This window comes from Lolium rigidum, chromosome 5 (genome assembly GCF_022539505.1).
Source record: "Lolium rigidum isolate FL_2022 chromosome 5, APGP_CSIRO_Lrig_0.1, whole genome shotgun sequence".
Lineage (NCBI taxonomy): Eukaryota > Viridiplantae > Streptophyta > Magnoliopsida > Poales > Poaceae > Lolium > Lolium rigidum.
The window spans coordinates 236,107,338-236,173,115 of NC_061512.1; the positions used below are offsets into that span (position 1 = coordinate 236,107,338).

The 65,778-nt window shown below is 44.2% G+C and overlaps 4 protein-coding genes and 1 pseudogene across 4 annotated transcripts; 2 read left to right on the top strand and 3 right to left on the bottom strand.

Annotated features, from left to right (window-relative positions):
* Window positions 1-23,074: 23,074 nt before the first annotated feature.
* LOC124657273 (protein STRICTOSIDINE SYNTHASE-LIKE 10-like) lies at window positions 23,075-24,139 on the top strand. The gene has a single exon (XM_047195850.1). The coding sequence runs from the start codon at window positions 23,075-23,077 to the stop codon at window positions 24,137-24,139; it is 1,065 nt and encodes a 354-aa protein (XP_047051806.1).
* A 3,272-nt stretch (window positions 24,140-27,411) lies between these two features.
* LOC124653195 (probable auxin efflux carrier component 5b) lies at window positions 27,412-30,550 on the bottom strand. The gene is made up of 4 exons (XM_047192264.1): window positions 29,838-30,550; window positions 27,830-27,915; window positions 27,578-27,735; window positions 27,412-27,492 (listed from the first exon to the last, which is right to left on the bottom strand). Exons 1-4 carry the CDS (start codon window positions 30,548-30,550, stop codon window positions 27,412-27,414), a joined length of 1,038 nt encoding a protein of 345 aa, XP_047048220.1.
* Window positions 30,551-34,851: 4,301 nt separating this feature from the next.
* On the bottom strand, window positions 34,852-47,404 carry LOC124657274 (annotated as a pseudogene).
* Window positions 47,405-53,253: 5,849 nt separating this feature from the next.
* On the top strand, window positions 53,254-54,318 carry LOC124657275 (protein STRICTOSIDINE SYNTHASE-LIKE 10-like). Its single transcript, XM_047195851.1, has one exon. The coding sequence runs from the start codon at window positions 53,254-53,256 to the stop codon at window positions 54,316-54,318; it is 1,065 nt and encodes a 354-aa protein (XP_047051807.1).
* A 1,622-nt stretch (window positions 54,319-55,940) lies between these two features.
* LOC124653196 (probable auxin efflux carrier component 5b) lies at window positions 55,941-59,021 on the bottom strand. The gene is made up of 5 exons (XM_047192265.1): window positions 58,290-59,021; window positions 56,951-57,036; window positions 56,703-56,860; window positions 56,541-56,617; window positions 55,941-56,442 (listed from the first exon to the last, which is right to left on the bottom strand). The coding sequence occupies exons 1-5, from the start codon at window positions 59,015-59,017 to the stop codon at window positions 56,370-56,372; spliced, it is 1,122 nt and encodes a 373-aa protein (XP_047048221.1). The 5' UTR covers window positions 59,018-59,021; the 3' UTR covers window positions 55,941-56,369.
* Window positions 59,022-65,778: the final 6,757 nt, after the last annotated feature.

Genomic DNA, 65,778 nt, shown 5'->3' on the forward strand with positions numbered 1-65,778 from the left:
TCTTCTGGAGTTTATTTGCAGTTTTACCTCATTGTAAAGTAGGAGGCTGTGATGATCTTTTGTAAAGAGTCTGTGTTGTAAATCTATAGACCTGCCTTGGACCCGCATATGTTTCTGTTGTACCACTCTGAGCGATATAGTACTAGTGAAACGGTGTTTCATTGGTGTTATATCAGACTTGCATACTACACCATGCAGTGGTATGCCGGGTCACCACAGCTTGGTATCGTAGCAAATGCTTTGACCTTAGGATTAAAACCCTTTAAAGGAGACCTATAGGATTGGTAGTGTCTATAGGAAGTTGTCCTAGGTAAACCAAATAATTCTTATGACTTGAGATGGATATTCACTTGAGAATAATCCTGACACACTTGAGTCAACATTTCTTACCTAACTTACCAAGATAAATTAAAGTTAGCTAGTTAATCCCAAACATATAGTACACAATTAAGTCCTTAGAACAACAGATGAGTAGATCACAGTTGGTATACAATACATGGTAGTCCAAAGAGAGGATACAACCATAAGGAAGATATCCTATTGGAAGGTGTGTACCAACACATGTTATAGTTAAATAAGAATTACTCAGACCTGTACTAGAAGTAATATCAAGTGATGAAGATAATTAAGATATCCTAATAGAAAATGTAGACCCAGGTAAGTAATGAGTAAGTAAAATTTTCTAGACGTGTGAAACAATTGATAGTAAGTAATAACTCTGAGTTATATGAGGTACTATAGACCATGACGAGTCAATCATGGGAAATAAGGAAGAGTGATAGGAATACTATATGTCTAGTTATATGGTAAAGTCACTAATCATATATGATTCACCTGAGAATCGTTATGTGATGGACTAGAACATCATAAATACTTAGGAGGAGTACAATAATAAGCTAGATGTTAAACAATAGTGTAAGAATTATGTTCCAAAACCATGGGAAGTGTGCCAAGCACATCAGGACCGTAGTCTTAGGATAAAAACACTAGGAAGTATAGGAACTATGCTCTAATAGTTAGGAGTTTAGAGTAGCTATATCAGAATCTAGTGATAGCATGTGAAGTAGTCCTCAACAAAATAGAAGCTAAGTTAGAAGTTCCAAAGGAAATTAGGTTAACCTTAACTATCCTAGACCACTTTGTTTCAAGTTTATCTCATTGCAAATGTGCAATTAAGGTAAAGGTTGAGACAAATAGTAGAATTCCCTATATTCGTGCTAAGTATCACGAAATAAACCTATATTATGTGGTGTTATATACTACACATCGCAGCCTGATGTTTAGAGATGTCTTACTCAACAATCACATTCAGGCTTGTGATGATGTGTATTATAAGCACAAAGCTGAATCTTCTTGGATTTTATTGGATTTTCATTGATTGACTAGATCCATACATGAAGTTCGACTTTGATATGCAAATGCATGTTGCAATATCAAGTTCTGACTTGATGCTATAGATCTAGAGGGTAATAGTATTCGTGTGAGGAAGCGACGAATTCTGGAAGATTCCGAAGACAAGATGAAGGTTCATCGGAGAAATGAAGTAAAGTTGTGGGAAGTAACCACAATACTCTGAAAGAAGTACAATCAGAACTCATGCTTACCTCAACAGAGGAGTACTTTAGTGCAGAAGAAGCATGAAGGTGAGAAATATGATGATTATGGTGAAGCTCAAGCAGATCCATAGTCAACATAGAAGAGAGAATGCATGGGAAATCACTTAGGATACTATATTCATAGTGTCAACTAGTGGTTTTCTTGCAAAATAAACCCTGAAGGAAGGAAGATAACCTATCAAAACATAGCAGATATAAGAAGACCATAGTTGATATCAAAAGACCACAATTGGTATAGTATCAATACTACGAGATAAAGTAGAAGATGTCTCGTCCAGTTGATCAGAACCTATAATAGAATCCAATTTTAGATATCAAATAGCCACAATTGGTCAAAAGTGTCGCAGTGATTCTTGTGCCGTAATACCCGTGTTAACCATAAGATCCGGAGTGGGACGGAGTAGTCAAAAGTGTTTCCACCTCTCGTTCATCAACGGATGCGCTTTACCGTACACACTTGTATCTGTCAGGGCAAGCGGTTGGCTCGGGAAGCCTTAAGTCCCCACGGCATAGTCCGTAGACACTTGTCGCTCGAAGTGCAAGCGGTTGGCTGGGGAAGCCTTAAGTCCCCACGGTATTGCGGTCTATGATGGGTTGCAGCTACCGGCGAAGGAGTTTGGTTAACGAGTCCCAAGCCGTTGTCGTGGTCGGGGTCCACCCGTGAGTGGGAATAATGGGACCGGCGAGGACCCGTGGTCGGGGTATGCAACAAAGGGTGGGTGTTCGAGGTAGCGGAGGAACATGATTGGCTAGACCTTATACCGGGCCTCACACCATAGGAAGTGTGGACGGGTCATTCCCGGTTGGCACCAAGGTTAAGATCTCTTATGGGTAAAGCAACACACCTCTGCAGAGTGTAAAGAACCGTGACTCGTCACTCCCTGTTCCGGATATGGAACTGCGAACGCTGCCGGAAAGGAGCTCCATGAAGTTCTAGTAAACCGGTGAAGGCTAACGGACATAGTTCTTCCGAATAAAAGCAACCTCTTGAAGAAATGATTATGAAAACCTGCATTGGTATTAGACTTTCCGGTCTAATGCCGTAGCTAGTGCATTAAACACCTCTTTCCTATAATGAACTTGTTGAGTACGCTCGTACTCATCCCACTCTTAAATCCCCGGCTTAGATATGGAGGCATCGAAGGAGGACCTACAGTGCAACTCGAAGGTCGAGGAGTCAACAACTACTTCAAGAGACAAGACCCTGTCAGAGGAGTCAGATACCAAATACATCAAGGAGAAAACCTAGTTTAGCCATAGAAGGGAACTAGTTTCCTAAACCTAGCTCCTACTTAGATAGAATCTATTCATAGCCTCTATAGCTAGTTAAATACTCTACAAATAGAGTTCGTGATAGGATTAGACCACGAGTCGTTCTTCTGGAGTTTATTTGCAGTTTTACCTCATTGTAAAGTAGGAGGTCGTGATGATCTTTTGTAAAGAGTCCGTGTTGTAAATCTATAGACCTGCCTTGGACCCGCATATGTTTCTGTTGTACCACTCTGAGCGATATAGTACTAGTGAAACGGTGTTTCATTGGTGTTATATCAGACTTGCATACTACACCATGCAGTGGTATGCCGGGTCACCACAAGTCCCTTTTATAGCCAAACAAAATATGACCGTTTGGGGCAGATCTGGGAGTTTTTCATGCAGCCTGGTCAACCGGGCCGAAACCGGGCCAGGGACCAGGCCGCCTGGCGGGAGAGCCGGTCAGACCGGGCCAGGGACCGGGCGGCCCTGAGAGCCCCCTGGAAACCGTCCGGTTGGCACCGGTGTGGGAGCCGGTCTGTGCCGGACAAGCCGGTGAGACAGCCGGCGCCACCGGGCCAAACATGAAAACATGTTTTACAAAAACCATGATAACCTTTGCGTCCGGACTCCGATTTCGATGATCTTGGGCTTGTTTGAATCAGAACAACAAGCCCTACAACTTTACGCATAGAAACATCATTGTCCACCCACGGAGTAAAAACCACAAGATGAATGTTTTGACCTATCTATAAAAGAGACACCGGTAAAACCTCCAAGCTCGAAAACGCGATAGAAGATGCATACGAATTCCGTTTTCGATGAACTTGGGCTTGTTGTAAAGCTAGCAACAAGCTTAAGAACCTCGCACAGAGAAACACCAAGAAGCAACAAGATTTATGGAATGCAAAGCATGCAAAGGGTTGAGCTCCCTAAGACGATGTGATCAAGTTACCCAACCGAAAGCCCCTCTTGATAGTGCGGCTATGTATCCTATAACCCGGTCTCCCAACAACCACCTTGAGACTGGTAAAAGGGAAACCTAGCAAGGACATACCTTTGCCTTGCACATACCTCTTGATATTGATGATAACTTGTTCAAGCTCCACTCAAGCCAGAATGCCTCACTTGATCATTGTTGCTTCGTGAAGACTCACAAATGCTCCCCCATACACCATGATGGGAAAGCTCCATTGATGCACATCTTCACATGTACATTATCACCAAATGGACGACAAGTTTCAAGCATATGATACTCTTGAGATGCTCAACTTGAACTTGCCCAACTCAACCTTGATGACGATCACCACTTGACGTCATCCTCTCATGGGCTATATGAGATCTCATTTTTGATGCATGCCCATGAAAAGATACCTAACCCACATAGACAACACAAGGGAACATATATGATGGGTTAGTTCATAAAGCATAATTGGCACGGTGATACGCGTATAACACGCGTCCGTTGGGAACCCCAAGAGGAAGGTGTGATGCGTACAGCGGCAAGTTTTCCCTCAGTAAGAAACCAAGGTTTATCGAACCAGTAGGAGCCAAGAAGCACGTCGAAGGTTGATGGCGGCGAGATGTAGTGCGGCGCAACACCAGGGATTCCGGCGCCAACGTGGAACTCGCACAACACAACCAAAGTACTTTGCCCCAACGAAACAAGTGAGGTTGTCAATCTCACCGGCTTGCTTGTAACAAAGGATTAGATGTATAGTGTGGATGATGATTGTTTGCGTGAAAACAATAAAACAAGTATTGCAAGTAGATTGTATTCAATGTAAAAGAATGGACCGGGGTCCACAGTTCACTAGAGGTGTCTCTCCCATAAGATAAATAGCATGTTGGGTGAACAAATTACAGTCGGGCAATTGACAAATAGAGAGGGTATGACCATGCACATACATGATATGATGAGTATTGTGAGATTTAATTGGGCATTACGACAAAGTACATAGACCGCTATCCAGCATGCATCTATGCCTAAAAAGTCCACCTTCAGGTTATCATCTGAACCCCTTCCAGTATTAAGTTGCAAACAACAGACAATTGCATTAAGTATATGGTGCGTAATGTAATCAATAACTACATTCTCGGACATAGCATCAATGTTTTATCCCTAGTGGCAACAACACATCTACAACCTTAGAACTTTCTGTCACTGTCCCAGATTTAATGGAGGCATGAACCCACTATCGAGCATAAATACTCCCTCTTGGAGTTAAGAGCAAAAACTTGGCCAGAGCCTCTACTAATAACGGAGAGCATGCAAGATCATAAACAACACATAGGTAATAGATTGATAATCAACATAACATAGTATTCTCTATCCATCGGATCCCGACAAACACAACATATAGAATTACGAGATAGATGATCTTGATCATGTTAGGCAGCTCACAAGATCCGACAATGAAGCACATGAGGAGAAGACGACCATCTAGCTACTGCTATGGACCTATAGTCCAGGGGTGAACTACTCACTCATCACTCCGGAGGCGACCATGGCAATGAAGAGTCCTCCGGGAGATGATTCCCCTCTCCGGCAGGGTGCCGGAGGCGATCTCCAGAATCCCCCGAGATGGGATTGGCGGCGGCGGCGTCTCGCAAGGTTTTCCGTATCGTGGCTCTCGGCATCGGGGGTTTCGCGACGAAGGCTTTAAGTAGGCGGAAGGGTAACGCGGGGGCCACACGAGGGCCCCACACACCAGGGCCGCGCGTCCAAGACCCGGGCCGCGCCGCCCGTGGTGGCGGCGCCTCGTGGCCCCACTTCCTTTCCCCTCGGTCTTCCGGAAGCTTCGTGCAAAAATAGGACCCCGGGCGTTGATTTCGTCCAATTCCGAGAATATTTCCTTACTAGGATTTCTGAAACCAAAAACAGCAGAAAACAACAACTGGCTCTTCGGCATCTCGTTAATAGGTTAGTGCCGGAAAATGCATAAATACGACATATAATGTGTATAAAACATGTAGATATCATCAATAATGTGGCATGGAACATAAGAAATTATCGATACGTCGGAGACGTATCGCATCCCCAAGCTTAGTTCCTGCTCGTCCCGAGCAGTAAACGATAACAAAGATAATTTCGGAGTGACATGCCATCATAACCTTGATCATACTATTGTAAGCATATGTAATGAATGCAGCGATCAAAACAATGGTAATGACATGAGTAAACAACTGAATCATAAAGCAAAGACTTTTCATGAATAGTACTTCAAGACAAGCATCAATAAGTCGTGCATAAGAGTTAACTCATAAAGCAATAAATCAAAGTAAAGGTATTGAAGCAATACAAAGGAAGATTAAGTTTCAGCGGTTGCTTTCAACTTGTAACATGTATATCTCATAGATATTGTCAATGTAGAGTAATATAACAAGTGCAATATGCAAGTATGTAGGAATCAATGCACAGTTCACACAAGTGTTTGCTTCTTGAGGTGGAGAGAGATAGGTGAACTGACTCAACATAAAAGTAAAAGAAAGGCCCTTCCCAGAGGGAAGCATTGATTGCTATATTTGTGCTAGAGCTTTGGTTTTAAAAATAAGAAACAATTTTGTCAACGGTAGTAATAAAGCATATGTATCATGTAAATTATATCTTACAAGTTGCAAGCCTCATGCATAGTATACTAATAGTGCCCGCACCTTGTCCTAATTAGCTCGGATTACCGGGATTATCGCAATACACATGTTTTAACCAAGTGTCACAAAGGGGTACCTCCATGCCGCCTCGTACAAAGGTCTAAGGAGAAAGCTCGCATTTGGATTTCTCGCTTTTGATTATTCTCAACTTAGACATCCATACCGGGACAACATAGACAACAGATAATGGACTCCTCTTTAATGCATAAGCATGTAGCAACAATTAATGTTCTCATATGAGATTGAGGATATATGTCCAAAACTGAAACTTCCACCATGATTCATGGCTTTAGTTAGCGGCCCAATGTTCTTCTCTAACAATATGCATGCTCTAACCATTAAATGAGTGGTAAATCTCCCTTACTTCAGACAAGACGGACATGCATAGCAACTCACATGATATTCAACAAAGAGTAGTTGATGGCGTCCCCAGGAACATGGTTATCGCACAACAAGCAACTTAATAAGAGATAAAGTGCATAAGTACATATTCAATACCACAATAGTTTTTAGGCTATTTGTCCCATGAGCTATATATTGCAAAGGTAAAGAATGGAAATTTTAAAGGTAGCACTCAAGCAATTTACTTTGGAATGGCGGAGAAATACCATGTAGTAGGTAGGTATGGTGGACACAAATGGCATAGTGGTTGGCTCAAGGATTTTGGATGCGGGAGAAGTATTCCCTCTCGATACAAGGTTTAGGCTAGCAAGGTTATTTGAAACAAACACAAGGATGAACCGGTGCAGCAAAACTCACATGAAAGACATATTGTAAACATTATAAGACTCTACACCGTCTTCCTTGTTGTTCAAACTCAATACTAGAAATTATCTAGACTTTAGAGAGACCAAATATGCAAACCAAATTTAGCAAGCTCTAGGTGTTTCTTCATTAATAGGTGCAAAGTATATGATGCAAGAGCTTAAACATGAGCACAAAAATTGCCAAGTATCAAATTATTCAAGACATTTTAGAATTACTACATGTAGCATTTCCCAATTCCAACCATATAACAATTTAACAAAAAAGATTCAACCTTCGCCATGAATACTATGAGTAAAGCCTAAGGACATATTTGTCCATATGCAACAGCGAGGAGCGTGTCTCTCTCCCACACAATGAATGCTAGGATCCATTTTATTCAAACAAAAACAAAAACAAACCGACGCTCCAAGCAAAGCACATAAGATGTGATGGAATAAAAATATAGTTTCAGGGAGGAACCTGATAATGTTGTCGATGAAGAAGGGGATGCCTTGGGCATCCCCAAGCTTAGACGCTTGAGTCTTCTTAGAATATGCGGGGGTGAACCACTGGGCATCCCCAAGCATAGAGCTTTCACTCTCCTTGATCATATTGTATCATTCTCCTCTCTTGATCCTTGAAAACTTCCTCCACACCAAACTCGAAACAACTCATTAGAGGGTTAGTGCACAATAAAAATTCACATGTTCAGAGGTGACACAATCATTCTTAACACTTCGGACATTGCACAAAGCTACTGGACATTAATGGAACAAAGAAATTCATCCATCATAGCAAAAGAGGCAATGCGAAATAAAAGGCATAATCTGTCAAAACAGAACAAGTCCGTAAAGATGGATTTTATTGAGGCACCAGACTTGCTCAAATGAAAATTCCCAAATTGAATGAAAGTTGCGTACATATCCGAGGATCACGCATGTAAATTGGCATATTTTTATGAGCTACCTACAGAGAGGCAGGTCGAAATTCGTGACGAGCAAAGAAATCGTTTCACGCGCAGTAATCCAAATCTAGTATGAACCTTACTATCAACGACTTTACTTGGCACAATAATGCACAAAACTAAGATAAGGAGAGGTTGCTACAGTAGTAAACAACTTCCAAGACTCAAAATATAAAATAAAATACTGTAGTAAAAACATGGGTTGTCTCCCATAAGCGCTTTTCTTTAACGCCTTTCAGCTAGGCGCAGAAAGTGTATATCAAGTATTATCAAGAGACGGATTATTGACATCATTACCGGGGGTGTTGGGAGTTTTCTCAACCATGCATAGTATGCTGGATACATAAGTTTCAGCGGCTCCCTTTTCATTAGTCTTGGGCTTGCTACTCTCATCAAACAAATTTTCAGGAACAAGCCAAGCATAATTATCATCTAGAGCTTCGTGCATCGCTAGGAGCTTACATGGTATTGGTGATTTAATCTCCCCACCATCATTAATATTATTAGTGTACCTTATTCTATCCATGTCCATCTTTTCAAGTGTTCTTTTAAAATCTGGGAATGAACCAAGTTTCTTGTGCTTAATAAAAACTTTTCTAGCTTCTTTAGCTATATCTGCAAATTCTCGCACTAAGACTTTTAGAACAAAATCTCTCTTCTCTCCCCGCTCCATATCAGAAAATGTAAGAAACATGTGCTGTATCATGGGGTTGAGACTAATAAATCTAGCTTCCATCATGCGTACCAAACAAACAGAGGCATCTTCATAAGTAGGAACAGCTTTTGCAAGGGGTATATCTTTAAGATCTTCATGCATACTAACATGGGTGAATTTTTTTTCTATATTATCTCTTCCAATTATAGACCCTTGTCCCACAGGTATATCTTTTACAGTAAAATTAAAATGAAACATGTTGAAATAAGTAAAGAAAATGCAAGTAACTAATTTTTTTGTGTTTTTCGATATAGAGAGCAAGACAGTAAATAAAGTAAAGCTAGCAACTAATTTTTGTGTGTTTTGATATAATGCAGCAAACAAAGTAGTAAATAAAATAAAGCAAGACAAAAACAAAGTAAAGAAATTGGATTGTGGAGACTCCCCTTGCAGCGTGTCTTGATCTCCCCGGCAACGGCGCCAGAAAAAGAGCTTGATACGCGTACAACACGCGTCCGTTGGGAACCCCAAGAGGAAGGTGTGATGCGTACGAGCGGCAAGTTTTCCTCGTAAGAAACCAAGGTTTATCGAACCAGTAGGAGCCAAGAAGCACGTCGAAGGTTGATGGCGGCGAGATGTAGTGCGGCGCAACACCGGGGATTCCGGCGCCAACGTGGAACCTGCACAACACAACCAAAGTACTTTGCCCCAACGAAACAGTGAGGTTGTCAATCTCACCGGCTTGTTGTAACAAAGGATTAGATGTATAGTGTGGATGATGATTGTTTGCAGAAAATAGTAAAACAAGTATTGCAGTAGATTGTATTCAATGTAAAAGAATGGACCAGGGTCCACAGTTCACTAGAGGTGTCTCTCCCATAAGATAAATAACATGTTGGGTGAACAAATTATAGTCGGGCAATTGACAAATAGAGAGGGCATGACCATGCACATACATGATATGATGAGTATTGTGAGATTTAATTGGGTATTACGACAAAGTACATAGACCGCTATCCAGACATGCATCTATGCCTAAAAAGTCCACCTTCGGAGTTATCATCCGAACCCCTTCCAGTATTAAGTTGCAAACAACACACAATTGCATTAAGTATGGTGCGTAATGTAATCAATAACTACATCCTCTGGACATAGCATCAATGTTTTATCCCTAGTGGCAACAAGCACATTCACAACCTTAGAACTTTTCGTCACTCGTCCTGCATTTAATGGAGGCATGAACCCACTATCGAGCATAAATACTCCCTCTTGGAGTTAAGAGCGAAAACTTGGCCGAGCCTCTACTAATAACGGAGAGCATGCAAGATCATAAACAACACATAAGTAATAGATTGATAATCAACATAACATAGTATTCTCTATCCATCGGATCCCGACAAACACAACATATAGAATTACGGATAGATGATCTTGATCATGTTAGGCAGCTCACAAGATCCGACAATGAAGCACATGAGGAGAAGACGACCATCTAGCTACTCGCTATGGACCCATAGTCCAGGGGTGAACTACTCACTCATCACTCCGGAGGCGACCATGGCGGTGAAGAGTCCTCCGGGAGATGATTCCCCTCTCCGGCGAGGTGCCGGAGGCGATCTCCGAATCCCCCGAGATGGGATTGGCGGCGGCGGCGTCTCAGTAAGGTTTTCCGTATCGTGGCTCTCGGTACTGGGGGTTTCGCGACGAAGGCTTTAAGTAGGCGGAAGGGCAACGCGGGGGGCCACACGAGGGCCCCACACACTAGGGCCGCGCGGCCAAGACCCAGGCCGCGCCGCCCTGTGGTGGCGGCGCCTCGTGGCCCCACTTCCTTCCCCCCTCGGTCTGCTGGAAGCTTCGTGCAAAAATAGGACCCTGGGCGTTGATTTCGTCCAATTCCGATAATATTTCCTTACTAGGATTTCTGAAACCAAAAACAGCAGAAAACAACAAATGGCTCTTCGGCATCTCGTTAATAGGTTAGTGCCGGAAAATGCATAAATACGACATATAATGTGTATAAAACATGTAGATATCATCAATAATGTGGCATGGAACATAAGAAATTATCGATACGTCGGAGACGTATCACACGGCTTACCATACCACATGACTTCTTGTGGCACATTCATCATGCTTCATGTGTTGACCAATCTTGAATCTATTCTTCACTCTTTGTATTGGTCAACCTTGTATATTCTCATGCTCTACCATACTATCTTGAGGTGTATAAATAATTCTCCATTTTTTTGCATGCTCTAAATCTTAGTCAATCCATAGCTCAACTCATGAGACTATCATGACACCGACTTAGAGCCATAACTTGAATTCTTCACTTGGAATCAAGCACTCAAGATCTTGATCATTCATTGCTTATCACATAATTAAGCTAGAGCATGGCAAATATTGAGCTCCACATAAGAACTCCTTCTTTATTTTTTATTCTTGATCATATCACATATATGTCTTCAAATCGATGATCTTGATGCCAATACTCAAGGTATATATTTTATCTTCATGGCATCCATACTTGAATCCAACACATGGAATACAGGTAGTACATATGGAATATTACTTCATATAAACTCAATGAAAACATTAGTCCATAGGGGTTGTCATTAATTACCAAAACCACACATAGGGGCAATATACCCTTACAATCTCCCCCATTTTGGTAATTGATGACAACCACAATAAGAGGGTTTATATAATGAATATTAGAAACAAGTATGCAACTTATCCGAGAATAAGTTGTATACAAGAGGTTGTATTTGATATGGTCAAGTAACACGAAGCTACTAGTCCATATCAAAACCAGCTCTACTCATACAACTACAACTAATGCAAGGGATGTGAGTAGATCCAACATATATAGAACAAGCTCCCCCACAATGTATGCACGTGTGGTGAACATGAATTCATTGCATACATTGTCAAGATCACACATTGTCAAGATTAACCTTCGGGATAGTTTCCACTATATATATAAAACCATGCAAGACATATAAATATGGAATGCATGAGAGGCAACACTTAAGCACAAACCAAACTTAAGTATAAAACCATTCCCTGAAACCCTCTAAACTTCTCCCCCATTGGCATCAAGTGCCAAAATGGGTGAAAAATTTAGAAAGCCAATATAATGTGAGTTCCTCCCCAAGGTGTGCATTTCTCATAATTTGAGTGGAATAATATGCACATATCCAATGACGAATACTTGAAGGAAGTCAAACTATATTGAGGATCAAAGATTGCACAAGGATAACATGGTGAAGAAAGCTTTAAAAAATAAAGCAAGCAATCAAAGATCAAATCGGACAAACAAAGATGTCATGATAAGAGAGATATAGTGCTCTAAGTGAAATAAGGAAGCTCCCCAAGGTTCGTGCATAATTTAGAATGTTTGCATTTGAATACAATATGCACAAACATGGAATCCTCACTCCCTCTATATCATTTAGAACATACACAAGATAATGAGAGTATGCTTATCAAGAACAACTTGAGTCCAACAATACGAGATATGAGTGCACGAAGATAAAGATAAACCAAGCACTCATAAATCTTCTTTATCAACACCACTAAGATCAAAAGAATAAGAAGATGGTCGGAAAAGAACAAGGATATCAAGATGATGGATTAACGCTCTCATGTATATAAGTTTCAAAAATGGACAAGATGATCCATAAATAAACATGCATACACAAGAGGTTAATAAAATAAAAAGACATGATATCCAAAATGAAGTCATAAAGTATACCAAAAGATGTTTGCTTAAAAGCATATATATAAAGCCTATGGCTCCAAATTTTCACTTATGGTATATGTATGAACTTCAGCCAAGAAAATCTCAATAAAATCGCAACTAACAACTAGGGAAGTAAAGCTAGTTGGAATGCTTTGAGAAAGGCAAAAAGTATCACAACTAGGGATTTATTTCGCAATTTCATCAATATTGCACATAAGAGCTCTTCGAGGAATTGATATGCAATAAATTGCTAGAAGGCATTTTTGGGATAGGTGAATCATAAACATGATATATATATATATTCCCATAGTATGCATCTTCTCAAATTACTCAAATGTACAATAAGAAGTTTTTCTTTAAAAAAAGATTTTTCAAGAGCCGCAATATTTTCGAAATAAAGAATTTCATGCCAATATGCAACCTACGAGAGGTTGGATGCTATATGAGTATGCATGAATGAGATACTTGTTATTACCGAGATAGCAATGACATGATGTAGTAGATAAGAGTTCATCGATCATCCTAGTTTGACTCCGATTCTCATATGGTGACAACACCTTCCTTATAGATGAGACAAGCCTCCATTGCATCTCCAATGTACCTAAAATAACATTCAAGTACATCTTGGTCCCCGAATTTATTGGGTCCAAAGTGGTTAGACTAACCACAATACATAGGATACACTCCATATCAATATGTGCATATTTATAGATGAAATTGTAATTTCATGCACATCTTAGCCATTTAGGATTTGATGGAGTATACTCTATATAATGGATCAAAGAAAGCAAGCATGCTATAAATATAAACAAATTACATATAAGCATGCACAAAGACTTCAAAGATCCAAGAAAGATACACTTTGGACAAAACACCAAATGAATTCAAGAAGGCATAAAGGTGTGACCAAACAAATTTGTTGTCCAAACTATATAAAGAACGCAAATCACAAAAGATTTGTTCAACAAAGTTCAACAAATGAACTAAGTAGAAATCATTGAGCATAAAATATGAATAAAGCCACACATGATCAAAGATTTATCTCATTCAACCAAGTAACACATAGAAGACGGAATGAGATAGCAAACTCCCAAAAGAGCAAGGTTCGAAAAAAATAAACCAAACCCTCTACACTTTTCACAATGGCACAATGTACCGTAAAGAAAAGGTTTGTCTTCCAAAACAAACACTTGATATGAATCAAAAGAATTTATCAGAAGATTTTTCAAAGGGACAAGGAAGACACATGGGAGCAAAAAAGATTTCTTGGAAATGAAATAAGGCAATAAGAAGCATTCCAAGGTGAAGATGATCCATAAATTTAACCACATACAAGGTTATCAATTGTCAAAGATAATGAGAGTATTGGAATTAACTTCCGGTGGTATATTTCGAGGATAGTAAGGATCAACTCCACAAATAAAAGGCATATGATAAATATATATAGGATTAAGCACTATGCACAGGTGAAGATTCTTGATAGCTTCAACTAGTCAAACAATCACGCACAGAAATTATTAGAATAACTTGAAGCAAACGGTGTCCCAATAAGATATAGAGATATGTATTTGAGAAAAACCGCACCAAGAATTTCTTACTCAAACAAGAAACCATAAGATGAGAAATAAAAGCATTTTAATACAAGTGGAGCTTGTTTGAGCAAACATGCCACCTAGGAACAAGATAATTAAGAGTATCAACACTAAGTGGCATAACCTCATATTTTCTCATTTTCTAGGCTTGTGATATGTACAAAACATATTAGTCCCCCATAATGTGATAAAACATTTCTTCTAATCAAGAGGTAATTATAATTTGACTAGAGATGATTAATGTACATTTAGAATTTGAATTTCTCATGAGTATGACACACCACATAATGACTAGATAATCTTGCAATATCAATACTAAGTGGTGGTACCCATGTACACACATTTTTAAAGAAAGGGAGATGCACAAGGCATATCACTCCCCCAAAATGGGATGTTCCATTAATCACTCAAAGAGAGCCAAATAAGATGTCATCAAGATGTATTAGGCTCAAAACAATACACAAGTATATGATGAGTCAAACAAACATACTTGAATACACAAGATAGGCAAGTAAGACACAACACATACAAACACATATTTGGTACAAAACCAAACATGCAAAGGGGCAAATAACTTATAATAAATATGAGGAGTTGAAGTATAAGTTTCCGCAAAGAGGAACAGTGGATATAAGATATAGATGATAATCCTTATGACTTGGCTTGATAAAAATAATATATGAAGATCCCTTAATTCTTCATGAAGTGGCCAAGTCTCCAATGCCCTCCACATACACCTATTGATCAAGTTCGAGCTTGTTGGTCCCCAACCAAGTTGGGTCCTAAGAGGTTAGTCACAATAGGCTTGGAAACCCAAATGGTTCTTTTCTTGAAACCACTTTGAGTTCCAAAAAACTTGGCAAACACATTGCCATTCTTATCCTTCCCAAGAGACTAATCATCATTAATAATGATAGGGTTAGATAAGGTACCGTTTAAGCATGAAGAGGCAAAGTGCCCCTTCTCACGACATAAGTAGCAAGTGTTCCCCTTTCTCTTCTTTATTGATTTATTTTCTTGGGGAACTTTATCTTGATTCTTCTTGGGAAGTGGCCTATCTTCAACTTGAGGTCGAGCTTTAGATTGAGCTTGACCTTGTGGCCGTTTTCCTTGTTGCTTCTCGCTCAAGTGCTTTTTCTTCTTCAATGGGCATGATCTAACATGATGCCCTTCAACCTTGCACTTGAAGCAAACAAACTTGGCCAGATCCTTGACTTGTCTTGGCCCTTCTTCTTGTTGCTCTTGCTCTTGGACGGGTTCTTGTTATTGGAGTTGAATCCAAGTCCACTCTTGTCATTGGGGGATTGTTGCACACTAAACATCTTGTCAAGTGCGGATTTCCCTTCATGACGCTTTTCCAAGTCTTTCTTCAAAGAAAGGACTTGGGCCTTGAGCTCTTTGATTTATGGTTAGTAGAAATGAAAGTAATAGAGGAAGTAGAAGCTTCATTGTTAAAGCAACAAGGCAAGGTAAGTAATTCAACACAAGGTGTATCAATACTTTGACTAGATGGTTTACTAGGACTAGCACAAGGAAATATAGCATTTGGAGTAGAGGTTGTGCTAATTTCCACATGAGGCTCACACGATGTTACCTTAGTAATATTAGCCTCATGGGCTACCTTTAGCCCATCACAGGAGGTTAGGAGATCCTCATGAGAGCCCGAGAGGTTTTTATGGTTTTCTTCCAATTCCCTATAATTGCTAGTTAGCAAATCTAGTTGAGCCCTTAGCTCAACATTCTCCTTTAAGATAGATTCTTCACAAGAAGTAGAGTTAGTAGCACAAGCATCATCAATAGATTTTTCTTTTTCAGGCACATAAGATTCCATTTCTTGCTTAAGACCATGAGTTATGCACCTTTTATTTTTCAGCTCTTGTCTAAGGAGATTGAATCTCCACTGCTCATTTTCAATATGAGATTCCAACTCCTCAATGGACTCATCCCTTTCATTGAGGGAGTCCATCAAGAAATCGAATTTAACAAGGGCATCAGCAAGAAGGGTGCATCTAACATTGTAAAGGTCTTTGAATATAGCATCTTCATATTGTTCATCATCATCACTCTCATCATTAGAAAATGTGTTGGGATTTAAGGTAGAAGTTACCTTTGGTCCCTTTGCCATAAGGCGCATGTGCATGCCAGAGGATGAAGATGAAGATGTTTTGGAATCTCCATTCGTGAGAGTCTCATGCCTCATAGATTGTTCCATTTCCTTTACATTGTTAGACAACAAACAACTAGAGGAAATAGAAGCATTTTGTTTATGGCAAGAATACAAACAAGCATATCATCATGGGATTTATGTAAGGAGTGTATACATGATATGCAAGGACTATAAACACAAGCATGTAGATTATTTTCAGTGTTAGATGTGTTTAAGTCCAAGAGAAAACATTGCGATGGGATAGATATGAAGAGTCATCACTATTGAGCACAATATCAACATTGCAATTTCCCTCACCACTCACCATATCATTACCTTGTGTCTTGCAACACGTTGGTGAAGTGGAAGAAGATGATAACTCATCACGGCCGGAGGTGGAAGCAACTTGGAGCTCTTCATGATGTGAAGGGGAAGAGAGCTCCTCGGAGACACCACCAACCAAATGAGAAATGGATCCACCAAACATTTCTTTAAGCTTGATCCACATCTCATGAGACGACTTTCGCTTTATAAATATCAAGAACCTACGAAAATCTTGTCTCAAGGAGAATAAAAGCTCGATACTTGAGCTTCAATATGTAAGTTTTTCTCATCCTCTAAAGATAGATTTTGAGGATCCATCGGAGGAGAAAAACCTACATCTAGAAATCGCTCTATATTTGGACACAAGGTCCAAAGATTACAAAGCAATCGATTTCTCCACAAAACATAATTTGTATCATCAAGGATAATTGTGTCATTGTGCACTACATTACTAGCCGACATCTTTACTCTCAAGGTGGTGAAACCTTAAACAAGGAGAGAACTTGCTCTGATACCAATTGAAAGGACGAGATGTCGCCTAGAGGGGGGGGTGAATAGGCGTTTTAAAAACTCTTACGGATTTGGCTTGTAAGAATGCATAATTAAACTAAAGTTTATTTTACAAGCACAAATCCTAAATATGCTAGGATCACCTAAGTGCAAAAACAACAACTAGAGGTAAGCAAGAGAGGCACAAGATATATGTAGCACAAGTGATAGGAAGATATATGTACTTCAAGCACGATGGCTATCACAAGGAAAGTAAGCTCGGGTATAGAAATAACCGAGGCACGCGGAGACTAAGATGTATTCCCGTGTTCCCTTCCTTTGCAAGAAGGTACGTCACGTTTGGAGGGGTGGAGGTCCCACGAAGGATTCCCCAACGTCATGAAGGCTCACCCTATTCTTCGAGCCTATCCCACGAAGGAATAGCCCTTTCCTTATGAATAGCTTTTCCTCCACTCCGGAGATGGCAAGCTCCACAACCACTTCACAAGCTCCACAAAGGAGAAGCCTGTGGGCCCCTTCACAATCTTACACGAAGAGGTCACCAGGACACCAACCAAGCCAACTAGGAGGTCAACCTCCAAGAGTAGCAAGCTTACGGTCTCTCACTCGAACTAATCGTGGTGGAGAGTTCAATACTATACAATGATGCAAAGCAAGAACACTAGAGGTGTTCAAATCCTTCACATTCAAATCCCACCAAAGCAACAAATGCTAGGATGAGATTAGATAGGAATAACAATGAAGGAAATCAGCAAATGACTCCAAAATCTAGATCCCAAGAGTTCCCCTCACTTAGAGGAGGAATGGCTTGGTGGAGGTTGTAGATCTAGATCTCCTCTTTCAGATCCCACAAGAATATGCAAGAATCATAGGAGGGAAGGGAGAGGAAGCAAGCTCAAGAGGTTCAAAAATGGTGGTCAAAAACATGCTCAAGAACCCTTGAAACTGTTGGGGAAGAAGCCCCTTTTATAGCCAAACGAAATATGACCGTTTGGGGCAGATCTGGGAGTTTTTTCGTGCAGCCTGGTCAACCGGGCCGAAACCGGGCCATGGACCGGGCCGCCTGGCGGGAGAGCCGGTCAGACCGGGCCAGGGACCGGGCGGCCCTGAGAGCCCCCTGGAAACCATCTGGTTGGCACCGGTGTGGGATCCGGTCTGTGCTGGACAAGCCGGTGAGACAGCCGGCGCCACCGGGCCAAACATGAAAACATGTTTTACAAAAACCATGATAACTTTTGCATCCGGACTCCGATTTCGATGATCTTGGGCTTGTTGGAATCAGAACAACAAGCCCTAAAATTTTATGCATAGAAGCATCATTATCCACCCACAGAGAAAAAACCACAAGATGAATGTTTTGACCTATCTATAAAAGAGACAACGGTAAAACCTCCAAGCTCGAAAACGCAATAGAAGATGCATACGAATTCCGTTTTCTATGAACTTGGGCTTGTTGTAAAGCTAGCAACAAGCTCAAGAACCTCAAATAGAGAAACACCAAGAAGCAACAAGATTTATGGAATGCAAAGCATGCAAAGGGTTGATCTCCCTAAAACGATGTGATCAAGTTACCCAACCGAAAGCCCTCTTGATAATGCGGCTATGTATCCTATCACCCGGTCTCCCAACAACCACCTTGAGATCGGTAAAAGGGAAACCTAGCAAAGGACATACCTTTGCCTTGCGCATCCCTCTTGATCTTGATGATAACTTGTTCAAGCTCCACTCAAGCCGGAATGCCTCACTTGATCATTGTTGCTTCGTGAAGACTCACAAATGCTCCCCCATACACCATGATGGGAAAGCTCCATTGATGCACATATTCACATGTACATTATCACCAAATGGACGGCAAGCTTCAAGCATATGATCCTCTTGAGATGTTCAAATTGAACTTGCCCAACTCAATCTTGATGACGATCACCACTTGACGTCATCCTCTCATGGGCTATATGAGATCTCACTTTTGATGCATGCCCATGAAAAGATACCTAACCCACATATACAACACAAGGGAACATATATGATGGGTTAGTTCATAAAGCATAATTGACACGGCTTACCATACCACATGACTTCTCGTGGCACATTCTTCATGCTTCATGTGTTGACCAATCTTGAATCTATTCTTCACTCTTTGTATTGGTCAACTTTGTATATTCTCATGCTTTACCGTACTATCTTGAGGTGTATAAATAATTCTTCATTTTTTTGCATGCTCTAAATCTTAGTCAATCCATAGCTCAACTCATGAGACTATCATGACACCGACTTAGAGCCATAACCTGAATTCTTCACTTGGAATCAAGCACTTAAGATCTTGATCATTCATTGCATATCACATAAGCTAGAGCATGGAAAATATTGAGCTCCACATAAGAACTCCTTCTTTATTTCTTCTTCTTGATCATATCACTTAAGGTATATCTTTTATCTTCATGGCATCCATACTTGAATGCAACACATGGAATACTGGAATATTCCTTCATATAAACTCAATGAAAACATTAGTCCATAGGGGTTATCATTAATTACCAAACCACACATAGGGGCAATATACCCTTACAGAAATGTTAAGACCGCTCCTGCAAAATGGGACCCATATACAATCCTCTATGTACAATATATGTTTTCTTTCTTGGATTATTTTTGGCCCCTTGATTTCTAGCAAATTGATTTTTTTTCTTCTTTGGATTCCCTGCCGCCTTGTTAAGCTTGAGGCATCCGCAGGCTCATGGGACCCATATGTTAGCCTTTATGTGCAATAAATCTTTCATTTTTTTTGGATTTTTTGGCTCCTTGATTTTTGGCTACATGGTCATTTCTTTCGATCTCCTGCCGCCTTGTTAACGTTGAGGATGCTCCTGCGAATGGGTCTCATATGTCTGCCTCTCTGAACTATAAATGTTTTCTTTCTAGGATTTATTTTTCACCCCTAATTTCGGGCTACTTGCTTTTTTTCTTTAGATCTCCTTCCGCTTTTGAAATATTGAGGACACTGCTGGCTCATGAGTCCCACATGTCCTCCTCTCTGAACATAAACCTTACCTTTCTTGGATTTTTTTCACCCGCGATTTATGTCTACTTGGTGGTCCCACATGTTATCCTCTCTAAACGATAAATGTTTTATTTCTTTGATTTTTTTCCGCTCGTGATTTCTAGCAAATTAACATTTTTCTTTGGATCCCCTGCCGCCTTGTTAACATTGAGCCGGCTAGCTCATGGGACCCATATGTCAGCCTCTATGTCTAATAAATCTTTTTTCGTGGATATTTTTGACCCCTGATTTCTAGATAGTTGGATTTTTATTTCAATCTCCTACTGCCTTGTTAACGCTGAGGACGCTCTGCTGAAAATGGGTCTCATATGTCAGTCTCGCTGAACGATAAATGTTGAGGCCGCTGATGCAAGATGGGTCCCATATGTCAGCCTCTCTATTCAATAAATGTTTCCTTTCTCGGATTTATTTCTAACCCCTAATTTCTGGCTACTTTATTTTTTTATTTCGATCCCCTGTCGCCTTGTTGGCATTGAGGATGCTGCTGCTAAGCATGCTGCTGGCAGATGGGTCCCACATGTCAGCGTCTACGTACAATAATTGTTTCCTTTCTTGGATTATTTTTGGTCCCTTATTTCTAGCTAAGTTTTTTCTTTCGATCCCCTACCGCCTTCGAAATATGGGCCCCATATGTCAGCCTCTATGTACAAATACCGTGAGGGCCAAGCTTTGATCTTATGGGTTCGAAAATTAAATTCGGAAGATTTCGGCTAGCCTCAAATACGATGGGCCAAGATAGCCGCCACAGGTCTATTTTTAATGGGCTCATTAAAACAATTCACTTTGTTGGAGGGTGTGTTCAGCCCACCTGATTTGGGTGTGTTCCCCTTAACAACAACAAAAACTGATCTGGGTGTAGCTCCTCCGGAATCGAAACAAAAGACCTAAGGGAGGAACTAAAAAAGACAGGGTATGCTCCGCAAAAATAAGATGGAGAAAAATTGCATAAATTCCAGTGAAAAGTTGACCATGTCTCCTTCGTCGCCGTTCTTCTCTAGATGCACTGGTGTTCAACTAGGTCGCGCAATCAATTTAAATCACTATGGTTTCAAAAAGAATTGCAGAAATATTTTATGGAAGAAAAGTATTAACTAATGATTGGCATTTGTTTTTTCTTATTCAATTTAATGATCGATGGAACCTATTTTTCTTATTCAATTATCGATGGCCAGGGTGCGGCAGTAGGTGCTCTCAGCGTCTAGGGCATGCATGACCAGATCTAGGCCCATTTGGGCCTGATCTGGGTAGGGCTAGCCTTGGCTGGAGCCCACGTTTGCCGTTGACGGACAACTGTTAGCACCGCCGGGCATCTACGGCGACATAATGGAGCGCTCGGAGATCTCGACTGGGTGTCACGGGTGGTCGCGAGGGTGGCGCCCCCAACATGATCTTTAGGTGGTGTGGCTTGGGACGACCCATGTGCGCATGGACGGTGGTTGGCGGAGCTGGTCATGTGAAGGTTCCAGGGGTCCTAACACGCCTGGGAGCCCATCCCCCGGCCATGGTGTGGCTTGGGTGCTAGATCCGGGCCAGGGGCCTAGATCTGGTGTCTGCCTAGCAGTCCCTTTATAGGTTCTGCGGTTTTGATAGGCGGACGTCATCTACCCGTTAAGCCTCCGCTGTCTGAGCGTTGGTTGGCTAGCTCGGACACTCCTTGTCTGATCTGGTGGATTTGTCGTAGTGGAATCCACCACTTCACGGATAGGAGATCTTGGATGCCGAGGCGGCGACCTCAGAAGGTGGAGTGCACGTGCGAATCTACGGCGAGCGACATTGCTGTGGTGGTGGCTCTTCTCCTTGATCGTATGGATGACGAGGAATGAGCGGCGGGGCATCCTGGTGTTGACGACGCTTTGGCAATGGCGATTGCTATATCGCGTTCAAGAGACCTGGCTCAGGGACATCGAGCGGTCTAAAATATCGAGTGTGCGTGAAGGTTTTTTCGAGCGAAAGCTTAGTGTTTTGACTCCAACGACGGTGATGCCTGCGGGTGTCATAACCTTCTTGGAGGAGTCGTTGTGGCTACGTTCGCCATGTAGGTATCCGGGTGTAAACCCTTGACCATCTCGGTCTTGACGCCGGCAACGCACTCATTGTCACCCTCTTGAGGGTGTGGTCGTCCCACTCCGGTTTCCCTCAATCTTGTTTTGGTGTCTTTCGGTGGCAAGTTTGGTTGTTCTTGTATTTTTTGTCTATCCTTGATCTGCCTTGTAAGGAGTTTTCTCGTCACTTTGTATCGGTTTGGTCGTTGTGTCTTTATTTATAAAAGGGACGAAAGCCTGTTTCGAGCAGATACGAAAATTGTTCACGTAAAATAAGTTACTCTTGCATGTTACAAACATGTTTGACCGTGTAAAAAATTCTGCAAAAATGCTTTAGTAGATTATTAGTTTAATAATGATGGCACCTCCGTCCCTGCAGATTTTCATACTGCAGGGAGTAGCACTGACTACTTGCTCCTATGCACCAGAGCGCTGTTGCCAATGGATGAACTGGAAATTAAGAAACAACTTCTCCGTCCAGCACAAAGAGACATACTACTATGACTAGAAAGAGTCGGAATTATTCATAGACAGGAGTACGGACCCAAACTCTCATCAGTTTTCTACACCGACTCGAAGAGGACGGCCGAGTCATGCCAGAAATCGGGAACCTCCGGTGCTACATAAGCAGAGGCACCCGCCCTCTACTCTCCACCAAACGAACCAAGCAAATCGATCAAGCCAGCACCACAAAGCACGTACGATCATCGAAAACCAGTTCTCCAGCAAGCGAAACACGAAACGTCGAGCAGTAGCTACCGACGGGAGTCAACATGGTGATCCGCACGAGGCGTCTCGCCGCCGCCGCGAGGCTCTCGGTCGCCCTGCTGCTCCTGCTCATCTTGCCTATCACCGCCGCGGCGACCGCCGTTCCAAGCATCGACGCCACGAGGACGCGCCGCCTGCCGCTGCCACGAGGACTCCTGCGTGGCCCGGAGAGCGTTGCCTTCGACGCCAAAGGCCAAGGCCCATACAGCGGCGTCTCCGACGGCCGCATACTCAAGTGGAACGGGGACGCGGTCGGATGGACGACCTACTCCTATGGCCCCGGCTACAGCAGCCAAGCGTGCACGGCGTCCGTCCTTCGCCCAGAGACTGCCACCGAGAGCCAGTGCGGCCGCCCGCTCGGTCTGCGCTTCCACCTCAAGTCCGGGTACCTGTATGTGGCCGACGCCTATAAGGGTCTCATGCGGGTCGCGCCGGGTGGTGGCGAGGCGACGGTGTTGGTTACCGAGGTTGATGGCGCACCTCTCCGATTCACCAACGGGGTGGACATCGACCAAGTGACCGGTGAGGTTTATTTCACGGACAGCTCTATGACCTACCAAAGGTCTCAACATGAGATGGTCACGCGAACCGGTGACTCGACTGGACGGCTATTGAGGTATGACCCGCGGACAGGTAAGGTTGTCGTGCTCCAGTCCGACATCACTTACCCCAATGGCCTTGCCATAAGCACCGATAGGACACATCTCATCATCTCATCGACTGGACCATGCAAGCTACTAAGGTACTGGATCAAGGGGCACAAGACGGGCACAATGGAGGTATTTGCCAATCTTCCGGGCTATCCCGACAACGTGAGATCCGACAAGAGAGGAGGATACTGGGTGGCACTACACCGTGAGAAGAACGAACTTCCCTTTGGGGTTAATAGCCACCTGCTAGCTTTGAGGATAAGTGGTGACGGAAAAATTATTGAGGAGATGCGAGGACCCAAGAGCGTAAGGCCGACCGAGATAATGGAGAGGAAAGGTGGAAGACTATTCATGGGATCCGTCGAGCTCCCTTACGTATCCGTTGTCACACGTAAATCAACGCAAATAGAGATAGATTAGGGATGTCTAGTACAAGATATTTTGTAGGATTTAATCTTTCCTAGTGTTAAGTTATGGTTTTATTTTCTCTTTGGTATATTTTATTATTACTAGCATATTTTGTTAGTTGAGTTTTCTGTTGGACGACCATCTTGTATTTCATCAGTACTCCGCGTAATATATCTTCCTTTACACTATACCTATCTTCTATGGAAACACTATACAATAAATGACACTTCCGTTGCTGTGAACACCGAGAACTGTTACAAGTCATGAGAACAGAAAAATCTAATCTGCTTGGTGAAAGAAAAACTATACACGTATACAATTCAATAGAAGCCAGACCACGACTCAAACTACAAATCCTGACAACGTCACCGTTGAACAAGGAGATGATTTTGGAGTATTAGCAACCCCACAAACTTAACATATTTGTTCGTGCATTTGATCCAGAAAAGAACAACCGTTCACGGACAAACACATGGAACTCACCCGCAAAAAAACACAGGGGAACTATGTTGCACAAAAACAGCACATATCTTCCCTTTACACTACAAAGAATTGTCACATTATTTGTTCATCGCACCAACTGGTATGTTAATATTTCTCAAATTAAGCAAGTCAGACTTAACTCATAAAAGTTTGACTCGTGACAAGTATATTCAAAAAAGAAGGAGCACCATATATTCCATGGTATGTCTCAGTGAACTGAAATATTTTTAAGTCTCAGTGGATTAAGAATCTACATTAACAAAACCGGCATTTCTATTTTCAACGGTTATTCCCCTGTGGAAATTTAATCATTTAAAATTTCTCTGAATTTAGACGGGGCTCAAAGTTTGCGAGCTGCAATTTGGAGTGTGGATGACACCTCCCGTCCTATGAACTTGTAGATCGATAGGAGTAATTCTTTTAGATGAGATCGATAGTACTCAAGTTGATTAGCTGTTCCCAGACTTCTGGGAGTTCTTTTCAGACAAATTCTTCAGTGGGCTAGACCGATGCAGTCCTGGATGATATAAGCATATGCTCAATATCGGGAAAAGAATAATAAGCATATGATTCACCGTACTACGGACGGACGGTGCCGCCCATCCACCTGTCCTCCTTGAGCGAGACGTGTTTCTACAAAAAATGATGATGGCCAGCCCCCCCATGTCGTAAACCCCATTGCTCGCATCGCATGGAACAGCTGCATTTAGTTCAGTCACGATAGGTACAGCTGCAACTACTACCAAATTTCGTGTGGCACTTCATCAAAACTGTACTGCTGATCATTTGAGTGCAGACTTCATTGGATTAATTGGTGCGGTGCGGGTGCGAGCACGGCATGGCGTCAACACGATCGATCGACTCGGTGTGGTAGAGACGAAAACTACCGCGTTCCCCAAAGCGTTCCCCAAAGGGATTTGGGGCGCGTCGGACAAAAAATGCGTTCCAGCCGCGTCCCCCAAAGTCCATTTTTGTCTGGCGCGCCCCGGTACGGTGTCCGGCGCCCCGAGCCCGTCCCCGTCCCACAGGGGACGCACCGGGGACGCCGGACACACCGAAAGCGAGGCGGGGAGTGGCGGGGCCGACCCGTCGGCGGCACAATTAATTTTAACCTAACCGTCGCCTACCTCGCGACGGAAGTTATTGGCGCGCAGCGACGGTGCAGTTCCCGCGAGAGGGCGCAGCGGCGCGTCCCGTCGCGCCTAGCTCTGCGTGCCGGCGTTAATGAGCGCCACCGCTCATCCGCCTCCCTCCGGCCTATAAAAAGGGGCGCCTCTCATCGTCCCTCTCACACACAAACCCTAGCGCCTCTCTCCCAAACCCTAGCCGCCACCATCTCTCAACAAGACTCGACGCTATGTCTGGTAGAGGCGGAGGCCGACCTCGCGGCCGCGGCCGTGGTCGTGGTCGTGGTCGTGGCCGCGACATAGCTGAACGCTCGCCGTCGCCTCCCACGCCGTTGTCTTCATCGTCGGAGATGGACGTGGAGCCGGACGTGATGTTCGAGTTCGTCCTCGTCCTCAAGGGCGACCCGCGCGGCATCCGAAGGCTGCCGGACTCCTTCGCCGAGTACGTCGGCGGCGTACACCAGCGCAAGATGCATCTGCGGGAGGCTTCATGCGGCTACTACCGGTGGATCGTCGACACGATCTACGACGCGCGCGGCAAGATGTACCTCAACATCGGCTGGGAGAAGTTCGCGCGCCACCACAGCCTCGAAGCCGGCTTCATCCTCCTGTTTTCCTACTTCGGCAACATGGACATGAGCGTCAAGGTCTTCGACGAGAGGCGCTACCGCCGGAACTACCACGGCGACAGGGACTCCCACGGCGACAACACCGACGAGGAGGACGACTGAGTGTTGTTTCTTCGCAGCGAATACGTGCACGGAGGTTTCTGCCTGTTCGCCTCATCGGTAGAACCAACAAAGGCACCATCCTCCCGCTGGATTTTCCGGCTTAGGTGATCAGGTGTGCCCTCGAGTGTTCTTTCTTAGCAGCGAACACAGGAAACCTCCGATGCACGGCCTAGTTAGGTTTAGTTTATTTGCAATATTTTATATTTGTGTCCACCATGCTTCCAACTATGTATTAGTTTGTGGAAACCACGTTCCCAATTATGTATTAGTTTGTGGAAATTGAAATAAAAATACCAAAAAAAGTATATTAAATGTTTGGGGAAGGCCTTTGGGGGACGCGGCTTGGAAGCGACGTCCTCCAAAGACGGCACGAACAAAACACGTCCCTCAAACGCTCAATCCGGCGCGGTTTGGGGGACGCGGCTGGAGATGCTCTTAGCTAGCCTAGGCACACACAGGCGTTACACACGTCATCGACTCATCGTGTTTGGACGCACCTGGACTGAACATGTGATCCATGACGTGTGTTGAGTCAGATGGCATCCACCGATCGTCACTTCGTCACTGGAGTGATGAACATTTTGCAGTGCTGATCGATCCGTAGTTTCGACCATTTGCTCTGAATCCGATGGTACGATATTGTAAATCCACAATTGATGGAACTTTTTGCGATGTTGGCCGTGCTCTGCATCGATCATTATTTGCTGAAGAGCAAGTTACAGTTGCAGCCTACATTACTTAGTTAGTCCCCAGGAAGATGGGACTTGATACTTGATTTATCCAACGAAGCCTAGGACAATGTAATACACTATCAGCACGGGCAACGACGCCAATGTCCCGAATATAACCCTGCAAGATTCAGCAAAACATACAGTCTCAGTCAGTGAAGCAAAACAAATTCAGCAACCGAACGTACCCAAGGAGACGCAACTAGTTAAGCCACTTACGCGGTGCTGAGCACATCAGCGTGCAGGCCATACTCCTTGGCGAACACGAACGTGGTGATGGATTGAGGAAGCGCGGCCTGCGGACGATACATTGATCACCGGGTGAAGCAAGAACACAGTAAACAGCCTGACATTCAGAAAATGACACCTGCTGATCGTGACCTGTATGATGGCAAGACGCAGGACGTCTCCGCGGAGCCCCAGGGCGACGGCTCCAGCCGCGGTAGCCGCCGGGCCGGCAACGAACCGTAGTGCCATGCCCAGCGCGGTCAGGCCGGCCCCGCAGACGATGATCTTCTCCTGTAGCGCCATGAACAGTCCTGCACATGGGACCAACCAACCAATTTATTTATAAATAGATACATGCCTCTCGTCAATTTCTTGAGATTTTTCTGTATAAATCTAAGCCTGTACCCATGCTGAACATGGCGAGTCCAACTCCAGTCCGAGACATGATCAGCACGGAGCCCTGGATGATGCTTGGCGTCTGGATGTGCCACCTATAATATGCATGGAATTCAGGAACAGCTATTCAGAAATTCAGAAGAACCTGAAGTGATAGCGTGAGCAGTAAACCAGTAACAAACCGCACCCATATACATATATATTCTCCCAAATTGAATCTATGCCGATCTGCCAAAGTTGCTCTGTATTTATTCCCAACTGGACTACTTTGCCTCAAAGTTGATTAAATTATTTGTTCGGATGTTCCACTAACATCAAGGATCTGTTCTACTTCAATTATCTTCAGTTCCCATCGTTCTGCTTAATAACACTTATAGAGTGAACATATTCCCTGAATCGATGCTTGCTTGGAATAGCTTAAGAGCTTCAATAGATTATTAATGGTAGTTATTAAATTTCTGTTCTGAATACATATCTTCACGGCTGAATAAATCTTCAGGGTCAAATGGTAGGTCTAGAACTTTTTTAGATATATGCAGCTCTTGCTAGGAAAACTTAAAATGGAGACCAGGCTACGTAGCCTTTTATTTGAAAACACTCAAAATTTGCATTTTAAAGATTCAAAAAATTCGACATAAAATTCCAGAGATAGCCAATAGTGTATGCTACAATGGTGTAAATTTTCAATACAAACTACTTCATACTCTAGGCTACACAAAAATAACAAATTCTAACGAATTTTATAGTGAATAGTACACATTTGAAGATCATAGAATTTGTAAGATTTTGTCAATTTCGTGTAGCTTAGAATACAAATTTGTTTGCATTGACATTTTGCACCATTGTAGCATACATCATTGCCAACCACTAGATATTTTTGGATATTTTTAAAACTTTGAAATATGAATTTTAAGTATTTGAAAATAAAGATCAACATGTAGCTCGCCCTCCAAAATGGCACACTTGCTCTTGCTACGACATTTAAGCTGTGTCTTCCGACAAATTAGACAATGTATTAAAAACGGAATATCACATGCTATGAATTCCCCATAGTTCCAAAGAATGATGTCGAATGGCTCAACCAATGAACACACCAAAAATTCAAAAAGAAAATGATATTTTCAAAGGAATAAATGAAAATTTGGACCTCCGCTCTTTATTGATTTGATTTTGGCACCCAAAACTCCAATAACAACAGATTTTTTTTTGAAAGGAATACGATAGGGAAAGCCCCTACAGTGATTTGTTTTTAAATAATAAGAACCCAAATTCGCGTCCCTGAGGACTTGAACCTGGATGGCTGGGTTGTACATCCACTTCCTAACCAAGTGACCTAGGTTCACTTCTTAACAGAAAATATTTTCCCTCCATTGTCGGAATGTGTTTGGCCTCTAGAAAATCTGACAGCCTTATCAGCAGAAAAGAGAGGAAATTACAGGAAATGAAACTAACAAGAAAAAGTGCACTATAAATTTGTAACAAAAATTTTGCACCGATGCTAAAATTTTCGACGCGGCCGTAGTGATGGGGCAATCTTTGCACCGATGCTAAAGTTTGCCTCTCTATGTTTCATCAAACACAAAAAAGGAAAATATACGGCTTACTCCCTCCCTCGGTTTTTATTTATTTCACGTTCTGGTTTAGTGAAAGTTAAACTTTGTGAAGTTTGACCAAGAATGTTACAAAAAAATATCAACAACAATAATACCCAAGACTTATAATATGAAAATATCGTTTATGACGATTTTACATTGTAGAGTTTGATATTTTTCCCAAAATGTTCAGTCAAATTTATAAAGGAGGGATTATATCTTGAAACAGAGAAAGTATAGGGAGCCTATGCATCCGGGAGCCGAATTGATTATCCCGAAAGTACATTGTAAATTTGGAACAAAAGATACATTGCCATCCTAATTGCATTTTTTCCATCATGGCCATCTCAAGTTTTGACTATGCTGCCAGGATGCATGTTTACAGTTTAGTAGTTTAGCAGAAGAAGATTGAGCTATAGTAGTACCTGTTTGTGACGCAAGACCACGTCACCCCTAGGACGCCCGCGTAGACGTTGGGATTCCGCGCCACCTTGAGCCAGACCGCTCTCACCAACGGCCACACCGGCTCGCGTTGCCTCGCACGCTGGACGTCGCCGCCCTCCACATCGTCGTCGCTCACCGGCGGCGCAGCCGTGTCTGGCTTCGTCGCGACACCACCACCGCAGGCCCGCCTCACCTCGAACGCCAATAGCAGCAACGGGAAGTAGACGATGATCTGCACCACCGATATCTGCACGACGAGGTCGCGCGCCCACCCGCCGTACATGGCGTCCAGCAGCGGTACGCCCACAACCAGCGTGTTGTTCAGCGTCGCCAGCGAGAACCCGGTGATGCACCACGAGGAGGCCAGATCACCGCCGCCCTTGCCGCCGTCGCCGCGGCGGGTGCAGCAGCGCGTGGACACGGCGGCCCAGGCGGCGAGAGCCAGCACCACGGCGAGCTTGGACAGGGCGTCGGCGGCCAGGACGCGGTAGTTCAGCGCGTAGGGATCCATGCGCGCCGCGAAGTCGAAGGCGAAGAAGGGGACGGCGAAGTAGGCCACCAGGCGGTTCACGGCGTCGCACTGGTCCGGCGTGAAGAGCTTCCACCATCGCACGGAGCCGTAGCCGAGGCCCAGGGCGAAGTAGAGCGGCGCCATGGCGGCCACCACCTTGTACACGTCGCCCCATCCTATCATCTCCTCTGCTACGTAACGTACCGTGCGTGCTACACACTCTCTTCGTGTGGCAAGTGTACGTCTTATATGGAGGGTGGCTCGATCCTTGCATGTATCGCTGAGCACGCACTATAAAACTGTGGCTTGCGAAATTTGGCATCCAAAATAAAGTGAGTAGTAGCAACAAAATCATTCACTTTCAGCATAAGTATCACTTCACTAGGGATAGCCCTAGTGCCGTAGCGTGCGCACGAATCATTATGTATGTTCTCTTTTGCGCCTACCTATGGCTGGCACCCCTATGACATGGATACAGTTGCAGCCATCTTGCGTCTGTGCAATACAACAAACATGGCTAGTTTCATCAGTAATAAAACATAGTTATATCTTCAAGCTGCTCAAAACAAATCAAAAGAGGTGTATTGACCTAAATAGAAGAACTTTTTGTTAGCAAAACAGACTTAGCTAGCTATATACTTTCTTTATTCCAAAATGTAAGATGTTTTGATAGGTTTTTAAAGATTTTTTGATAGGCTTAAATACATAAGATATTCTGATGGGTTTTGATATACTAAAATGGCCTATCTAAACGTCTTAAAAAATCTATCAAAAACGTCTAATATTTTATGACGGAGGTAGTATATATAACACGGTGCAAAAGCAATCTGCACGACGGGCGGCGGCCGCACTCCACAGACACTCTCAACCGTTGCAGGTGTGCCATCAACTTTCTCCGCATGCACTGAATTACAAAATAGTGTCACGGCTTTAATCGTAGTACACTCAACTTAAAAAACTCTACAGAAAGTAAGAAACACAAAGCATATGTGCTTTTGTTGAGATGAAAGCATATGTGCTTACTAAGTCGTCACCGTACTCGTATTAGGAGCGTCAACTGAGAATCTAGAATATGCCCGATCCTCCTATCATGTCCGCCACTCGCAGGGTGCCTGCTGAGAAACGGATGCAGCTTCCGACACCAAAAGCAGTGAACCGTTGAGCTTCCTGTAATATAGTCACAGTTGTTCGAATGCATCAACAGTTAAGAGCTAGACAAGATTATGTCCATCCATCACGGGGTATTATTCCAGTAGGCAGCAGAGAATCGTACCCATTTTTTGTATTTCTGAAGCATTACGTCTCTTGTTAGAGTACTTGTTAGAGAATCTCACCACATCTTCATCGCGGATCCTACTAAATGGGGTGGCCGGCCGACCTATTCGACATGGGCGGGGGTTGCGCCAAGGGGACCCCCTTTCGCCTCTCTTGTTCGTCATCGCCATTGACCCCCTTGCCCAGATTTTGGAGAAGGCCACTAGCCTCGGGCTCCTACATAAAATCCGCGGGCGTCATGCTAAGATTAGAACCTCGCTCTATACGGATGACGCGGCGGTCTTCTTGGCGCCCATCAAGGAAGACATTCAAAACCTTGCCTCCATCCTCCTTGATTTCGGGGAGGTTACCGGGCTTTGCACCAACTTCCAAAAGAGCTCCGTCACGCCTATCCGCTGCGGGGGGATTGACCTTGAGACCATCCTTGAGGGAATGCCGGCTTCCCTCTCTCCTTTCCCGGTGCGGTACCTTGGTCTACCTCTTACGGTGACATGTTTGAGAAGGGCAGATTTGCAACAACTTGAGGACAAGTGTGCCGGGAAGCTCCCAACTTGGAGCGGCAATCTCATCACCGCGGCTGGGAGGTCCGCTTTGGTAAAATCGGTCATCACCTCTCAAGCGATTTTTCACCTTACCCCTCTTGCCATGCCGCCGGCAACCTTGGCATCCATAAACAAGCTCGAAAGGGCCTTCCTTTGGTCCGCCAAGGATGTTACCACCGGGGCCAAGTGCAAGGTAAATTGGGAGGTTGTGTGTGTCCTAAGAAGCTTGGGGGATTGGGGATCCTACACTTGGGTAAGTTTGCCACGGCTCTCAAGCTACGGTGGCCTTGGCTCGAATGGAAGGACCCCAACTCCATACCATGTACTTGTGGCCAGATCTATGCTTATGTGGTAGAAGTTACTTGGTTAGACCATATGTTTGAAGTTGTTTATGTTGTATACAAGTTACTTATGTGGTAGAAGTTGATCCATGATTTCTTCTTGATAATTGACAATATTATTTTTTAGACTTCTGCTTTCGTAGACCCACAAATCTTAAAACAGTGTAAACCCCCGAAGAATTATCTTCCTAAGTGAAACACAAGAACGGCTAAGATTAAACTATACCATGATACTTCTTCGGGGATTTACACTATTTTGAGATTCATGGACCTATGGAAGCATAAGCCTTTTTTATAATATAGGAAATTATGTTGGTGGCACTGCATAAGATAGTCTGGTCGGCGATCTTTTGTTATGTCACCAGCTTCTCCTAATAATATATAGATAAAGACGTAACCAAGAGTGAAGGACTTTGAGGCTTTCTTCTCCATTTATTCCAAATTACTTGTCGAGGATTCAATGTGAAAGATTGATGCACTAGCCAACTGAACCAAAAGTTTGAACTGAGAGAGAGGATCGGTCATTACATTCTAACACTCCCCCTCACGTCTATGCTCCTTTTTTTGGAGTCTTGACGTGCGCAACAGGAACGAGGGTAGGCTGTAATGTTTTTTATTGCTTTTGTTGGGTATTAAAGCCTTAACCTCTGGTTTCAAGTTGTATCTACCTTACGAATTCACCCATTAGTCCGAACTCAGAGAGATGACCGGTCATTGCATGCACTCTAACACTACCCCTCATGTCTATGCTCCTTTATTTCTGGAGTCTTGACGTGCGCAGTGGGCAAGCCACAATATTTTTTTATTGCTTTTGTTGGGTATTAAACCCTCAACCTCTGGTTTCAAGTTGTATGTACCTTACCAATTCACCCATTTGTTTGAACTGAGAGAGAGGGCCGGTCATTACACTCTAACACCCCCTCCCTCACATCTATGCTCCTTTTTTTGAGTCTTGATGTGCGCAGCGGGAATGGGGCATGCCGCAATATTTTTTTATTGCTTTTGTTGGGTATTGAATCCTCAACCTCTGATTTCAAGTTGTATGTACCTAACCAATTCACCCATCAGTCCGAACTGATGGAAAGAGAGTAGGCAGTGTATTTATATTCAACACTCTCCCTCACGTCTAGGCTATTTTAGTCCTTAGCGTGAGTTTGGTGCATGTCGCAGAATCTATTTTATTTGTATTTTTAATACTACGCTAGCAGGGTTTTGAACTTGAGACCTCTTGGATATGATACCATGAAAGATTGATGCACTACCCAACTAAACCAAAAGTCCGAACTGAGAGAGAGAGAGAGAGAGAGTCCGCCATTACACTCTAACACAATGAACCTAGAGTTTAGACAATATTTTGTCTAAACCTGTGACAAATAATTTGAATCAAAGAGAGTATAACTCATCTTGCTTGTCTGCTTCCCGGTGTAGCTAGCTGACGATCTCAGCTTTTTGCAGATGCATTTCTGGGTAAGTCCACTAATCATTTCACTTGCATTACTTTGTTTCTAGCTTTATTGTGTTTATATATTTTTACATTAGTGATATTTATGTGGAATTATTTTGATGGTCAGGACCTGCACTTCTCTTGAGGAAGTCCTCAGTTACATCTCATGTATAATGAAGGTGATGACTATGACTCAAGGAGACAAACACGTAACTAAGAAGACTATGAATTATCTACTAGGTATATCTGTTGCAATCTTGCAATGATTTCATGTCCAAATACATGCATATGTGGTGGAGGAACTATGCAATTAAATATAATTGATACCATACTATAATGTTTTGCAGGAACGGTGCATATGGGCACAAATATGCTTGTATCTGCTTGTATCATGATTTTGCAGGTAAAAATGTATGCTATGTAAGCAATCAACATACTGCGAGTTTAAACAAACAATGTGTGCGAAAATAATAGAACACATATGACAAAACAATACACATCGTTTGCGATCAGCAAAAACGCAAACATTTGGCTATGAAATAACGTTTTTGGTGAGTATTACATCGCAAATGATTTGTTGAAACAAAACCTGTCCGACCAGTGACCCTGGCGCAGTTGATGTATAAAACAGTATTCCATCATTAAGTAAACCTACATTCTATCCCGTTATAACCATGTGTACTTTAGAGGAGCATAGTCTACCTTTGCATAGTGATGGTAAGGTTTTCATATGTGACGGACCATTTCAGCCGTACGTGAAGAATTGTTTTGTACTAGTGTGGAATTTGGTCTTAGTTGACAAAATAAGGGCATGGAATTTAGTTTTACTTAACAAAGGAATACTATTTTATACATCAACTGCGTTTGAGGAGATTTACACAATTACACATGACCGTAGGAGTGATCAGTGTCTATCTATAGAAGATCAGAGTTACACCTTAGGTTTCAGACAAACTGGACACTGAGTATATGCAATTTACTCATCTCCCAATTCGAAGGAAGGTGGTGATTCTTGGCATGCTTTATCAAACGAAGCCCAGAGCAATATTATATAGAATTAACACGGGCAGCGACACCAATGTCCCAAATATTACCCTGGAAGATTCAACAAAAAGATACACATTCAGTTACCGAAACAAGCGGATTTACTTATACTATTAAGCTAATTCACCCAACACATAACAACTTACCCGGTGCTAAGTACATCAGCGTGCAGGCCATACACCCTCGCGTACCCAAACGCAGTGATGGATTGAGGAAGGGTGGCCTGTGGACAATAATCACCATAAGTGGCAAGAACATTCAGTGATCATTCAGGTTTATGCAATCGCGCCGTAGTTTGATGCAGGTGGTAGCACGCAGGACGTCTCCGCGGAGCCCCAGAGCAGCCGCTGCCGCGGCGGTGGCAGCCGGGCCGACGATGAATCGCAGCACCATGCCCAGCGCGGTCAGGCTAGTCCCGCAGGCGATGATCCTCTCCTGCAGCGCCATGAACTGGCCTACAGTTCACCTAGTTAATGCAAAATATATATTCTACTCATCTTTTCTTGTGATTGTTCTGCCCTACTTATCTACTGCTTCTAGCATACCGATGCTGAACATGCGGAGTCCAAGCCCCGTCCTTGATATGATCAACACCGAGCCCTCGATGATGCTTGGAGTCTCGATGTGCCACCTATATGTGCACAAAATTAAGTAATGAATAATGAAAAGTTCAGACAAATGCTAAGTGGTATCAAAGAAATTTCTGAAGTGATGCGGGGTTCAAAGAAACGGACAATATTTTAGGAAATGAATAAATATTGTGAAATATCATGGTACAAATGAAAATCAAACGGAATAGTCCTTTTTTGAAAACAGGCAAAATCTTTTCCTTTTCATTAATAAGAACAAGGTGGCCTGTGACAAAAATAGAATAAAATTATATTACATGCATTCTAATCCCTCGAAATAGCATTTTTGTCCTGTTTTTTTTATAAATAAAGGCTGAATCAATACAAGGTAGTGAGGAACCCTCTTACAAAAATAGGGTAACATCGTGTTGCGCCGCTGATGTCGAGTCCGAAAAACGGACCAGGGTTTTCATCCGGAACCCAGCCACATGGAGGATACCAACAACAACTCCCACAAGGAGGGATACGATACCGATAGGTGTCACCACCGCCGGTGCTGTAGCCAGAGATTTCGCTTAGGACCACGTCAATCGTGCCACCCAAAGGAGGGACGGTGCCACCAACTTGAGTTCTCCAAGTCTAGCCAGGGTACCACCACCACGACGACAACAACACCAGGAGTACCCGTCGCCCTCCCAACACTGCCCAAGTAGCCAAGGGGATGTGCCACCACCGCCGCAGTGTTGCTCGCCGCCGCTGGGCTAGACATGCAGCCTCTCCATCCAGAGTCGCTGCCCCTGCCGTCCATGCCCCTGCGCATCGGCAACGGTATGGAGAGCACTAGCCACATACCGTGGGGATGCGCTAGACCCAAGACCGCCTGACCAGATCTGACCTGGACACGCATGCCCGAGAGAGTAGTGTGCCCAACAACATCTCCAACCGCTCGAGGGGCAGCCACCTCGACATCAACCGTTCCAAGCCGCCACAGACCTACCTGGTCCCTCGCCCAATGCGGAGGCTATGAGTACGTAAGTGCAAGAAGTGCATAGGTTCAAAGTGATGACCGGTTTTATTTTAGCCCTTAAGCTTTGATCATACAAGGGAAAGTTAGTTCTGTCTTCATCTCCGTTCAAACTGTATGATCAATAACATTGTAATGTTTTCTAATACATGTTATTTTTGTCCACACATATCAATGCAAAAGAGGACATTTAAAATAAAATAGCTGAAAATTTTCGGTAGATATGTATGCCATTATCTGAAGAACCAAGAGATTGCAAATAGAAGATATTCAAAAGGAGTAATTAGAATAGATGGTAGATGTCAGTAGTAGGTAAACCCCTATAGGAGACAAATCATTAGTGGCGCATTACGATGGGAAGACCACAGGTATTTTCTCAAAATATCAGTGGCGTGTTTAGGTGCATGGTGCCACCTAGTTACTTACTGGTGGTGTGTCTGCCAAAGAAAACAGCATTGGTAAGTGGGACCAACAGTCCTATAGGGAAAAAATAGTAGTGGTGTTTAGGTGCACAATGCTACCTAGTTACTTACGGGTGGCGTGCCTGCCAAAGAAAACACCGTGGTCACATCGCTAGCATTTCCTTACTAGTGACATGGTCACCGCCCTGCCCAGCATAGCTAGGCTACGTGCGACCACACCACACCATACCCATGGCTGGCCTCCCATACTCACTATCTAGCCGCTCTCCTCATCCTCATCCCCAAACCCTAGCACCCACTGACGCCACCAGATGCTCCTCTCTCACGTCGCTGCCTCCACAACCGGATGCTACTCTCTTGCGCCCCCACATCTCCCGCGATCTTCCAGCCTCTCCTTGCCACACCCGCTTCCTCGCCACGTTGTCGCCGCACCTGCGTCCTCATCACCAAATCAGCACACCAGCATCCTTGCCGGTTTCCTACATCCCAGTCGAGGTGAGCCTCCCCTCCTCTATTTTTAATTGATTTAGTAATTTAAATGTTTAGAAAAATTGTGATGTGTCTAATGTTGATATATATATATTTTTTAGATTAGTGGAACTAAAAACATTGTGGATTCATATTTTAGAAATTTTTTAAAATGTCTAGTGTTTAGTGTACAATATAGATTTACATTTTAGATTATTGAATTTATAATATTGTGATTTAGATTATACTAGATTTAGTAGAATTTTTTGTCACAATCTTGTTATGTACTATTATTGTTCAAACGGAGTTGTTTGGAAGATGTTCAAAATGACAGCCAACATTTTGGAAAAATGTTTGTTTCATTAAAATTGTGGCCCTCAATATGTCCGATATTTATTAAAGATCATGCCAATTTTTCGTCAATTTTAATACTCCATGGAGTAACTAATTTTTACTTATTATTGGTTAGCTCTCGATACCATGCATAACATGGAACAACAGCAGTTCCATGGTATGTGAAAGAAGGTGAAGAAGTCACCCACGTAGGGATGGAGATCATAGTGGTGGGAAGAAGCCTTATCTTGGCACGTGGAAGACCCCGGAGATGGCAGTGCACGGCTATGACTGAGTAGCGTGCTTTGATATCAGCCTAGCCACTAAGAGGCCGAGAAGAAGGATAGGCACCATCTGGAGTTATTGATGGACGACCCCTACATGGTGCATTACTCCAATGATCCTCTTGTGGTGGCATACAACCACCAGGTGTTTGGGTCTGACGGCGCGGGTGCGCTAGCAGGATGGTCAGGAGGCCAACCCCTCTGTCTCATGCCAGCGGGACGAGCCGGAGGACACCTAGTGGTCTTTTGATGAATCGAATGACATCGAGACTAGGATGAGCTCGAGGAGGATGAGGAGCTCTAGAGATATTTAGGCACTAGAGCAAGTTTCTAAATTATAGGCTGTTTTATGTTTAATATGCAACTTATCGAACTAGAGTTTATAATGTTTTATGCTTAATATGCAACTGATCTTACAAGAGTTTACAATATCTTATGTTTAATATGAAACATATAATGCTAGAGTTTAGAACTACTTAATGTTCCTTTCTTTAATCTTTATAAACGTGATTATTCACCAGATGGATCCCATGTGCGTTCATTGTGGCTACACCAAGTTCAATGATAAGAAGTTTTTCATAACGCTTGCTAGAAATTTGAAACTAGGACGGTATGTTCTAAGTCAACATGTTGTGCCTGAGTTGTTTATAGTTTCTCCCATGAAATGTCTAGCTAATTCTTGTTTTTTTTTCTCAGGCCATCCCTACAGCGCAATATGTGACTTCATGGACCGTGTCAACAGAGACAATTTTTTTACCAAGAACCATTTGATTTTACCTTGTTCTAGCCGATAGTGCCCACAAGGATCGGTAGGGTTCAAGTCATTAACGAGGTAGACCGATCCTATTTTAGTTGCCTATGTTGGAGAGAACTTGTAGAACTCTACGGGATGAAAGTTGAGACAAGGTGCAAGTTTTATCTCGGCCATGGTTATGACACCATATATTTCTTTAGTAAGTCCCGCTAGAACTCGTTCTCTTCCGAATCTGAAGACCGCGGTCCCAGAGATGACGACATGATCACTCTGCATTACTCCGAGGAGCCTAGTGATGATGACTCTGGCTAGATGGCTAGGTAGCTAGTGATATGCTAGTTGATCGATGAATGTCAACAATATGCTACTCTAGCTAGTTATATGCTATTATTGTTGCTAAATTCAATAAAGGTAGCAGTTTTCTTCTATTTTTCGAATTGTTGCTACTGCAGTGGCACGCCGCTCCTATTTCTGTTACTAGTGTCTTGTCATACTTGCACAACAACATTATATATGTTACTAGTGGCTTGTTATACTTGCACAACACTAGTATATATGTTACTAGTGGCATGAGGCTAGCACACCACTAGTAACTTGTACCAGTTGCACCATATTATTGGTGTACCACATACGTACACACCACTAACACTGATTTTGGCATACCACTATATATATTAGTAATTTCTCGACTAGTGTATGAATGTATGTATGTATATATCCGAAATATATAATAACATTGATTAATTTTACTTCCATACAAACTCTATTGAATTGTATATCAATGTTCTAAGATAATTATATAGAAATTATCATTCATGTTCAAAATAATTAAACATATAAATTTATGATATCCTTCACATAGGCTAATGGTTCTAGACAATAATGATACACATTTGAATTCCTCATCTATTCATAAATTGAACATTTGGAACCAACTGAGGCAACCACATAACCAACCAATCCATGCTATATGTGCATGCATATTAGGAATTCCACCTAAGACTACTAAAGTGGATAGCAACATATACCATGGCGCAGATATGAGACCTTTTTTTTACGTTATATAGTCATTATCTATTCTATTGTGAACCTCTAGGTGATGGTAACATATTATGTTACTCTGTTGTTTCTTTATTTTTTAATAATTTCATGTCATCTATTTTTTCTAGGTGGCATGCATGTTACTATATATGTTACCCACACTATGGTAGGTCTAAGTATACATGTACAAATGTACCGACATGAACATCAGTAGAAATACGGTAGCATCAAAACAATACATGAGCTATTTACATGACTCTCTGACCAGGGGATAAAGGATACACATTTATTAATTACACAAAGCATATTCATAATCAATTTGCTTTTATATAAACTCCGTATAAAATTCATAGAAACTTAAAGTTTCAGGATACATTTATATGAAAGTGGCGATTTGTATATAAAATTCTACATGATAAGAAGTCTGATGTATGTGCAAGAATAATAAAGTCAGTTGAAACCAGTGCAAGCACATAAGAATGTGTAAAGTGCGAGTAGCATTTCATGAACATATGCACAAGTTAATGTCCCATGATAACGTGAAGAAACACTTAGAATCATTTGACACTAAGCATAAAATCACATTGCTTCTAAGGATGGAAATTATGTTTGTTTAATTATTTTAGATAAAATGCTTTCTTTTAGTTCTTTGCGGTGGGGGCTTTAAAAATAATATATCAGTGCAACTGTAAGGGTAAAATAATACTCCCTCCGATCCTAAAAAAGTGTTGGGAGACTAATACAAATACGTTTTGTGCTTAAGCCCTTCTAAATTCAGGAAAAGAATTTCTAGCATGGCTCGAAGCGGCCATGTCAGAGAGCATGTTGAGCACGGATTTCGTGTTCCAGAGCGAGACAGGGAGCGGGAGCAGGCGTGAACTACGAAGACCTTCACACAAAACCTGGAGAGGGTGGACTTTGCGCCGGAAGTCACCGGAGAGCCGCCGATGGCGAAAATCTGCGAGAGAGAAAGGAGGTTAACACCAATGGGTTCATTGGGAAGGGGAAGCAGATGGACGAATGGACCGAGAGGACAGGGAACGAGGAAGGTCAATGGAGGATCAAAAAGGCAAGAGAACGCCCGGAGCTCCCGAAATCGAAGAAATTGACCGATGGCCGGAGTTGGGAATCGGCGAAACTAGGGGCGATTTGGAGAGCCCTAGCTCGACAAGGCGGATCTTCCAATCACTACTAGGAAAAAGCATATAGTTGGAGGCAGTAGGTGTCGGCGCACCACCATGGACGTGCGCCGGTAGCCAGTGTTGCCGGCGCACCTCTATTCAGCCGCGCCGGGGATGCAGGCCTTCTGCCGGCGCACCAGAGGAGTAGACGCACTGGCGCTATTTCCTGGCATGGCCGCGGCCGATTCGGGCCAGGCCCAAGCATCATTGCCGGCGCACCAGCCCAGGGGTGCGCCGGCGGAAAATGCGCTATTGCCGGCGCACCCCTGGGCTGGTGCGCCGGCAATGATGCTTGGGCCTGGCCCGGGGGTGATATAGCCGAAAGGGCTATGTGCTGCCGGCGCACCCATGCCCTGGTGCGCCGGCAGTAACCTGGGCAGTTATTTCTGCTCAACAACCACTCCCCCACTACTACCACTCCACTCCTCCACACAAACCCGAGCCTTCTCCCAACCCAGCTCATTTTTGCCCATTTCTATCCCCAATTTCACCAATTTGACCAAACAAAATCATATTTTTTGAGCAAATCTTCCCTTCCTACATGCATCTCCCACATCCCCCTATGTAGATCTAGATCTACTATCCCGCATTGACCGCTCAATCTAGATCTAGATCTAGAAAGTCGGCTTCCATACGCCGTGGTAGCGGCGCGACGTCTCGATCTCGTTGACGAATATATCAAACAAATAGGTGATTAATGAACAAATTGAGGAATGAAATCGACGTATGTTGGACATTTGAAGCAAAGCTCTCGTGTGTGGCATATATATATATGTTGTGCTTGTGCTTGTGTGTGTTGGCGTTGAAAATGAGTTGCCAACGTTGCGCTGAAATGTTGATTCTTTAAGTTTCCGTTTCGGCACATTTCTGGCGCTCCTATGTCCTACCGTGTAGGAAGGTCATGCCGAAATTTTCCGTGAAAACTACCGACGGATGCATGGTTCTAATCAATTATGTAATCTTACCATGCAGGCGATAATGGTTATCGAGATGAGTGAAAGCATCGTGATGAGATATCTGAAACACGCGATCATCGACATGTATGAAAATAACCGCACAGAGGTATTGTGTCCGTGCCGGAGATGCAAACGAGGGAAATGGTTTGACCCGTATTCAGGCAAATTGCAGGGGCACCTGCTCACTAATGGTTTCATGCATGGACACACTCAATGGATGAGTGATGATGGCGCGGAGGTCAATGGGGCGACGGCGGCAGGTGGTAAAAATGGCCGGCAAGAAGGAGGGCATCATGATATTGATGACGATGAAGAGTTTGTCGCACATGACGATAACCTTGACGACGGCAATAACCTTGACGACGACGAAGAGGTGCCGCTAGCTTCAGTCGTGCGGGACCCTCATCTTCAAGATCTGCTTCTCGAAAAGACGAAAGGCGCCAAGCGAAAATCAAAGCTTGAGCAACTCGAGATAGACTCGAATACTCCGTTGTACGACTCAGGTCGCGGGTTGGGGAGTCTCGCTTGAGAGTAGCTCTCGATGTGCTGCGGATGAAGGCGAAACACGGATGGACGGACACAAGCGTCGACGACATCCTGGAATACGTGAAAGATCTCCTTCCTGCCGGGAACACGTGTCCTGGTAGTCTAGCCGAGGCCAAGAGAATCACGTGCCCTCTCGACTTACCCCACGAAAAGTATCACGCCTGCATCAACGACTATATCATGTATCGCAAGGAGCACATGGACAATACCAAATGTCCTGTGTGTGAAGCTGAACGGTACAAGAAAGGGAAGAAGAAAGCTCCTCGGAAAGTTGTGTGGTACTTCCCGCTCGCCCCCCGGCTTCAACGGTTCTACGCGGACCGCAAGGAAGCAAAGCTCATGCGCTGGCACGCAGAAAGAAAGGAGGCAGTGTTGAATGATGAAGAGCGGATTGAGCACCCGTCGACATTAGCCGAGCTCAACGCCCTCACGGTAATTAACTAATGTGTACATCAAGTTAATATATTAGTTTCATCATCCTTGCCCTCTCTCTAACGCCATACACATGTTCTCGCAGGCGCTCTCAACGCCATGCACCTTCCTGATGAGAGTAAACGACGAACTCAAAGACGTCGCGAGGGGGTCCATCCTTCGGCCCCTGGATAAGAAGTGGCACACACGAGATATGGCGGATGACGTTTTATCGGGTTGAAGTGGATCGGGCGTTACCGGGCTATGAGGATTTGTTTCCTCCTAATCAACCGCATGGTGCCGATGACGATAGCCCGTTGAATCTGGCCTCACTGAAGGGTTGGGTACTGCTATGGCCGAAGACCCTAATTCGGATCAACACCTACTCGGGGTCGACGGCAAGCAAAGACAAGCACCTTGTGGCGCCACATGTCAGCGTCCCTCCATGACAGCCAGCGGCGCCGGTGGTCATCGCCCCACCAGAACGGCCAGCTGCGCCAGAGGTCAGCGCCCCACCACAACAGCCAGCTGCGCCAGAGGCCGAGGAATACGAACGTGAGAACTTCCAATGGGATATTCCTACGTCTTCACAATTTGTCCATGAGGATGCGCCGGCCTCGAAATATGTGTGCTCCAAGAAGGCTGTTCGATTCTCAAGAAACGGCTGAGGAGGAAAATCTGAGGAGGTCGCCACCGCCGCCGTCAAAAATATGATGAGCCCAAACACACTCCGTGCTACGGCCACTACGGCGATGGATGGTCCAGCACTACAACCCAAGAAGAGGAAGAGGGCAAATAAGAAGGACGCCCAAGACAAGGCGGTGGCCAAATCCAAGGACAAGGTCCCACTCCTTGACAAGTTGCCAAACAATTGGCGACCTCTGCATCACTTGGGTGAACCGATCTTGCCGGAGCATGTCCTGAAGAAACTCACCCCGGATATGAGGAGCTTGCATGAGACCTGTCGGGCATGTGGAGAACATTCTTCTCAAATCAAAAGATCCTCGCTTACCCTCTCTTCGTGGCGAAGGTGCCAACTGGCATGAACTTCGTCGAGAAGTACCCCGCGGACTTGTGCTTCATCCGGTTCAACGACATCTTCAGCATCTATCGCATGCAAGTGCTCCACTTTAGTGTGGTTCGCCTAGTTGCTCTTAGCTTGTCTTCCCAGATTGTTAAGGAGGGGACGCCGACCATCGCGATAATGGACCCCTTCTATATGCGGGAGAGCATCATCTGCAACGCTGGGGATCGCGCGATTGCCACCCAGCGAGTCGAGGATTTCATGCTGGTGAACATTAAAAAGGGCGCCATTCTCATCCCTTACTTCCCGAGTAAGTAATCACTCGCTAGTCCCCCATCACCATTCTATCCTATATCTCCATTTGCATTTCCAAAGGTTAATCCGTGTGTTTTCCGCAGAGACAAGTTCTGCACCCTCATCGCCGTGCACCCGCAACACTCGCATGCAGTCTATCTCGACTCGGGTAGGGACCGCAAGAAAGACTACACCCACATCAGGGCCCTTCTCAATGATGCTCTCACCGGCTTCGCCAACAAGGCAGGCCCCCTCAAAGTAGAGAGGAAATCCCGAGGAGGCTTGGTCTTAACCCACACAACCAACTTCCCCTGCCTCAGGCAGTCGACGCAAGACAATGGGATGGACGCGTGGTACGCCATCCTTCAGATGCAGGAGTACATAAAGTACGCAGATGACATGTTGCTGCCAGAGAATCTCAGAAACAGGTTTGCAAACATGGCGGATGCATGTCCCTGATAGAGAGATTAGAAAGAACTGGGGTCGCATCCAGCAGTTCATTTGCACGGTAATCCTGCAGGATGTCAACGGTAGGTCTGGCGAGTTCTTCTACGACTACGGTCTACCACCTAATGACGAGATAGAACTCCGCTTGGAGATGTCGCGTGATGAGAGGCCGTTCAACTCGCTTGAGGGCTGCCGTCCATTCCCCCCTAGGCGTACAACCTGATCCTACGACGGGAACACTTGCTAAAGCTTGAACGATATGTCCTTGAACTTCCATATTGTAATAATTGCTATATATTCCAATAGAATCGACTTGTTGCTCTTATTTAGTTGTATGAATGTGCATGTGAACATGTGTCTATAGTTTCATTTACTATGCTATATATTTCAAGATTATGGCGTAGATAGCTTCATAATTATTTGCATTTACTCGACCACTACTTGCCTCGTATTTGGAGTTCGCCGATGATTAGAATGTTCGGTCACTCGTACACTCGGGGGTGGAGCCAGTGAGCCTTGGTGCGATGGCCACAAGTATCAATCTCTTGTGCATTCTACCTAGCCTAACTGACTCCATCCCTGGATGTTAATATTTGTTTCGACCGACAAAGTATGAGGCACGCTATTTAATTCGTACTACTTGTCTTTTATTTGAGTTCGCACTTCTTAATTGCATTGGCCGATGATTAAAATGTTCGGTCACTTGTACACTCCGGGGTGGGGCCAGTGAGGCTTGGTGTGATGGCCACAAATATCAATCTATTGTGCATCCTACCTAGCCTCGCTGACCCCATCCCTGTATGTTATTATTTATTTCGACCAACAAAGTATGAGGCACATGCTATTTAGTTCGTACTACTTGTCTCTTATTTGAGTTGGCACTTGTTCATTGCATTGGTACTAACGTTTTACTTGTCTTGTGAATGGAGATGCCGACGACATATGTCGTGTACAAGGGGAGGGTTCTCGGAGTCTACGACGATCGGGAGGACTAGTCGGAGACAGGTGCACCGTTTCAGCGGCAACAACTACAAGGGATACCCCACTAGGGTGGAGGCGGAAGGAAGATACACCCGTTATGTAGCGGGAGAGATGAGGGACATGAGGAGGAACCGGATGAAGACCATGGCCTTCGTGATGATGGTCATCATGACCATGTTGGTCATGTTCTATGTGATTGTAGTTTAGGTTAGGACCTACATTGTGAGGTGTATGACGATACTAGCTTGTGACGACTATGTACCGAGACTTCTAACTTTGTGAAACTTCGTCGTTCGGTGTTGCATATGCACATGTGTTGTATGAATCAACATTCCGGAACGAGACTTGTGTATTTGTGTATTGATACCGAAATGATACTTGACTCTCTATGTGCTTCTCATATTGCATGTGCTGCTGTACAAATATGAACTGTGTTGTAAATATATACTGCTGTCAAATATGTATTCTAATATGCTGGAAAAAAGCTGAAAAAAGAATTTTCGAATTGAGAGATAGAGCGTGGAGTACGCGAGTTGAGAGAAAATAAAACTTGATGGTCGTTTTGTAAAGTATCATGTCCGACGCTTATTTCAGATCGGATGGAGTACATAATATCACATAGTTAACAGATACACGTACGGTCGGGAGTCCTCCAGCTAGTTACTTAATTAATCCCTCCATCCATGAATATGTGTATTTTTAAGTTTTCTCCTAAGTGTTTTTTTAAAGTTTGATTGCTTAACTTTATAAAAATAGCAATATTTAGGACATAGAAATTAGTATCAGCAGATGCATCTTGAATTTTTTTGTTTATGACATAAATATTTCTATGTTTTTGTATAACGTTGGTAAAAGTAAAGAATGTCCATTTTATCATAAAAATTAAAAATACACTTATATTTATGAACGGAGGTTATGTATTGATTGGTTAAAACAATCAAAATACGTACCTGTGTGTGACACACGACCATGCAACCCCGAGGACACCGGCGTAGACGCTGGGATTCCGTGTCATGTTGAGCAACACCACTCTGAGCAACGGCAAGATAAGCACCTCAGGCCTCCTCTCCTCCAGGCCGCCCTCCACGTCGTCCCTCGCCTGCACGTCCTCGCCCAGCTTCCAAGCGCCACCGCTGGCTCGCCTCACCTCGAACGCTAGCAGCAGCAGAGGGAAGTAGAAGACGAACTGCGCCACCGATATCTGCACGATGAGGTTGCGCCCCCACTGGCCAAACATGCCTTCCATCAGCGGCACCCCCACGACGAGCGAGTTGTTGAGGGCCGTAAGCGAGTAGTCGGTAATGCACCAGGAAGAGACGAACTCCCGGTCCCGGCCGCTGCCTCCGGTGCCGCCGCATCGCGTGGTCCATGCGGCGATGGCCCAGGCGGCGAGGGCAAGCACGATGGCAAGCTTGGAGAGCGCGTCCGCCGCCAGGACGCGGTAGTTGACGGTGTAGGGCCGTAGGGGTCCATGCGCGCCGCCAAGTCGAAGGCGAAGAAGGGTACAGCGAAGTAGGTGGCGAGATGGTTCAGGGCGTCGCATTGGTCTCGCGTGTAGAGCTTCCACCACCGCACCGAGCAGTAGCCCAGGCCCAGGGCGAAGTAGAGCGGCGCCATGCCGCCCACCACCTTGTACACGTCGCCCCACCCTATCATCTCTTCTGCTCTGTGCTGTGCTGCAGTACCCAGTACGTCTGCCTGCCTTAATTCTGCACTCTGCTTGTGTGCCACAACTATGGTCGATGTTCTGGGCCGTGCCGTTTCTTGATGCTTATATCAAAGGGCGATCATATGAATATACGATAAAATATAGAAGATCACAACAACCAATTAACTTCACATAAGATGTATACTTTACTAGTGGCATGAGGCTGGCACACCACTAGTAACTTGTACCAGTTGCACCACATTTGTGTGGTGTGCCACATACGCACCACTAGCACTGATTTTGACATACCACTACATTAGTCATTTCTCCACTGGTTTATGTGTGTTTATATCTGAAACATGTAATAACATTGATTAGTTTTACTTTCATACGAACTCTATTGAATTTTATATCTATATTCTAAGATAAATTATATAGGACTTTCCATTCATGTTCAAACTAATTAAACATATAAATGTATGATATCCTTCACATAAGCCACCGGTTGTAGTCTTGTAGACAACAATGATACAAAAGATATAGAAGATCACAACAACCAATTAGCTTCACGATCATGGGGAAGACTAAGCTTCAGTACAGTGTGTATATATGTACGAATTTTGCTTTAAAAAATGAATGACCCCAGAACAGCGAAACAAGGGCTCTGTTTAATTAGAGCCATAGCTGTCGTGATCCCGCAATATTTCGTGCTTGCCTCTATGTATGATTTTTTATATTCCACCTGTGGCTTTGATGCTAGCGAACAAAATATATGTAAATGGAAACACATGTTCACAATGTCAGTTTATGTATATTTTTTGGAAAAATCCACCGATCTATTTCTAATCATTTATAGTAGTACACAGAACCCAAAACATAATAAAAATTACAAATGTGTCTTTAGACTACCTAGCGGCAACAACAAACACTAGCGCGAGCCGAGGCCGCGCCACCGTCCTTGCCCCTCCATCATCTGAGCTAGTCAAAGCTTGTCGTAAATCGTAATGGAGCTTGTTGTAGTAGACAAATGAACAGTGATCCTGCTAAGGCCCCAAAGGATTGGCGCACCAAAACAACAACCATCGATATATATGAGACCCGTAGATCGGAGAGACAGAGCTGAAACCACATCGGTCGAAGTAGTCGAGGTCGCCGAGGTATCCAGCTCGGCGGCGCGCGTCGAACTACCACATCCCGAACGAGATCCAGTTGTAGGAGTCTAGCGCGTACGCCGGATCTTGACGGAGATCGACTGATGGCAAGATGGCTCAGCGGCGGCGCACCTCATCATGGCGCTCTCGCCCTCGCGTGGCACGGGAGGACCGGCACACGCCTGGAGTTGAGGTACCAGCCTCCTCCAGCAGTTTTGCGTTCGACCATGGCACCGGCCGGTTTTCCTCCGACAGGCGACGCGCGAACTTGATGCGGATGTACCACCCGATCCGCAGCTTCTTGTTGGAGCGTGAGCCGCTAGCCTCGTGGCCGTTCTTGGTTTTGCAGAACGGCCAACATTTCTTCCCCATGGCGTCGGTCGGGTGAATAATGTGGACTCTGGCAATGGTGTGGTCGGGAAAATGGGCGTCGCCAGCAATGTCCTCCCATTTCGCCGCCGCCCAGCAACGCACGCTTGCGGAAGCCGAGGCGCGCCATTAACGCGGCCCTGAAAGGCTGCAGCGCTCCGCCCTGAAAGGCTGCCACGAAGACGAAGCATCTGTGCTGCTGCCAGGTGGGACCATGCGGACGCAAACCTACCGCAGTTTTGGGCCGCCTTTATGTCGATGTGGACGATCCGGTCACTATGCATCGCCCCACTGGAAGGGGGTACAGACGCAGTTTTGGTCCGCGTAGTCGCAAACGGACGCGAACATTTGCGTCGGCCCATTGGAGATGCCCGTATAGAGGAAAACTGAAACACAAATGTCTCTGTAAGTTGCGCTCCAAAATTTGAACGAAAATCTGGCGCTTAATTTTTCAAGTGACACCATCGAGGAACTCGTGTATGTTACCTCCTGGCTAGGGACGAAGGCCACACATGATTGCGTCAAGGAGTAGTAGCGAGAAGTGGATGGTGAGGTCGACATGAGTGGCCAGAGAGGGACAGAACACAAGAACCCTCCATGTTACTGCATGCATGCCAACCATCAACTGGCATCTTCTAAGCATAACTTGTCACACCACCGGCCACAAGTATCGAGTTTGAAACACATGATCTTTTTATTTTGCTACATGGCACTCTAGTTGCAATATTATAGCTCGAGAAGTGACACAAGACATCAGACACATCATAAGGAAATCCATGCGAGCCTATAAGAAGATGCACCATATAAGAAGACTCTTAAATGCAGGCATGCACACGTACCGGCTAATGCACTGTCCAAATAAAGCCTAGGGGTGACTTCACGGACCGTGGTTATAACATGGCCCATTCCAGGTTGTGCGGCCCATCTCAAAATTCTGTGAGTAGCAAAGGTATGGTAAACTTTTAGTCCCACATTGCTAAGACAAGAAAGTTGAGACCACCTTATAAGGGGAGCTCTTGGTGACATCTAAAATGGAACAAACACACATAGGGTGGCACTATCACATAGCGCGTGCGCTCGCGTGAATATTCGCGACTTAAGACTTCTATATACCAACGGCGCGGATAGCGGGCTAGTCAATAATATCTAAATTTGTTTTTGTTTTCTATATTAGTTATTGTCGCGAGGAATATATAGGCGAAAGGGCGGCGTCGGAGGGGTCCCGAGGGGCCCACCCCATAGCTGGGCGCGCCCCCCTCCTAGGCTGCGCCGCCAGGTGGTGTGGGGCCCCCTTGGCCCATCTCCGTCTCTCCTTCGGTGTTCTGGGTCCGTCGGTAAAATAGGAGGTTTGGCTTTTGTTTCGTCGAATGCCGAGAATATTGCCCGAATAGCTTTCCTGGAACCAAAAACATCAGAAAACAGGAACTGGCACCTTGGCATCTCGTTAATAGGTTAGTACCGGAAAATGCATAAAATCATTATAAAGTGTGAGCAAAACATGTAGGTATTATCATAAAACTAGCATGGAACATCAGAAATTATAGATACGTTGGAGATGTATCATGGTCCCACATATCATCCCGTCTGAACGATAAATGTTTCCTTTCTTTGATTTTTCTTTCACTCGTGATTTGTAGCAAATTGACTTTTTCTTTGGATCCATTGCCTCCTTGTTAACGTTGATCCGGCTGCTGGCTCATGGGACCCATTTAACCCATATGTCAACCTCTATCTAATAAACCTTTCCTTTCTTGGATACTTTTGACCTGATTTCTGGATAGTTGGATTTTTATTTCAATCTCCTGCCGTCTTGTTAACGTTGAGGACACTACTAAAAATGAGTCCCATATGTCAACCTCTCTAAACGATAAATGTTGAGGCCGTTGATGCAAGATGGGTCCCACATGTCAGCCTCCCTATTCAATAAATGTTTTCTTTCTTGGATTAATTTTTGACCCCTGGTTTCTGGCTACTTTGCTTTCTCCTTTTGATCCCCTGTCATCTTTATTAACATTGAGGATGTTGCTAGCAGATGAGTCTCACATGTCACCCTCTACGTACAATAAACGTTTGCTTGCTTGGATTTGGTCCCTGATTTTTTAGCTACTTGGCTTTGACTTTCGATCCCATATCGTCTTTGAAACGTTAAGAACGCTCCCGCGAGATGGATCCCATATGTCAGCCTAGCTCTATGTACAAATACGGCGAGCCAAACTTTGATCTGATGGGATCTAAAATTAAATTGTCAAGGTTTCGGCTGGCCTCAAATACGATGGGCCAAGATATCCGCGACAGGTCTATTTTTAATGTACTACTCGCACACAAATAAGTTGCTCATGCATGTTACAAACATGTTTGACCGTGTAAATTCTGCAAAGATGTTTTAGTAGATTATTAGTTTAACTATGATGGCACCTCCGTCCCTGCAGATTTTCATACTGCAGGGAGTAGCGGACAGCTGAGTACTTGCTCCTATGCACCAGAGCGCCGTTGCCAATGGATGAACTGGAAATTAAGAAGCAGCGACCAGATCGCAACAGGCACAAACAACTTCTCCGTCTAGCACAAAGAAACATACTACTATGACTAGAAATCGGAATTGTTCATAGACAGGAGTACGGACCCAAACTCTCATCAGTTTTCTACACCGACTCGAAGAGGAAGGCCCAGTCATGCCGGAAGTCGGGACCCTCCGGTGCTACATAAGCAGAGGCACTGATGTCTACGGGTGCTTCTATTCTTGTAGACAGTGTTGGGCCTCTAAGAGCAGAGGTTTGTAGAACAGCAGCAAGTTTCCCTTAAGTGGATCACCCAAGGTTTATCGAACTCAGGGAGGAAGAGGTCAAACATATCCCTCTCAAGTAACCCTGCAATCACGATACAAGAAGTCTCTTGTGTCCCCAACACACCTAATACATTTGTCAGATGTATAGGTGCACTAGTTCGGCGAAGAGATAGTGAAATACAAGTAGTATGGATGTATATGAGTGGTAATAGCAATCTGAATAAAATATGGCAGCGAGTAAACATGCAACAGAACAGTAAATAAACGGAATTTCGATGCTTAGAAACAAGGCCTAGGGATCATACTTTCACTAGTGGACACTCTCAACATTGATCACATAATAAAACCACTCTACACTCTCTTGTCGGATGATGAACACCACTAATTGTGTAGGGCTACAAGAGCACCTCAATGCCGGAGTTAACAAGCTCCACAACATTCGATGTTCATATTTAAATAACCTTAGAGTGCATGATAGATCATTGCAATTACACCAAGTACTAACATAGCATGCACACTGTCACCATCACACTATGAAGGAGAAATAGATCGCATCAATACTATCATAGCAATAATTAACTTCATAATCTACAAGAGATTACAATCATAACCTACGCCAAGTACTACATGATGCACACACTGTCACCGTTACACCATGAAGAAGGAATAGAGTACTTTAATAACATCACTAGAGTAACACATAGATGAATTATGATACAAAGCTCATATGAATCTCAATCATGTAAGGCAGCTCATAAGATCATTGTATTGAAGTACATAGGAGAGAGATTAACCACATAGCTACCGGTACAGCCCTTAGCCTCGATGGAGAACTACTCCCTCCTCATGGGAGACAACAGCGTTGATGAAGATGGCGGTGGTGTCGATGGAGATGCCTTCCGGGGCACTTCCCCGTCCCGGCGGCGTGCCGAACGGAGACTCCTGTTCCCCGGATCTTGGCTTCGCGATGGCGGCGGCTCTGGAAGGTTTCTCGTACCGTGGCTTTTTCGTATCGAAGATTTAGGTCAGGGACCTTTAAATAGGCGAAGAGGCGGAGTCGGAAGGCTGACGGGGCCACCACACAGTAGGGCGGCGCGCCTGGCTCCTTGGCCGCGCCGCCCACACGTGTGGCCCCCCTGTGGCCCTCCTCTGGTGGCTCTCGGGTGTTCTGGAAGCTTCGTGGAAATCTAAGATGCTCGGGCGTTGATTTCGTCCGATTCCGAGAATATTTCCTTACTAGGATTTCGAAACCAAAAACAGCAGAAAACAAGCAATCGGCCCTTCGGCATCTCGTCAATAGGTTAGTTCCGGAAAACGCATAAATATGACATATAATGTGTATAAAACATGTGAGTATCATCATAAAAGTAGCATGGAACATAAGAAATTATAGATACGTTTGAGACGTATCAGGCACCCGCCCTCTTCTCTCCACCAAACGAACCAAGCAAATCGATCAAGCTAGCACCACAAACCACGTACGAGCATCGATCCATCGAAAACAAGTTCTCGAACGCGAAACGTCGAGCAGTAGCTACCGACGGGAGTCAACATGGTGATCCGCACGAGGCGTCCCGCCGCCGCCTCGACGTTCTCAGTCGCCCTGCTGCTCCTGCTCATCTTGCCTATCACCGCCGAGGCGACCGCCGTTCCAAGCATCGACGCCACGAGGAAGCGCCACCTGCCGCTACCACGAGGACTCCTGCGTGGCCCGGAGAGCGTCGCCTTCGACGCCAAAGGCCAAGGCCCATACAGCGGCGTCTCCGACGGCCGCATACTCAAGTGGAACGGGGACGCGGTCGGATGGACGACCTACTCCTATGGCCCCGGCTACAGCAGCCAAGCGTGCACGGCGTCCGTCGTTCGCCCGGAGACCGCCACCGAGAGCCGGTGCGGCCGCCCGCTCGGTCTGCGCTTCCACCTCAAGTCCGGGTACTCGTATGTGGCCGACGCCTATAAGGGTCTCATGCGGGTTGCGCCGGGTGGTGGCGAGGCGACGGTGTTGGTTACCGAGGTTGATGGCGCACCTCTCCGATTCACCAACGGGGTGGACATCGACCAAGTGACCGGTGAGGTTTATTTCACGGACAGCTCTATGACCTACCAAAGGTCGCAACATGAGATGGTCACACGGACCGGTGACTCGACTGGACGGCTAATGAGGTATGACCCACGGACAGGGAAGATTGTTGTGCTCCAGTCCGGCATCACTTACCCCAATGGCCTTAGTATGAGCGCTGATAGGACACATCTCATCATCTTATCGACCGAACCATGCAAGCTACTAAGGTATTGGATCAAGGGCCACACGACGGGCACGATGGAGGTATTTGCCGATCTTCCGGGCTATCCCGATAACGTGAGATCCGACAAGAGAGGAGGATACTGGGTGGCACTACACCGTGAGAAGAACGAACTTCCCTTTGGGGTCAATAGCCACCTGCTAGCTTTGAGAATAAGTGGTGATGGACAAATTATTGAGGAGATGCGAGGACCCAAGAGTGTAAGGCCAACCGAGATAGTGGAGAGAAAAAGTGGAAGACTATTCATGGGATCCGTCGAGCTTCCTTACGTATCTGTTGTCACACGCAAATCAACGCAAATAGAGATTGATTAGGGATGTGTAGTACAAGATATTTCGTGGGATTTGATCTTTCCTAGTGTTAGGTTATGGTTTTGTTCTCTTTACTACATTTTATTATTAGCATATATTGTTAGTTGAGTTTTCTATTGGACGACGATCATGTATTTCATCGGTATAATGTATCAACCAATCAGTTTCAAAATAGTTCAGCCGTCAGTTTAAAAATACAGTTGCATTGTTGTGAACACCGAGAAGTGTTACAAGTCACAGGAACAAAAAAATAATCCAATCTGCTTGCAGAAAGAAAAACGATGCACATATACAATCAAATGGAAACTAGACCACGACTCAAATTATAAACCGTTTGGACTATTACCAACAATCCCACAAACTTAACAACATATTTGTTCATGCATTTGATCCAGAAAAGAACAACCGTTCACGGACCAACAAAGGGGAACTCACCCGCCAAGAAAACACACACACACACAGGGGAACTCGCATGTTGCACAAAAACAACACATATCTTCCTTTACACTACAAAGAATTGTCACATTATTGTTCATTGCACCAACTGGTATGTTAATCTTTCTCAAATTAAGCAAGTCGGACTTAACTCATAAAAGTTTGACTCGTGACAAGTATATTCAAAAAAGAAGGAGCGCCATATATTCCATGGGTGCATGTATGCAAGGTTTTGGATTCCGGTTTGAAAAAAATCTCACCGGAGATAACCAGTCAAATACCAGACAAGATTCTCAAACAAAATTTGAATTTCAAACTGAAAAATATCTAATATTTTGAAAATAAAGGTTTGGAGGAGAAGGAAGTGAAAGATTCGGAAAAATGAAGATGCATGGGGTTATAGTGGAGAGGGAACACATACGATTTAGGTTGGACAAACCAATCAGTCTAAATTCAAACCAAATTCAAATGGAATGAGATTTTTTAACCGATAAGTTCATTTACCGGGGCTGAGAATTCCGGTTACCGGCCGGTAACCGCGGTATTTCATCCGGTAACCAAATCCCTGCATGTATGTCTCAGTGGACTGAAATATTCTTAAGTCTCAGTGGATTAAGAATCTACATTAACAAAACCGGCATCTCTATTTTCAACGGTTATTCCTCCGTGGAAATTTAATCATTTAAAATTTCTCTGAATTTAGATGGGGCTCAAAGTTTGCGAGCTGCAGTTTGGAGTGTGGATGACACCTCCCGTCCTATGAACTTGTAGATCGATAGGAGCAGTTCTTTTAGATGAGATAGATAGTACTCAAGTTGATTAGCTGTTTCCAGACTTCTGGGAGTTCTTTTCAGACAAATTCTCCAGTGGGCTAGACCGATGCAGTCCTGGATGATATAAGCATATGCTCAATATCGGGAAAAGAATAATAAGCATATGATTCACCGTACTACAGACGGACGGTGCCGCCCATCCACCTGTCCTCCTTGAGTGAGACGTGTGTTTCTACAAAAAAATGATGATGGCCAGCCGCCAGCACCCCATGTCGTAAACCCCATTGCTCGATAGCATGGAACAGCTGCATTTAGTTTAGTCACGATAGGTACAGGTGCAGCTACTACCAAATTTCGTGTGGCACTTCATCAAAACTGTACTGCTGATCATTTGAGTGCAGACTTCATTGGATTAATTGGTGCGGTGCGGGTGCGAGCACGGCATGGCGTCAACACGATCGATCGACTCGGTGTGGTAGAGACGAAAACTATGGTAGCTAGCCTAGACACTCACAGGCGTTACACACGTCATCGACTCATCGTGTTTGGACGCACCTGGACTGAACATGTGATCCATGACGTGTGGTTGAGTCTGATGGCATCCACCGATCATCACTTCGTCACTGGTTCAGGCCGCGGTGATGAACATTTTGCAGTGCTGATCGATCCGTATTTTCGACCATTTGCTCTGAATCCGATGGTACAATATTGTAAATCCACAATTGATGGAACTTTTTGCGATGTTGGCCGTGCTCTGCATCGATCATTATTTGCTGAAGAGCAAGTTACAACTTCCAACCTATATACATTACTTAGTCCCTAGGAAGATGGGACTTGATACTTAATTTATCCAACGAAGCCAAGGACAATGTAATACACTATCAGCACGGGCAACGATGCCAATGTCCCGAATATGACCCTGCAAGATTCAGCAAAACATACAGTCTTAGTCAGTGAAGCAAAACAAATTCAGCAATTAAACCTACCCAAGCAGACGCAACCAATTAAGCTACTTACGCTGTGCTGAGCACATCAGCGTGCAGGCCATACTCCTTGGCGAACACGAACGTGGTGATGGATTGAGGAAGTGCGGCCTGCGGACGATACATTGATCACCGGGTGAAGCAAGAACACAGTAAACAGCCTGACATTCAGAAAATGACACCTGCTGACCGTGACCTGTATGATGGCGAGACGCAGGACGTCTCCGCGGAGCCCTAGGGCGACGGCTCCGGCCGCTGTAGCCGCCGGGCCGGCGACGAACCGCAGTGCCATGCCCAGCGCGGTCAGGCCGGCCCCGCAGACGATGATCTTCTCCTGTAGCGCCATGAACAGTCCTGCGTATGCGACCAACCAATTCATTCATAAATAGATACATGCCTCTCGTCAATTTCTTGAGATTGTTCTGGTTAACTCTAAGCCAGTACCCATGCTGAACATGGCGAGTCCAACCCCGGTCCGGGACATGATCAGCACGGAGCCCTCGATGATGCTTGGCGTCTGGATGTGCCACCTATAATATGCACGGAATGCAAAAACAGCTACTCAGAAGTTCAGAAGAACCTGAAGTGACAGTGTGAGCAGTAAACCAGTAGCAAACCGCACCCAGATATATATATTCCCCCAAACTGAATCTATGCCGATCTGCCAAAGTTGGTCGATCTGTGTTTATTCCCAACTGGACTACTATGCTCAAAGTTGATTAAATTATTTGTTCGGATGTTCCACTAACATTAAGTATCTGTTCCGCTTCAATTATCTTCAGTGTCGACTGTTCACCTCAGCTAGCTTGCTTAATACTTAATTGGAGGGCGTACATATTCCCTGAGTCGATGCCTGTTTGGACTAGTAAAAGAGGTTCAAGAGATTATTAATGGTAGGGATTAAATTGCTGTTCTCAATACATCTTCACGGCTGAGTAAATCTTCAGGGTTAAATGTTAGGTCTAGAATGTTTTTTTTTTACATATGCACCTGTTGCTACGACATTATATTTAAGCACGCCATCTGACAAATTGGACAATCTATAAAAAAGGAACATCGCATGCTATGAACTCCCCAAAGGTCCAAAGAATGGTGTTGAATGGCTCAATTAGAAAGGACTTGCTAAGTTTCAGCTAGCTGAGCAGTCAGGTGTTCCATCGTTGGATTTTGTTTTTCTTCAAGATTCGTGCTTGCTATTGTTTGTACTTTGTTTAGGTCCATATCGAAACATACTGACTAAGACATAAGTTAAGTCTCAGTCGACTAAGACTTAGACACACCCCAATTAGAATGAGCACACCAAAAATGAAAGAAATAAAATGAAATTTTCAAAGGAAAATAAATCAGAAAATTTGCACTTCCACTATTTATTGATTTTAGTTTGTGTCGCAAAACTCCAATAAGAATAGAAAATATTTACCCTCAATTTTCAAAAGGTGAAATGTGTTTGGCCTCTAGCCAATCTGACAGCCTTATCAGCAGAAAAGATGGGAAATCATAAAAAGGTAAATATTAGAGAAAAATGAAACTAACAAGAGAATGTGTACTGTAAATTTGTAACAAAAAAATTTGAATTTTCCACGCGGCCGTAGTGATGGGACACTATTTGCACCGATGCTAAGAGTTTTATATCTTGAAATAAATGAAGTATAATGTAAATTTGTAACAAAAGATTCCTTGGCATCCTAATTGCATTTTCCCATCATGGTCGATCGTCTCAAGTTTTGCCTTGAAACAAGGATGCATGTTTATGGTTTACCAGAAAAAGTTTGAGGTATAGTACCTGTTTGTGACGCAAGACCACGTCACCCCTAGGACGCCCGCGTACACGTTGGGATTCCGCGCCACCTTGAGCCAGACCACTCTGACCAATGGCCAGACCGGCTCCCGCTGCGTCCTACGCTCGACGCCGCCGCCCTCCACATCATCGTCGCTCGCCGGCGCCGGCGCCGCAGCCGTGTTTGGCTTCGTCGCGACGCCACCACCGCAGCCCCGCCTCACCTCGAATGCCAGCAGCAGCAGCGGGAAGTAGACGATGATCTGCACCACCGATATCTGCACGACGAGGTCGCGCGCCCACCCGCCGTACATGGCGTCCAGCAGCGGTACGCCCACGACCAGCGTGTTGTTCAGCGTCGCTAGCGAGAACCCGGTGATGCACCACGAGGAGGCCAGGTGATCACCGCCGCGCTTGCCGCCGTCGCCGTCGCCGCGGCGGGTGCAGCAGCGCGTGGACACGGCGGCCCAGGCGGCGAGAGCCAGCACCACGGCGAGCTTGGACAGGGCGTCGGCGGCCAGGACGCGGTAGTTCAGCGCGTAGGGATCCATGCGCGCCGCGAAGTCGAAGGCGAAGAAGGGGACGGCGAAGTAGGCCACCAGGCGGTTCACGGCGTCGCACTGGTCCGGCGTGAAGAGCTTCCACCATCGCACGGAGCCGTAGCCGAGGCCCAGGGCGAAGTAGAGCGGCGCCATGGCGGCCACCACCTTGTACACGTCGCCCCATCCTATCATCTCCTCTGCTACGTACCGTGCGTGTGCTACGCTCTCTTCGTGTGGCAAGTGTACGTCTTATATGGAGGGGGGCTCGATCCTTGCATGTATCGCTGAGCACGCACTATAAACTGTGGCTTGCGAAATTTGGCATCCAAAATAAAGTGAGTAGTAGCAACAAAATCATTCACTTTCAGCATAAGTATCACTTCACTAGGGATAGCCCTAGTGCCGTAGTGTGCGCACGAATCATCATGTATGTTCTCTTTTGCGCCTACCTATATGGCTGGCACCCCTATGACATGGATACAGTTGCAGCCATCTTGCATCTGTGCAATACAACAAACATGGGTAGTTTCATCAGTAATAAAACATAGTTATATCTTCAAGCTGCTCAAAACAAATCAAAAGAGGTGTATTGACCTAAATAGAAGAACTTTTTGTTAGCAAAACAGACTTAGCTAGCTATATACTTTCTTTATTCCAAAATGTAAGATGTTTTGATAGGTTTTTAAAGATTTTTTGATAGGCTTAAATACATAAGATATTCTGATGGGTTTTGATATACTAAAATGGCCTATCTAAACGTCTTAAAAAATCTATCAAAAACGTCTAATATTTTATGACGGAGGTAGTATATATAACACGGTGCAAAGCAATCTGCAAGACGGGCGGCGGCCGCACTCCACAGACACTCTCAACCGTTGCAGGTGCCGTCAACTTTCTCCGCATGCACTGAATTACAAAATAGTGTCACGGCTTTAATCATACTAGTACACTCAACTTAAAAAACTCTACAGAAAGTAAGAAACACAAAGCATATGTGCTTTTGTTGAGATGAAAGCATATGTGCTTACTAAGTCGTCACCGTAGTCGTATTAGGAGCGTCAACTGAGAATCTAGAATATGCCCGATCCTCCTATCATGTCCGCCACTCGCAGGGTGCCTGCTGAGAAACGGATGCAGCTTCCGACACCAAAAGCAGTGAACCGTTGAGCCTCCTGTAATATAGAGTCACAGTTGTTCGAATGCATCAACAGTTAAGAGCTAGACAAGATTGTGTTCATCCATCATGGGGTATTATATTCCAGTAGGCAGCAGAGAATCGTACCCATTTTTTGTATTTCTGAAGCATTACGTCTCTTGTTAGAGTACTTGTTTTATGGGAGTGTCTAAGTCTCAATGGGCCAGGAATTAACAAAATCTCAGCCTGTTCTATATTTTTTTATCTGTGTTTAAAAAAATATTTACCATGTACTTGTGGCCAGATCTATGCTTATGTGGTAGAAGTTACTTGGTTAGACCATATGTTTGAAGTTGTTTATGTTGTATACAAGTTACTTATGTGGTAGAAGTTGATCCATGATTTCTTCTTGATAATTGACAATATTATTTTTTTAGACTTCTGCTTTCATAGACCCCCAAATCTTAAAATAGTGTAAACCCCCGATTATCTTCCTAAGTGAAACACAAGAACGGCTAAGATTAAACTATACCATGATACTTCTTTGGGGATTTACACTATTTTGAGATTCATGGACCTATGGAAGCATAAGCCTTTTTTATAATATCGGAAATTATGTTGGTGACACTGCATAAGATGGTCTGGTCGGCGATCTTTTGTCATGTTACCAGCTTCTCCTAATAATATATAGATAAAGACGTAACCAAGAGTGAAGGACTTTGAGGCTTTCTTCTCCATTTATTCCAAATTACTTGTCGAGGATTCAATGTGAAAGATTGATGCACTAGCCAACTGAACCAAAAGTTTGAACTGAGAGAGAGGATCGGTCATTACACTCTAACACTCCCCCTCACGTCTATGCTCCTTTTTTTGGAGTCTTGACGTGCGCAACAGTAACGGGGGTAGGCCGTAATGTTTTTTTATTGCTTTTGTTGGGTATTGAAGCCTTAACCTCTGGTTTCAAGTTGTATCTAACTTACGAATTCACCCATTAGTCCGAAATGAGAGAGAGGACCGGTCATTGCACTCTAACACTACCCCTCATGTCTATGCTCCTTTATTTTTGGAGTCTTGACGTGCGCAGCGGGCAAGCCACAATATTTTTTATTGCTTTTGTTGGGTATTAAACCCTCAACCTCTGGTTTCAAGTTGTATGTATCTTATCAATTCACCCATTTGTTTGAACTGAGAGAGAGGGCCGGTCATTACACTCTAACACCCCCCTCCCTCACATCTATGCTCCTTTTTTGAGTCTTGATGTGCGCAGCGGGAATGGGGCAGGCCGCAATATTTTTTTTGCTTTTGTTGGGTATTGAATCCTCAACCTCTGATTTCAAGTTGTATGTACCTGACCAATTCACCCATCAGTCCGGACTGATGGAAAGAGACTAGGCAGTGTATTTATATTCAACACTCTCCATCACGTCTAGGCTATTTTAGTTCTTAGAGTGGGTTTGGTGCATGCTGCAGAATCTATTTTATTTGTATTGTTAATACTACGCTACCAGGGTTTTGAACTTGAGACCTCTTGGATATGATACCATGAAAGATTGATGCACTAGCCAACTAAACCAAAAGTCCGAACTGAGAGAGAGAGAGAGAGAGAGAGAGAGAGAGAGAGAGAGAGAGAGTCTGGCATTACACTCTAAAACAATGAACCTAGAGTTTAGACAATATTTTGTCTAAATCTGTGACAAATAATTTGAATCAAAGAGAGTATAACTCATCTTGCTTGTCTGCTTCCCGGTGTAGCTAGCTGACGATCTCAGCTTCTTGCAGATGCGTTTCTGGGTAAGTCCTCTAATCATTTCACTTGCATTACTTTGTTTCTAGCTTTATTGTGCTTATATATTTTTACATTAGTGATATTTATTTGGAATTATTTTGATGGTCAGGACCTGCACTTCTCTTGAGGAAGTCCTCAGTTACATCTCATGTATAATGAAGGTGATGACTATGACTCAAGGAGACAAACACGTAACTAAGAAGACTATGAATTATCTACTAGGTATATCTGTTGTAATCTTGCAATGATTTCATGTCCAAATACATGTATATGTGGTGGAGGAACTATGCAATTAAATATAATTGATAGCACAAATATGCTGGTATCTGGTTGTATCATGATTTTGCAGGTAAAAATGTATGCTACGTAAGCAATCAACATACTGCCAGTTTAAACAAACAATGTGTGCGAAAATAATAGAACACATATGACAAAACAATACACATCGTTTGTGATCAGCGAAAACGCAAACATTATTTGGCTATGAAATAACGTTTATGATGAGTATTACATCGCAAATGATTTGTTGAAACAAAACCTGTCCGACCAGAGACCCTGGCGCAGTTGATGTATAAAATAGTATTCCATCATTAAGTAAAACTACATTCTATCCCGTTATAACCATGTGTACTTTAGAGGAGCATAGTCTACCTTTGCATAGTGATGGTAAGGTTTTCATATGTGACGGACCATTTCAGCCGTACGTGAAGACTTGTGTTGTACTAGTGTGGAATTTGGTCTTAGTTGACGAAATAAGGGCATGGAATTTAGTTTTACTTAACAAAGGAATACTATTTTATACATCAACTGTGTTTGAGGAGATTTACACAATTACACATGACCGTAGGAGTGATCAGTGTCTATCTATAGAAGATCAGAGTTCACTGGTAGAAAAATGGCCTTCCGTCCAGCCCCATTAGTCGCCAAAATATAGGAACCGCGACTAATGGGGTCTTTAGCTGGGCCCAGCGCGCTCGCTGGCCAGCTGGTGGACGGGAGGGGCTTTAGTCGCGGTTGGCCAGGCCAACCGCGACTAAAGGTCCCCGAAGGCCTTTAGTCGCGGTTGGCCAGGCCAACCGGGACTAAAGGCCCATCCCTATAAAAGGGCCTCAGCTCACAGCACTTAGCCATTTGGTGTCACTTCTCTTCACAAGCTTCACAAGGGGGTGTACGTTTGCTTTTGGTTCCTCTTATGCACACAAGGTGTTTGATAAAAATGCCCCAAGAGCATGAAACAAACATGATATGAAGTGTTGGAGCCACACTTGAGCTTCCTTATTTATTTTTTCCTCCTCGATCGCGGTTAGCAACTTGAACCTTTTCATGTGTCATTGATAAAATATGCATGTGTGTAGTTCATTGTTTAATTTATATTGTTTGTAGCTAGTTAGTTTAACAAATGCATGATGGTTAATTATATATTTTATATTATAATAATGCAGATGAATCGGCAATGGATGTACGGTAACGGACTCTCCGGCGAGTTCACTACGGGTTTGAAAGATTTCCTCGTAGTGGTTAATGCGAACAAGCAGGGGGGTTTTGTTATCTGTCCATGTGTTAACCGTAAGAATCGGAAGGGTTACTCTTCCTCAAGAGATGTTCACATGCACCGCTTCGGCACGGTTTCATGCCAAGCTATAATTGTTGGACCAAGCATGGAGAAAGAGGGGTTATAATGGAAGAAGATGAAGAAGGGGATGATTTCATCGATGAAAGCTATCTTGCTCATTTCGGTGATACTTTCATGGAGGATGTTGAAGGTGAAGGGGAAGGTGAAGGGGAAGGTGAAGAAGAGGCACGTGATGAGCCCGTTGATGATCTTGGTCGGACCATTGCTGATACACGGAGACGCTGCGAAACTGAAAAGGAGAGGGAGAATTTGGATCGCATGTTAGAGGATCACAGAAAGGCGCTCGTACCCCGGATGCGATGATGGTCTGAAAAAGCTGGGCTGCACACTCGGATTTGCTGAAATGGAAGGCACATGCAGGTGTAGCCGACTCGGCATTTGAAAACTTGCTGAAAATGTTGAAGAATATGTTTCCAAAGAATAACGAGTTGCCCGCCGTACGTACGAAGCAAAGAAGGTTGTCTCGCCCTCTAGGTTTAGAGGTTCCGAAGATACATGCATGCATCAACGACCGCATCCTCTACCGCGGTGAATACGAGAATTTGAATGAATGCCCGGTATGCACCGCATTGCGTTATAAGATCGGAGGCGATGACCCCGGTGGCGATGTTGAGGGCCGAAACCCGGGAAGAGGGTTCCCGCCAAGGTGATGTGGTATGCTCCTATAATACCACGGTTGAAACGTCCGTTCGGGAACAAAGAGCATGCCAAGTTGTTGCGATGGCACAAAGAGGACCGTAAGTCGGACAGGGAGTTGAGACACCCCGCAGATGGAACGCAATGGAGAAAGATCGACAGAGAGTTCAAAGATTTTGCAGCCGACGCAAGGAACATAAGATTTGGTCTAAGTACGGATGGCATGAATCCTTTTGGCGAGCGTAGCTCCAGCCATAGCACCTCGGCCCGTGACTCTATGTATCTACAACCTTCCTCCTTGGTTGTGCATGAAGCGGAAGTTCATTATGATGCCAGTGCTCATCCAAGGTCCGAAGCAACCCGGCAACGACATCGATGTGTACCTAAGGCCATTAGTTGATGAACTTTTACAACTGTGGGGCAGACCTGGTGAATTCTTCAAGAGGGTTCCCGCCAAGGTGATGTGGGGTTTGGAGACGGTTCGTAGATGAAAAGGTCGGTGAATTCAAAAAAGAGCTACAATTTAGAAGGGCAGTGCCTGGGACTGGGGATATTCAGCCACCGGGGACCAATCTATGTGGATACTATGTTTGTGAGAGGATCCGGAGATACACCAATGAGCGGGACCAGTCGTCCGAGATCAACATCAAGAGGAATAACCTCCGGAAGACGCTTAGTCCGAAGCTCGCTTCCGACCACTTCAAGAGGAACTAGCTCGGATGGTTCGCGAGGGAAGTCATCGATCCTAGAGGAGAACACTATGTAGAGGACGTAGAACTTCATATGCACTAAATTATGTATGGAAACTTGTTCAAAATTGTATATGGTCATCCGATATTGAATATATATTGTATATTCCTCTTGAATTCTTTTTGGTTCTAATTTCAAATTTGTTTGAAATTATACATTCATATGCATGTATATATGTAGTACCGTAGAATATGTGAAACTCCTTCAAAATTAAAACCCAAAAGAAATAAAGCAATACAAATTAAAAAGAAACCAGGTTTGGGGGGGGGGGGGTGATGTCTACGGGAGCTTCTATTCTTGTAGACAGTGTTGGGCCTCCAAGAGCAGAGGTTTGTAGAACAGCAGCAAGTTTCCCTTAAGTGGATCACCCAAGGTTTATCGAACTCAGGGAGGAAGAGGTCAAAGATATCCCTATCATGCAACCCTGCAACCACAAAGCAAGAAGTCTCTTGTGTCCCCAACACACCTAATAGGTGCACTAGTTCGGCGAAGAGATAGTGAAATACAGGTGGTATGAATAAGTAGTAGCAACGGCACCAGAAAAGTGCTTTGCCCAGGACAGTAAACAAGCAGTAGTAACGCAGCAGTAGTAACGCAGTAGAACAGTAAACAAGCAGCGATAGCAGTATTTAGGAACAAGGCCTAGGTGAAGGAGATATGCCCTAGAGGCAATAATAAAGTGGTTATTATTTATATCTTTATGTTTATGATAAATGTTTATATATCATGCTAGAATTGTATTAACCGAAACATTAGTACATGTGTGATATGTAGACAAATAAGAAGTCCCTAGTATGCCTCTTAAACTAGCTTGTTGATTAATGGATGATTAGTTTCATAATCATGAACATTGGATGTTATTAATAACAAGGTTATATCATTGTGTGAATGATATAATGGACACACCCAATTAAGCGTAGCATAAGATCTCGTCATTAAGTTATTTGCTATAAGCTTTCGATACATAGTTACCTAGTCCTTATGACCATGAGATCATGTAAATCACTTATACC

What these genes read in the sequence shown, in the direction of transcription:
- LOC124653196 (XM_047192265.1), bottom strand. Translation starts at nt 59,017, where the DNA reads ATGATAGGATGGGGCGACGTGTACAAGGTGGTGGCCGCCATGGCGCCG. An exon ending in TGGTCTTGCGTCACAAACAG is followed by an intron (nt 57,037 to 58,289) that starts GTACTATACCTC and finishes TGCATATTATAG; the next exon opens with GTGGCACATCCAGACGCCAA. An exon ending in GCTGATGTGCTCAGCACAGC is followed by an intron (nt 56,443 to 56,540) that starts GTAAGTAGCTTA and finishes TGAATCTTGCAG; the next exon opens with GGTCATATTCGGGACATTGG.
- LOC124653195 (XM_047192264.1), bottom strand. Translation starts at nt 30,550, where the DNA reads ATGATAGGATGGGGCGACGTGTACAAGGTGGTGGCCGCCATGGCGCCG. An exon ending in ACTCGCCATGTTCAGCATGG is followed by an intron (nt 27,736 to 27,829) that starts GTACAGGCTTAG and finishes TCCCATGTGCAG; the next exon opens with GACTGTTCATGGCGCTACAG. An exon ending in TGCGTCTTGCCATCATACAG is followed by an intron (nt 27,493 to 27,577) that starts GTCACGATCAGC and finishes TATCGTCCGCAG; the next exon opens with GCCGCGCTTCCTCAATCCAT.
- LOC124657273 (XM_047195850.1), top strand. Translation starts at nt 23,075, where the DNA reads ATGGTGATCCGCACGAGGCGTCTCGCCGCCGCCGCGAGGCTCTCGGTC.
- LOC124657275 (XM_047195851.1), top strand. Translation starts at nt 53,254, where the DNA reads ATGGTGATCCGCACGAGGCGTCCCGCCGCCGCCTCGACGTTCTCAGTC.